At 46.9% G+C, this 72,089-nt stretch overlaps 1 long non-coding RNA gene across 1 annotated transcript; it reads right to left on the minus strand.

Annotated features, from left to right (window-relative positions):
• Window positions 1-10,745: 10,745 nt before the first annotated feature.
• On the minus strand, window positions 10,746-36,794 carry LOC109285853 (uncharacterized). The gene is made up of 4 exons (XR_002093748.2): window positions 35,591-36,794; window positions 27,785-28,043; window positions 27,337-27,492; window positions 10,746-12,848 (listed from the first exon to the last, which is right to left on the minus strand). It is a non-coding gene; the product is annotated as an uncharacterized LOC109285853 (long non-coding RNA).
• Between the last annotated feature and the right edge of the window lie 35,295 nt (window positions 36,795-72,089).

Genomic DNA, 72,089 nt, shown 5'->3' on the forward strand with positions numbered 1-72,089 from the left:
ATTGGTTAACAGAGGTCATATGATGGAAAGTGACTCTGGCACTTAGGAACATAACACTGGAAGGATTTCCTGACTCACTTGAGTCTAGTTCCTTGCCATTGCAGTCAGCTACATCACAGCATGCCTCTCATGACTTTATTATATAGAAACACCTGTAAGCTCTAACCAGGATCAGGGCCAATTTGTGTTAGGCAATGCACAAACATAAAATAAGAGATGGCCCCTGACCCAAAGCCTAAATATAGGAGACAGAGGTGCATCTACATGAGATGCTTTACTGCACAGTAGAGCTATTGCTGCATAGTGAGCATCACCGTCTATACATGCTGACCCTTACTCTGCAGTAATTTGCTCTACTCAGCAGTTAACTTGCTACCTACAAATGCAAGTAGCAGATTAACTGCCGAGTAATTACTGCACAGTACGGCATGAGTAGATGCCTGACTGGGAGCAAATTTGCTCTTTCAACTGGGCATCAGGGGGCAGGAGATTGCTCCCTGCCCCCGGGATCTGCTTCCTGCTGTCCCTTTGCCCCAACAGTGGGGAGCTCCCAGCCCTGGCTCTGTCGTTATGGAGCTGGGAAGAATTTCCCAGGCCCCACTCTGTGATTGCAATCATGGAACAGGGGGTGGGGGCTCTCTGCATGGGGAGAGTTCCTTGCCCAGCCTGGAGCTGTTTGGGACCTGCCCCTAACTGGGACATTTCTTGGCCAGCCCTGGGCTGTGGGGAAGTCTGCATGTGCAGCCTGGGGCTGGCTAGAAACTGTTCCAGCCCTGCAGACTTTTCCCAGCCTCATGCCCAGATCAGGCAATTGAGATCCTGGGATCAAAAGGACCTATGCCAGAAAAAAAATGGGGTGGTGCACATGGCAGCAGTGTGTACTGCCCAAAACGAGAATCTGGCCAGCTGGAGCCACATTTTGGCTGTCAGCCAGGCTTCCTGCTGCAGAACCACCATGGCTGCAACTCCTAGAGGCCCCCAGAACCCCAGGTTAAGCTGCTGGGGCCATTACAGTTACTGTCCCCAGCCTTCCCTACCCCACCTGGTGTAACCTGCCATGCACCAGAGCATGTGTGGTATGTGTATTCCCCAGGGACAAGTAGCAGCGGCACAAGGTGTGCTGCTGCTACTTGTCCCTTGGGAAACGTACGTTCCCACTCATCTTGACCTGCCCTCTGAGCATGTTCACACATGCAGCCACGTGTGCTTGCAGCAGCCAGTAATGCCAACTCTCACAAAACAGTCGTGAGGCTCCCGCTTTCCAAATCAAATTAACCCTAACTCACAATCGCAGGATACAACCCTCAATTCTCAGGAGTTTTCTTCCAGCGTGTGTAGAGAGTGCCCAGCTGGTAAGTCTGGAGGGGAAGGGGCGGCAGTGGGGCGGGGGAGGGAACAGATCAAGGCTCCCACAGTGAGGGAGGGAGTGGGGCGGGGGCTGGGTTGAATGGGGCTGGGGTGGGTCATGTGGTGGGCAGCTTATCCAGAGGTGCAGTGGGGGTGGGGGGTGCTCCTTGCTGCAGTACTCAGCCCCAGGTGAGGCATGAGGGACATGTGCTGTATGCAGGGAAGAGGGGGGATGCCTGCTGCAGGCTGGGGCTCTGCGCCCTGCTACCTTTGCCCTGGGAGTTCAGCTGTGCAATGCCAGTGCCCTGCCACCAGGTGGACAGGGGATGCACTGCATGGCCCAAGTGCCCCACGTCCCCTGGCTGCCCAGTGGGCGGCAATGGCAATACCTATATATAGGTATCAGTTGAGCACAGTTTTATTGATATGTTTTCAGTTTTAATGCAGTTTGGAAGCCTACCAGTGACTCAGTCGTTATAATAAAATAAATTCAAAATACCTATATATTTTGGCATTTACTTTCATTTTGTTTTTTACCATAGGAAATCAGAGCTTCCCCTGTCCCCCTCACTTACCAGGATGCATGTCCAGGTGTCCAGCTGTGGCTGTCCCTACAGCTGCTTTATAGTACTGAGCAGAACCAACATGTCAGTGTCCTGCCCCTGTCCCTCACTCCCAAACCACAGCCCCCACAACCTTGTTAGTGTCCCTCACTCCTCACCTACAGCCCCTGCCTGCCCCCCACTCACTCCCTCCAGGCAGCAGCTCCCTCCCTGAATGAGGACATGGGTCCAGCTACAGCTGTCACACCTGTAGCTTTGTGGCTCTGAGCAGTGCCAACCTTTGCTGTTCTGCTCCATGTGCCTAGGCTCCAACAATCCCCATGCTCTTCCTGGGAAACCCTTGATTGGGGCTCAGGGACTGGGCTAGGCAAGGCCCTTCCCTTCCAGGCCACCTCCCCCTGCACAGGCTGCTTTAGTGGGGCTCCAAGTTCAGGTCCGGCAGCCACTTCTACCCATAGGCCCCTCCACCCTACATATGTCTCTGTGTCTCTCTCCTGCCACCTCCCGCTCATCACATACACACACAGACCCTGCTGCCACCTCCAGCCCATGACACCCCACAAGTAGTTCCCTGAACCAGAAGCCCCACAGGCTGGGGCTGCTTGTCCTGGCACTGGTATAGGCATGGGGCAGGGCATAGTGTGGCAGCTGCCCATGCAGCTGTGGTTCCTGCCAGCAGGTTCTGTCCTGTCTGGTGGCTGGGTATGCAGGGTGTGGGATTTGTGATGGGAGTATGGGGTTGTGTGTGTGGTTTGTGGGGGGATAGCCCCCCCCCGGCCCTCCCCCCATGGTGCACAGCTCCCTGCCCCCAGCAGCAGCAGCAGGTGGAGGACTCTCAGTGAGCTCTTGACCTGCTGCGGGCAGAGCCCCACCGCTTGGTGGCACATAGCTTCAGCTGAGTCCCAGGGGCTGCATGTGGCAGCATGGAGCTGGCCCAGCCTACTGGCATGCGCCTTTGGGTCAGACCAGGCTAGATTCATGCCAGCACATGGGGCTCATGACAATGTAGGGGAGAGCCATGTGCCATCGGGGGTCAGCTCTGTGCCTTCACATGGGGCTTCCAACACTCCAGCAGGGAGCTGCACGTGGTGGCATGGAGCCCACCTGGTCTGATGGCATGCGACTTTCCACAGCTCCTGGTCCACACACCATTGGGCCAGGTTGGCTTTGTGCCTACAAGTGCGGCTCCCCCACTGGAGTGCTGGAAGACCCATGTGGAGGCATGTTGCTGGCCCAGCCTGATAGCCCATGGTTCCCGCCTTCAGTGTCTAGAGCCCCACGTGCTAGCATGGAGCCAGCCTGGCTTGGGCCAAAGGCGTGTGCCAGCAGCCTGAACCAGCTCTGTGCCACCATGTACAGCCCCCAGGGACTCGGCCAGAGCCGCGTGCCACTAGGCAGCTCTGTCTGTAGTGGCTCATGAGTGCCCTGAGAGCTCACAGCCTGCTGCTGCCACTGGAAGTAGGGGCTGTGCACCATGGGGGGGAGGGCATGTAGACATGTGGAGGAGGTCCCCCCCCTCCCACAACCCCCCTCCCCCACACACTCCCACACCTCCACCACAAACCCCACATAAGTGCAGCTTCTGAAACTCAGCTGGAGCTGTGCATTGCTGCCTGCAGTGGGCCATGAGCATCCTGGTGGGCCATGAGCATCCTGGTGGCCCACTGCTGCCTCCTGTTGCTGCTGCTGCTGCAAGCCATGCCCGGCTTGTATTTTCTCCAGTGTGCTGAGGTGTCCTTCATGTATATAAACAATGAGTATCATTATAGAATCATAGAAAATTAGGGCTGGAAGGGACTTCAGGAGATCTAGTCCAGTCCCCTGCTCAAAGCAGGATCATCCCCAACTATATCATTTCAGCCAGGGCTTAGTTTAGCCAGGCCTTAAAAACATTCAAGGATGGAGTTTCCACCACCTGTTTAGGTAACCTGTTCCAGTGCTTCACCACCCTCCCAGTGAGAAAGTCTTTCCTAATATCCAACCTAAACCTCCCTTGCTGCAACTTGAGACCATTGCTCCTTGTTCTGTCATCTGCTACCACTAAGAACAGTCTAGTTTCATCTTTTTGGAATCACTGTTCAGGTAGTTAAGGGCTGCTATCAAATACCCTTAGTCTTCTCTTCTGTAGACTAAATAAACCCAGTTCCCTCATCCTGTCCTCAGAAGTCATGTGCCCTAGCCCCCAAACCATTTTCATTGCCCTCTGCTAGCTTCTCTCCAGGCTGTCTACATCTTTTTTTATAGTGGGGGCCCCAAAAATGGACACAGTACTCCAGATGTGGTCTCACCAGCGCTGAGTAGAAGGGCATAATTACTTCACTCAATCTGCTGACAATGGTTGCACTAATGCAGCCCAGTATGCTTTTAGCCTTCTTGGCAACAAGGACACATTGCTGCCTCATATCCATCTTATTGTTCATTGTAACCCTGCTCCCCCAACCCCGTCTCTGGTCCTTTTCTGGAGAGCTGCTGCTTAGCCAGTCTGTCCCCATGCTGTAGTGGTACATGGGATTATTCCATCCTAAGTGCAGGACTTTGAACTTCTCCTTATTGAGCCTCATGAAATTTTTTTGGGTCCAATCCTCCAATCTGTCTAGGTCGCTCTGAATCCCAGCCCTACCCTCTAGCATATCTACTACACCCCACAGCTTGGTGTCATCTTCAAACTTGCTGCGGGTGCAATCCATCACATCTTCTGGATTGTTAATGAAGACATTGAATAAAATGGCCCCTGGACCAACCCCTGGGGCACTCTACTTGATAATGGCTACCAACTAGACATAGAACCATTGATTACTACCAGTTGAGTTTGATAATCTAACCAGCTTTCTATCCACCTTGCAGTTCATTCAGCTAGCCCATACTTCCTCAGCTTGCTTGCAAGAATGTTTTGGGAGACCGTATCAAAAGCTGTGCCAAAGTCAAAGTATATTACTTCCACCCTGCATCCACAGAGCCAGCTAGCTTATCATAGAAGGCAGTCAGGTTGATCAGGCATGACTTGCCCTGATGAATCCATGCTGACTGCTCCTAATCAACTTCTTCTCATCCAAGTGCTTAGAAATGGATTCCTTGAGGGCCTGCTCCATGATTTTTTCCAGGGGCTGAGATGAGGCTGACTGGTCTGAAGTTCTCTGGATCATCCTTCTTCCTTTTCTTAAAGATGAGCACCATATTTGCCCTTTTCCAATCATCCAGGACCTCTCCTGATTTCTGTCACAACCCAGTGATTTTGGTGCCTCGGCACAATGGAATTTTCCCGCCACATGAGAGCCTCTTGCACAGCAAAGGTTTTTGTTGCAACAGAAAAACCTCGGTGCAAGAGAGTTCCCGCCATTTGAATGCAAATTTGTGTCCCGCTATTGGCCAGTTCTAAATTATTTCTACGTGGCGGCTAGTAATTGGCTTGCTAGCCGTTTAAAATTTCGTGCGACTTCCGCCCAAGTCGGAGAACTTTGAGCATGCTGCAGAGTGCCTCTAAAGAGATCTGACTTGCGGCTGAGCTGATCGATAGACTGATCACCTATCGATTCTTCTCCCCGTCGCCGAGCGCAATCCTCGACATACCCTTTCCCCGTTGGCTTAATTTGTGGACGGATTAGCTGGCCTGAGCCTTGCCAGCTGGAGCAACTCGCATAGTTGTTCAAGCAACTGGACCACCTGCGTCGCGGCTACAAGCGGCGTAAGTAAAGTTTTTTGCAACCACTAAGCTTTGTCTGCCTCTCCATTCACCAGCCTGCCCAGAGACCGAGTAATTTCTAAATCACCTCGAGTCAGCTCCGGCCGTCCAAGACAATTTCCACAAGTTTTCAAAGATAATGGCCAGTAACTCTGAAATCACATAAGCCAACTCCCTCAGCACCCTCATATGCATTGCATCTGGCTCCATGGACTTGAATACATCACATTTTTCTAAATAGTCCCTAACCTGTTCTTTTACCACTGAGGGCTGTTCACCTTTTCTCCAAATTGTGCTGCCTGGTGCAGTAGTCTTGGAGCTGATTTTGCCTGTGAAGACCAAGGTAAAAAAGGCATTGAGTACTTCCGCCTCCCCCATTCAGTAAGGGACACACACTTTCCCTGACCTTCTTGTTGCTAACATACTTGTAGAAACCCTTTTTGGTACCCCACATGTCCCTTGCTAGCTGCAACACCAATTGTGCTTTGGCCTTCCTGACTTCATCCCTGCATGCCTGAATAATATTCTTATACTCCTCCCAAGTTTTGTCCAAGCTTCCACTTCTTGTATGCTTTGTTTTTGTGTTTCAGCTCACCGAAGAGTTCTCTGCTAAGCCAAGCTGGTTGCTTTCCACATTTGCTATTCTTCCTGCACATCAGGATTGTTTGTTCCTGTGCCCTCAGAAAGGTTTCTTTAAAATACAACCTGCTCTCCTGGACTCCTTTCCCCTCAGACTTGTTTCCCAGGGGATCCTGCCCATCAGTTCTCAGAGGGAGTCAAACTCTGCTTTTCTGATGCCTAGGGTCCATACTCTTCTGCTCTCCTTTCTTTCCTTTGTCAGGATCCTGAACTCAATCATCTCATGGTCACTGCTGTCCAAGTTGCCATTCACTTCTACATCCCCCACCAATTCTTCCCTGAGTGTGAGCAGTCGGTCAAGAAGAGCACAGTCCCTAGTTGGTCTCTCCAACACTGGAACCTGGAAACTGTCCTCAATACTCTCCAAAAACTTCCTGGATTACCTGTGCACTGCTGTATTGTCCTCCCAGCAGATGTCAGGGTGACTGAAGTCCTCCTTAAGAATCAGGGCCCGCGAAACTTCTGGAAACTTCTGCTAGTTGTCCGAAGGAAGCCTCATAGTTTCATCGTTTCATAGTAGCCAGGGTTAGGAGGGACCTGAACAGATCATCTAGCCTGACCCCCTGCCACAGGCAGGAATGAATGCTGGGTTCACAAGACTCCAGACAGGTGATCATCCAACCTCCTCTTGAATTTGCCCAAGGTAGAGGCGAGGACCACTTCCCTGGGAAGTTGGTTCCAGATTCTGGCCACCCTAACTGTAAAATATTGCCTTCTGATCTCTAACCTAAACCTGTTCTCCATCAGCTTATTACCATTGTTCCTTGTCACCCCAGGTGGTGCTGGGGAGAAAAGAGCTCTGCCTATTTGTTGTTGATCTCCCCTGATGAGTTTGTAGGCAGCCACCAGGTCCCCCCTCAGCCTCCTCTTGCTGAGGCTGAACAGGTTCAGGTCCTTCAGTCTCTCCTTGTAGGGCCTGTCCTGCTGCCCTCTCACCAAGCGGGTGGCCCTCCTCTGAACCCTCTCCAGGCTGGCCACATCCCTTTTGAAGTGCGGCGCCCAGTACTGGATGCAGTACTCCACCTGCGGCCTGACCAAAGTCACATAGAGGGGGAGTATCACCTCTCTGGACCGGCTTGAGATGCACCTTTGGATGCATGACAAGGTATGGCTGGCCTTGCTGGCTGAGGTCTGGCATTGGCGGCTCATGTTCATCTTGGAGTCAATAATGACTCCAAGATCCCTTTCTGCCTCTGTGCTTTCAAGAGGGGAACTCCCCAGCCTGCATGTATGCTGTGGATTCCTTTTCCCAAGGTGCAGCACCCTGCATTTGTCTATGTTGAACCCCATCCTATTCTCATCTGACCACTTTTGTAGTCTGTCTAAATCTAGTTGTACCTCTGTCTCGCTTCAAGTGTTTCCATCTCGCCCCACATCTTAGTGTCATCAGCAAACTTGGACAGAGTGCTTTCCACCCCCTCATTCAAGTCGCTGATGAAGACATTAAACAGTGCGGGCCCAAGGACCGAGCCCTGGGGTACCCCACTGCTCACATCTCGCCAGTTTGAGTACAGCCTGTCCACCACTACTCTCTGGGTGTGCCCCATCAGCCAATTTTTTACCCATCCAACTGTGCAGGCATCAATGCTGCAGTCACTTAATTTATTGATGAGGATGAGGTGAGAGACAGTGTCAAAGGCCTTCTTCAAGTCTAGAAAGACTACATCCACAGTGACACCATCATCCAAGGATGTAGTTACTTGGTCATAAAAGCCAATCAGGTTGGTCAGGCAGGACCTGCCTTTGATGAATCCATGCTGATTGCCCCTGAGCATGATCTCCCCTGCAGCTCCTCCACAGATGTGCTCCTTGACGATTCTCTCCAAGATCTTCCTGAGCACCGAGGTGAGGCTTACAGGCCTATAGTTACTTGGGTCCTCCTTCCTCCCCTTCTTGAAAATTGGGATCACATTAGCCAGTTTCCAATCCCCCGGCACCTGGCCAAATGACCACAAATGCTCATACAGCCAGGCCAAGGGCTCCACGATGACCCCTGCCAGCTCCCTCAACACCCTTCGGTGGAGGGCATCTGGACCTGCAGATTTAAAAATGTCCAGCCCTTCCAGAAGATCCCTAACTACATCTGCGCTGACTAAAGTCCTGACAGAGTTATCTCCAAGATTGTCCCTACCTCTGGTAGGATAGATGTCCCAGTCCCTGTTCAAGAAAACAGAGGCAAAGAAACTGTTAAAAATATCAGCTTTCTTTTCTGGTGTAGCCACAAGATTACCGTTTGCGTCTTGCAGGGGGCCTACATTGCTTGGTGCCCTCTTCTCGCTTCCAATGTACTTGAAAAAGGACTTTTTGTTGTCCTTAATCCCGGACACTAGCCTGAGTTCCATCTCTGCCTTGGCCTTCCCAATAGCCCTCCTACACACATGGGCCGAGGAGGAGTACTCCTCCTTGGTGATAGCTTCTCCCTTCCACTGGTTGTATGCCCCCCTTTTAGTCCTCAGGCATTGCTGAATGCCCTTGCTGAGCCAAGGGGGTTTCTGAGCACTCTTAGCCACCTTGCTTCTCTCAGGGACTGTTAACTTTTGGGCCTGGAGGATCGTCCCCTTAAGGTACGACCATCCCGTGTGGACTCCCATCTCCTCTACCTTCTGGGCCCTTAGTGCCTCCCCCACTAATCTCCTAAGTTCATTGAAGTTGGCCCTTCTGAAGTCAAGGGCTTTAGCCTTGGTGTGAGCCCTTGACGCCCTGCGTTGGATAATGAAATCCAGCAAGTGATGATCGCTATTGCCCAGGTGGTCAAGGACCTGCAGTCCTCTCACCAGGTCATCCCCCGTGGCCAGGACCAGGTCCAGCAAGGCATTACCCCTAGTGGGGCTGTGCACTTCCTGGATAAGGTGAAGGTCCTGTAATACAGCCAGGAACCTACGTGAGCGGTCAGACCTGGCTGTCTGCTACTCCCAGCAAATGTCTGGGTAGTTTAGGTCACCCATGACAACATCCCTTGACCTAACCGCCTCCATAAGCTGACTGGAGAAGTCCTGGTCCAGCTCTTTTCCCCTGTTTGGGTGGTCTGTAGTAGACACCCACCGTAAGGTCCCTTTCGCCATGCCCCCCTTGTAATTTGACCTATAGTGCCTCTGCCCGACCCTCCTTTAACCCGAAGCTAATCCTTGATGATGTGAGGTGCTCTTTGACATAGAGCGCAACCCCCCCACCTTTCCTCTCCGTCTTGTCCCTTCTATATAGGGTGTATCCCCGAATGCCCGCCGCCCAGTTGTAGGTAGGGTCCCACCAGGTTTCTGTCAGCCCTACTAAGTATGGGTTCTTACTCACAATCAGGAGGCATAGTTCCTCCTGCTTGCTCCCCATACTACGAGCATTAATGTAGAAGCACCTGAGGCCTTCTGAGGGTGTATGTGCCTCCCTCCCACTCCCAGGACAGTTGTGGCCCCCTGCTCCCCAGACGTTGTTAGTTACCTGGGCTTCCCTTCCTCTTGTCACCCTGTATGCTGGTGAATGCATCCTCTCCACTCGAAGCGGCCCCTCATCTACCGTATCCTCCTGGTCTGGTGGTCTATAGCAGACACCCACTGTGACATCCCCCTTGTTGCTTTTCCCTCTGACCTTAATCCAGAGACTATGAACAGGCCTGTCTCCAATTTCATACTGGAGCTCTGAGCAATCATACAGCTCTTTTACATACAGTGCAACTCCTCCATCTCTTCTCCCTTGCCTGTCCTTCCTGAACAGTTTGTACCCATCCATGACAGTGCTCCAGTCATGTGAGCTCCCATCAAGTCTCTGTTATTCTGATTGTGTCATAGTTCCTCGACTGTGGAAGGACTTCCAATTCTTCCTGCTTGTTTCTCAGGCTCTGTGTGTTAGTGTACAGGCACCTGAGGTAACTAGGCAATTGCCATACTTCCTCAGGAAAAATGAGGCCTCCCCTGTTGCCCCTTCCTGCTTCTGCTTCCTCAGCCCCTACTTCCCCACTTGCCTCAGGGATTTGTTCTTCATTCCCCTGTGAACCTAGTTTAAAGGCCTCCTCACTAGGTTAGCAAGCCTAATTATTCACTAATCCTTGCAAATTATCAGTTTCATTTTCAAAGTTTCAGTCAGGGATCAGAAGCAATACCATTGCTCATTGCTTACATTCAGGGGTGGATCCAGGAGTGATACATTTGCATCCTTCTTTGATTTCTGGTCCACTCAAAGTTTAAAGCCAACTGTCTGGCAGTGATAGCAATATTTCTATCCAGGCACCAGCGATGGAGTCAATTGACTTTATGGCTCATTGTAATCTACCTAATACCTTTTAAAGTCTTATGTTCAACTAAAGCTAGCCTTTCTTCTGCAATTCTGCTGTCTATTAGCTGCTTCTGGGAATGTAATTCCTTTTTCACAATCCTGAAGAATATTTTTAACTTTAACACATTAATTCAGGTGTAGAAATAATTTTCAATGAAGTATTGGATGCATAGTCAAGATGCTCAAGGAGGCTAGATTTTGTTTTATGAATCTCAAAAATATACATACATTTAATTATAATGACTGCAGGAGGAATGAAACAACATTTTTTATTATTATTGCCTAGTTTGTTGTGTATTTTTAGGCATAATATAGCAAATGAATGTACATTCCAATAAATTTATATTTGTTTTTGCTCATATCTTAAACCTTATAATATAGCCATATAACCTCTAGCTTATTAGTAAAGTTTCTAGTATTTTTTTAATTTGATAAGAACATGTATTGTGTTATATATAATAATGCATCACACAATCTGTACCCCCTTTTCAAAATCCTAGATCTGTCCATGCTCACTTGTCATAAGAAGAAAACTGAATAGTTGAAGTGTGTAAGCAAGCTGCATGGTGGAATTTTTTTTGGTTCAAACAATTTAGCAAATATTTATTGTTAACATCTACATATGAGGGAAATCGGAGATTACAAAGACATAGCTTCCTAAGAAAAGAGAACAAAAGTTGGCAAGTTAATGTGTGTCCTAAGGATTACTTTGCAAGACTCTCAGGTGTTTCCATCCCACACTGAATGTGAGAATTACAGACCACATAATCAAGAGAACTTTCTCTGGGGAAACCTCAAAAGTTTCATCATGGAAGGTACTTCAGAATCTGGATGCTTAGTTGAACATTATCTCAATATCTAGAAGAGGCTTAGATTCAAGCCAAAATTAACAGGAGAGTTTGAGAACTCTTACCTAACTGTTCCTAAACAGAAATCTCATTGTGTCCATTCTGTACCTCTTTCCAGCTTTGCATACAATTCAAGAAAGTGAAAAAATAGTGAGGCCAGTTCAGATCTTAGGAGTTAACTTGAACATAGAAACAATTTGATGGTGTTTGGGTTAGAAGTTCTAATTTTGGCCTATCTTTAACAGCCCCACAGCCCTCCTGAGGGGCGCAGGCCGCCAGATCTGCGTGCGGGATGACAGCAGGCTGCTGCTGCCAGCTGGGGCCGGGGCCAGCGCCAGCACCTGAGTCTGCCTGGCGCAGCCCGTGCCGACCACTGGGAAGAACCCAGTGCTGGTGCTGGCCTCAACTGGCAGCAGCAGCCTGTTGTCATCCTGCACATAGATTCATGGGCCTGCACCCCCCAGGAGGAGTCTGGCACAGAACTCTTGGGGCGTACGGGCCCACAAGTCTGCGTGCAGCATGACAGCAGGCTGCTGCCACCGGCAAGTGATAGGAGTTTTACTTTGAACAGTTTGAGGTGCAGTTTCCCAGAAACCCCCATGCCTGTCTCCTTGAAATTTTGCAGGCTTCATGCCTTCAGAAGGGGCTACCACCCCTGCAGTTGTCATCCAAATCAGGCAAGAAATGACAAAGTTATAGGCATTTGCATGATTCCCCACTATAGCCTATGGGCAAAACGTTGAAATGCGTTGAAACAGTGAAACAATTTAGATGAAAGAAAATGGAATAGTGCTTCAAAACAGCAAAACAAAACATTGTCCTTTTGAAATGGCGAAACAGAAGTCAAATTGAAATGGTGCTGTTTCGCACAGCCCTAACAGACAGACAGACAGAATAAGTCTTTTATTATATTAGATGCTGTACAAACACAGGATAAAAAAACAGTTCCTGTTCCAAAAAACTTACTTTGAGTGATGTTTCTTTGAGTTTCCTTTGAGAGGCAGATTTAGAAGAAAATCAAACAGGCTTTTTAAGTAGGCTGGTAGCCAACATTCTTAGCCCTATGGCCAAGTTGGCTAAAAGCTCTGATAACAGCACAGTCTAAAAAGGTATTCACAAAGGACCCCAGTGCTGACACAATGAATGCTAATCAGTGCTGAAGGACAGTGGCTTTTAATGACCTTTTCTTGGAGCATGGTCAAAATTGAAGAGCAGTGTACGTCTTCCCTGCGGCCATTCATATTGGACCATTCATTCATCTACGAATCTTATAGTCACAATAATCGACATCCTCCCCCATGTTTGTTAGACAGCTTCACAATAGTAACTAAAACTTTCCAGCATAGTTGGAAGAGGTGCCCACTTATCCCAGAAAAGTCTGTGCAGTGCTCCACCTCTCTCCAGAGGCTGCTGCTGGGCATCATTCCAGTACTTGTTTGTTTCTTGCTGAATGATGCTCTGGGTCTCTTAATTTGGCTCTTGGCTGTCACCGAAGATGTATTTCAGCTTCTGCTCAAAAGTGATAAGAAGTACTATGATGGCTCAATGTTTCATATAAACAGGGGAGTCACGAAACATTTCCACTTTGTTTCCTTAATGGCTAAGAAGACAACTGAAGTAACTAAGCTCTTTGGAAAACTGAAAACATCCAAACTTTATTTTCATAATAGAGAGAGGCCTGGCTCCAGGGCTCCAGTGCCTACTTGCAATAGGCCTGTGCGAATAGGGAAGTATTTGATTCGGATTTGGAGATTCAGGTCACTGTCCTGAATCGATTCAGCTGAATCAGCTTTGGAAGATTTGGTGCAGATTTGGAGAGATTTGGTGATTCAAATTGGCCAGGGAGAGGCAGGCACAGCTGGGTGGCTTCAGGTTCTCCTGCAGTTCCTCTGGCTGTGCCTGCCTCTCCCTGGGTAGGGGGAGCCACAGGAGAAGCCCCCATGGCTGTCGTGGCTGGCCCCATCACCTGCCCAGCCCCATCCTAGTCCCAGAACTTAAAAAAAAAGCAAAAAAAGGCCCCATACTCACTGGCTGCAGGAGTGGTGACTGGGGCCTCTGGGTGCTCATGGCAGAGCACCGCGGATAGTGGGGATCACCCCCCCTGGCTCCCCTTTTGGCACTCGCACATGCAGTGTGGCTCAGCAGGGCACTGAACACTGCCTGGGAGGTGGGGCCACTGGGGCTAAGCGCTGCCAGGCTCTAGCTGACACATGGACCCACCCTAGCTCCCAAACAGCATGGGGCACCCTGCTGAGTTGCTTTGCATGCACGTGATGTGACAGCTGCCACATGGGTGTCAGGTGGGGGTGGGGAATCCCCACTGCCCTCCACTGCCCCATGCTGTGCGGGGGGGGGGGGTCTCTGCCATGAGTGCCTAGAGGCCCCAATTGCTGCTCCTGCAGCTGGTGACTGCAGAGCTTTAAAAAAAAAAAAAGTCCCGTGCTTACCGGCTCTGGCAGTGGCAACTGGGGGGCTCTGAGGGCTTGTGGCAGAGCCTCCCTGCACTTGGCACTCATGCAGCAGCTGCCCCTTTGCATGGGTGCAGTGAGGCTCAGCAGGGTGCTGCATGCTGTCTGGGAGCTGGGGTCGCTGGGGCTGAGCGGTGCTGGGCTTTGGCTGACTCCTGGAGCTACCCTATCTCCCAGGCAGTGTGCAGCACCCTGCTGAGCTGTGCTGCACCTGCACCATGGGGCAGCTGCCACATGTGTGCCAAGCAGGGGGGACAATCAAAACTGCCCCTTGCTGTGCAGGGGGACTCTTCCATAAGCCCTCAGAAGCCCCTGATCGCCACTGCCAGAGCTGGTGAGTACAGGGCTTTTTTTTTTTAATTTTATTTATTTATTTATTTATTTATTTTTAAAGCTCTACAGTCACTAGCTGCAGGAGTGGCAATTGGGGATGCTTGCCCAGCCAGTGGGGGGGGGGGTGGGGGGGCGTGATGCAGGGACGGCTCACTCTGGGTGGCAGCAGGGCATAGCCCTGTCTCCCAGCACTGTTGTGCCTGCATTAGTGCTGGGAACAGGGGCTCTGCCCTGCTGCTGCTTGTCAGCCAGCATAGCAGTGCTGGAAGCAGGGGCTGTACCCTGCTGCCCCTTGCCCCCTTCTGCCTAGAGTAAGCTGAGCCCGCATCCTGCCCCCCCCCCGCAGCTGCGCAAGCAGCAGCAGGGCAGAGCCCCTGCTCCCAGCACTGCTGCACCCACATCCTACACCCCCCACCCCCCTCCCTGAGTAACGTGTCCCCCTTCCCTGGCTGGGCAGCTTGCCCCAGCCCCTATCCCTCCCTCCCTCCCATCCCTTCCCTCCCCCCGTCCCCAACCTCAACAGACTTACCAGCCGGAGGCAGCTGTCAGCTGACTGTTTAATCTATGGCCAAATCTCCAAATTGGCCAAATCTTTTTCTGAAGCTTTTACTTGGTCTCCCAAATCTCCTCCAAATTAAATCAGCTACCAAAGCTTTGCACAGCCCTAACTTGCAAAACCCCATGGGATTGCTGGTTTCAAATGAAATGACCATATTAAGGTGTGTGCATGTGATAGGTTTATAAAAATAGGATTTTGGCAGACAAAACAGAATGTGGACAGTATGATGACTGCAGGAAGACCAATCCATAATGCCTAAAGATGAATATATCAGAGGAGAAAAAATACAAAAGGGGGAGTTTTCAAAACAGCAGGTGGGCAGGTGGCATCAGCCCCGACCTCCAGGGTTGCTAATGTCAGACCTTCAAGTGAAGAACCTTAAGGTGGTGTTTACGTACCAGCCAGATGGGCCACTCACCTTGTGTATATTCTGGGGACTGGGGAATTTGGGTAATGTATGTTGTAATCATCTTGCTTGCTTTGCCTGCATTGCTCTTATTTCCTATCATTTTGTATCAATATAATTCACCTATTATTAACCAGAGGAGTTGTGGTAAGTTTGAAGGCTGTGCTTGCCTGGAGCAAGGTATTGGGGCTGGGTTGTGAATCCAATGCCAGCATTAGTCTACTACACATTAGCATCACTAATAAGGCAGTTACTGTGCATTTAGTTAGTACCTGTTATTACAGGTACTAAACTTAATGTGCAGTAACCATGGTGCATTAATGCATGTGTAGATTATTTACATCTCTCTGAAGTTCCACACAGTCTTCCACAGCTTGGACAAAACTCTGTGATATGTTATCATTTGTAAAGATTGCTCTCTCATGGTCACCATCTTTTCCCAATCATTGCTGAATCCACAACAGTTCTGGTCTTGCTATCTAGAGGCATCTTATTGCTAATCTTGCACTATTATAGTAATTAACCATTTATTCCCCTTCTTTTTTCTGTCTAATCCCTCTTCCTAAATCGTGACTGAACTATGCATCTTGCCCTCATTACTACATAATTTCCTTAATAGGCTCTTGTGAAGGACTTGGAAAGCTTTAGAAATTCCAAATAGATTGTCATTGAGTTCTCCTTTGAATCCTGTTGGTAAAATGTGAGTGGTATAATACTTCCCCAAGAGATGTTAAGAACAAATTATATTGTGGTCACTGTTACTAATAGTAATACCAGTTCTACTTGGGGCCTTGGTGGATCTCATGGTATGGAGATTCCAGAGAAGACTGGGGACTTGAAGAAACTGTATGTGTTTGGGTTACAAGAAGAAAGAAAAAAAATTGGGGGGGGGGGGGGTTTGAAGAAGGGAAAGGAAGAGGAAAAGAGAAATTAGCCTTTTTTTCAGTTTGCTTGCAATATTTCAGTCAACACATTGAACCACTTCTGAGAAACAAAAGCTGCAGTTGAAAAACTGATTTAAGGCATCCCTGTTACTAGTAAAATAAATAAATTTACACTTTAAGATTATGTCTGAGTGTATCAGATTATTTTCTGTCATTCACTCACTCTCTCCATTTTGGTACTAAACAGTTTTAAAAAAAATAGCTTTTCCTGTTGCCTTCATTTTATAATAGCTGTATATTTTGAAAATGAAATGATAAGGTTGGGACCCCCCCTCCCCAGCTCTAATGTAATAGCCCGTGTTTTAAAGCTTAGGACTGCAGGACATCTGCATAGGTAAATATAAATCTTGTTGGCATTTTAATTTTCTCCCTGGAAATCTTGTTTTGATGTTCAAGTGTTGAGGAATTCTGGGAGTTTTTTTCGTTATTACTGTCCTTATGAAAGCAGCTGTTCTATGAACGTTGTGTATTTTGTTACCTCATCAAGAATTGGAGAGAGATTATGGCATGATGGGGGCTGGTGTGGCTATATTCAACCCATTTCTTATTCATTGGAGTATTACTGATTGATTTAATGTCAGCTCTGGGGCAGTTACTCATCCAGGATAGTTGTCCAACTCAGAACTCTATGTTATTTATGTAAACGATGCTTTACTTTTATTCTTCCATACAAATAAATCCAGTTTGACAGAACTGTTTAGAAGACAAGTGTGTTTTCCTTGGGGGATTATGGTACTGGTAGTGGTCTGTTTCAATTCTCATATTGCTTTTGCATTGTATAAGATATTGGCAAGCAACTGTTTTCTTTTCTTCAAGCAGGACACAATGGCAACTGGGGAAAAAGACTAGGGAAAAGTGCAAAATTAAATTAGGGATAATAAATTATGTCCTAAAGAAATAGAAAGTGGCCCAAATTTGAAACAGACAGATTAAATCCTTGGCTGAAGTGTACTGGCTTGTTTCCATTGAAGTAAATTGAAGCCCTTGTTGCAGGCAGGAAGAAAGAGTAGGTTGGTGGGTAAGGCACCGGGCTGGGAGTCAGCAGACCAGCATTTTAAGCCCACCTTTGTAACTAACCTGTTGTATGATTTTGGAGGAAATCAGTTTACCTCTCTATGCTGCTTTTCTCTGTCCTGTCCTCTGAAAGTCCTATCTATTTAAACCGTAAACTCTGTGGAGCATGGGCTCTCCCTCTCCAGTGTCTAGCATAGTGGATTCTTGACCCCACTTGGACTCTTAAATAAAAATAAGGGTCAGTTTCACTGTCAGAGGATCTGGCCCCAAATCTCAAATTAAACCCTATCCAGGTTTTTAAAAAATGAAATAAGTCCTAACAAGCCTGCAGAGTACTAAGGATAATCTTGACTGTTAAGTACAGTAGAAAGCCTCTGCAGATATTATGGTTTGAATTGTTCTGTGTTCTGTGCTCCCCTGTTGTGAGAGAGGTGTACATCTTTAGTAGAAAACCGGGAGATTCTGAGATATCACTACAGATTTCAGCTATTAAGACTGGAGTGGGGGGTGAGGGGGAGGAGTGGACAGAGAGAATCAGACATAAGGAAAAAACCTTTTAATATCTCACTAAGGGTCTGGGGCCTGTGTAGGGACAGGAAAGAGAGCTGTGGATTTGCAGGACCTCTGAGAATCAGGGCCTCTACTAAAGTGCAAAATTATGGGTGTAGGGGGTCTTGTTTTAAGCAGCCAAATTTGAAAATTTAGGTGGCAAAAGTAGATGCACTTGGTGTTGTGCCCTGAAGGTGGCCAGATTCAGTGTATTTGAGACTGGAAGGGTGGAATGGGGTTAACTCCAAAGTGCATTGACTACTCCTGGACCGTAACTTTTCACAATACACATCCTTGTGAACAGTTTGCCATTTGTTGAGCTGAGATCTTCTATATTAACAGTGCATGTGTGTGATTGCTGGTAAGTAGATTTATTGTAGGTAATTCTTAGAAGAGGTGGAAGGAAGATTGTACTAACATTATCTCTTCTGGTCCTTGCATGGCGGTTAAACATTTTTTTTAAAGCAAGTGATAGATATAAAAATGGGAGACAGATGGATAGACAAAAAAACAGGATCAGATACTAGATGAGTTACAACTGCAGCCTTAGCTCATGTGCTGTCTTAATGCTACAATACTAGCACAGCATCAAAGGCCCTTTACATCTGCCCCCTCCTCCCCACAACTGTACCGATTTATATGAAAATTAAGATTACAAATTAAGACCAGGCTATCCTGGAGTTTTCCAGTTCATCAGCCATCCAATAAAAATGATGTCGAGTCTGTATGCATAATTCCCAGAAGATTACTTTGTCCTTACAGCTAAGCTCTGTCCCGGATATAAAAGATCTCTATCCAGTTTTATTGAAATAAAGAACTAACATCATAATCCCAATATTGAGGTATAATCTTCATTATCTCCTGACCCTCTTGAGGGTTTTTTTTTCCCACCACCCCCTATTCTATATTGCTTCAGATTTATTTCATTTATAATCTCGATGTGTTTACCTTTATTGAGATAGGATTATAAACTGAATGAAAAAAGGGTAAAAAACAAACAAACAAAAAAACCTCTCATGATCTCTTGATTGAGCTTCAGTTCAGCACCAATCAACTAATGTGTAAGCTTGAATTATATTGCAATACAGACTCAGTTCTCACTTATACTGTTTCCCCTTTGCACTATACTGGCTGTGTTAAATTTGTACATCCTCAAACTTGGATAGACAAAGGGTGCACTGTTCACCGTGCTGTGGTATGTTTCATATTTATATTACCCTCATTTTGAAGGGCTCTTCAAACTGCTGGAGTGCTGCATCGTCCATAGGTGAGAATCAGTTTGGGTACCTATGCTGGATAACCTGAACTAGCAGAATCTGACTGTGGCTGTCCCAATTCTGTGAGAAATATTTGACTTATTGCAGTTTACAGATTGGGGACTTTTTTCTGTAATCAACTTGAACACACAAAGAGAAAGAAACAGAATCTTCTGATATGTTGTGAATGTGTCCACGTTTCCCAGAGACTCTTCTTTCAGCAGAGTATAGTTAATGACCATTTTTTTCTACAGCTTTAACAGCTATAGGCTATGCCTCGGGCCGTTAGCTACCAAACTAGTCATTAAATGCCGGTCAAGATGATTCTCAGAGATTATTGCTTTTATTTTCATTTTTGATGGACAAAATGGTACTTCTGTACCAGGTGGAGTGGGTAGGGACCAGAAAAGGGAGAGATGCATCAAGCAATCTTGTATTTGTCAAATACCATTGAGATATTGCTGTGTGAATTTGTAAAACTCAAGTGTCTTATATTTGCTTTAGAAGGTTGATACAGTCTCACTGTGGGAGAATTTTGGAAAGCTTTCAAAATGTTTCAAGTTTTCAAGCTGGCTTGCTTGCAGTTAATCAGTAGGGCTGTTTTTAACTTCCGTTTTGCTGTTTCAAAGTGACAGTATTTCATTTTGCTCTTTCAAACCACTGTTCCGTTTTGCTTTGTTGAATCTGTTTCGCTGTTTTGATGTTTCGTACATAGGATATAATGGGGAATCATGAAAAAGCCTATAACTTTGTCATTTTTTGCCTGATTCAAATAAAAATTGCAGAGATGGTAACCCCTTCTGAGGGAATGAAGTCTGCCAAGTTTCAAGGAGACAGGTGCAGGGGTTTCTGGGAAACTGAACCTCAAACTATTAAAAGCAAAACTTGTATCACTTGCCGGCAGCAGCAGTCTGCTGTCATTCTGCATGCAGATTGGGGAGCCCGCACCCCGCGGGAGGACTGTGGGGCTGTGCCGGACTCTTCCAGGGGGTGCTGGATGACAGCAGGCTGCAGCTGCTGAGTGGAACTTGGTGAAGCCTAAGCCAAGCGCTAGAAAGACTGGTGCTGCTCCTGGCCCCAGCCTGCAGCGACAGCCTGCTGAAAACTCATGTACAGATTGGGGTTCCACGCCCCCCAGGAAGAGCTGGGGAAATGATCAGAGAGCAATCAGAATGCTGGGGAATTGAACGGGGAGCTAGATGTCAATATCAGAGCAGTCCTTCCCCTATCTTCCCCCTCCCTCTCCTTAGTTTCTGTTTAGCTGAAAGCAAGCCGGCTTCAAAACTTGAAACATTTTGAAACTTTCAAAACGTTTCAAGCACCCTTGTTTCATTTCAAAGCTGTTCAAAGCCTTTTGTTTCATTTCGATTTTGCTGTTTTGAGCTTGGAATGCATCAAAACGGCTTCGAAATGAAACACTAGTTGAAATTTTCGCACAGCCCTATTAATTATTTCAGGTCTTGGCAAGGATTTTCTCCCATTTAAAGGCAGCTACCTGGTATTTATCAGTTGAAAAAAAGAGAGGCCTCAGGAATATGTAGCAATATTTTGGATTTTAATGATCTTATTGGTGTATATTAGTAGCTTAGCAATTGCCTAAGTCCTTTGCCATCAGTTAGACAAAAATATTTGTAGGGATCTTTTATTCATGTTATAAACTGGTTCCATTTCAGATGTCTCATCAGCCCTGTTTGCTTTAGCTCATTGTCCTTTGTGATCAGTTCAGTTTTCTAGTAGAGTATACAGAGTATGGGTACCTGTACATGAGCGTGGAGGCTGCTCCGATGTGCTGCAATTACAGCATGTTGGAGCAGACTTAATTAACTGAGTCTGCTGGAATGTGATATTTACTAGGGGTGTGTGAAACGGGCCATATTCAATTCAGATTCAGATTTGGATTTTGATTTGGCTCGAACTGGGGACAGTGATTCAATTAGTTGATGTGGATCACTGTCTCCAATTTGATTCAGCCAAACCTGAATCTGAAGATTCGGTGCTGATTCAGAGAATCAGCAGTTCAGCCTTAGACACAGCTTTAAATGTTTTTTCTACATACCTCGAGGTACAAGGCACAACTCGTGAATGCTGTGATGGTGGGGCAGATGGAGTGTCCCACAGGAGCGTGCCATGCCCCCCCCCCACCCCCCCCCGCCCGGCATGCTCAGCAGTAAACCTGGACGTGGATCGGAAGTCCACTTCCACATCCGCTGCCAAGTGTGCTGGAGGCCGCCCCCCCTCCCGACACCTTCTGCTCAGCGATAGGCCGTGGGTGGGACCCTGGGTGCCCCCTCAGACCCAGGAGGCACCAGTTGCTGAGCCATGAGGGCACAGGGGAGCCCCCCGTGTGCTCCCCGGTGGACCTGGAAGTGGACCAGAATTGCTTCTGGTCCACTTCTGGATCTGCTGCCAAGCACACTGGGGAGCCCTACACGCTCCTGTGGGATGTTCCATCTGCCCCACCATTGCAGCATTCACGAGCTGCCTGGTACCTAGAGGTATGTTGAATAAACATTTAAAGCTGTCTCTATGTCTCAATCACTGAATCTTTCCAAATCTCTCTGAATTGATTTGGAGGGTTCTGATGATATGGTAGGGGACCTACAGATCGGTAGGCCATCTGGGGGACAGTGATCACCTAATAATAGAATTCTTCATAAGACATTGAGTGGGTAAGGTAACTAGTAGAGTGAAAGTGCTAGACTTTAGGAAAGCTGATTTCAATGAACTCAGGCAATTAGTCAAGGATGCACTGCAGAGTAGGAGTTTTGAAGAGATGGGAGCCCAAGAAGGGTGGCTGTGCCTTAAGGAAATGATCCTTCGGGCACAAAGGGAGACAATCCCGATGTGAGGAAAAAGAGGGAAAGGGGCCAGGAGGCTTCCTTGGCTGACCAGAGAAATCCAGGGCAGCCTATGGGCCAAAAGGGGGGCACATAAAAAGTGGAAACAGGGAGAGATTACCAAAGAGGAGTATACCTCCTCTGCTCGCGCTTGTAGGGAGGCAGTTAGATGGGCCAAAGCTACCATGGAGCTGAGGATGGTATCCCGAGTAAAGGATAACAAGAAATTGTTTTTTAGATATATAGGGAGTAAAAGGAAGGCCCAGGGAGGAATAGGACCCCTACTAAATGGGCAGAAGCAATTGGTGACGGACAGGGGGGACAAGGCTGAACTCCTCAACAAGTTCTTTGCCTCAGTGTTCCTAAGAGAGGGGCAAGACAAGTCTCTCACTGGGGTTGTAGAGAGGCAGCAGCAAGGCGCCAGACTTCCATACGTAGATCCTGAGGTGGTGCAGAGTCACTTGGAGGAACTGGATGCCTTTAAGTCGGCAGGCCCAGATGAGCTCCATCCGAGGGTACTGAAGGCACTGGCCGACGTCATTGCACAGCCACTGGCGGGAATATTTGAACACTCGTGGTGCACGGGCCAATGTGCTCCCCATTTTCAAGAAGGGGAGGAAGGAGGACCCGGGCAATTATAGGCCAGTCAGTCTCACCTCCATCCTTGGCAAAGTCTTTGAAAAAATTATCAAGGCTCACATTTGCGAGAGCCCGGCAGGACAAATTATGCTGAGGGGAAACCAGCACGGGTTTGTGGAGGGCAGATCATGCCTGACTAATCTAGTCTCTTTTTATGACCAAGTTACGAAAGGCCTGGACACAGGAGGAGGGGTGGATGTCGTATACTTAGACTTCAGGAAGGCCTTCGATACAGTATCCCACCCCATACTGGTGAACAAGTTAAGAGGCTGTGACTTGGATGACTACACAGTCCGGTGGGTGGCGAATTGGCTAGAGGGTCACAGCCAGCTAGTCGTGGTGGATGGGTTGGTTTCGACCTGTAAGGGTGTGGGCAGTGGGGTCCCGCAGGGCTCAGTCCTTGGACCATTACTCTTCAATGTCTTCATCAGCAACTTGGACGAGGGAGTGAAGTGTACTCTGTCCAAGTTTGCGGATGACACAAAACTGTGGGGAGAAGTGGACACACCGGAGGGCAGGGAACAGCTGCAAGCAGACCTGGATAGGTTGGACAAGTGGGCAGAAAACAACAGAATGCAATTCAACAAGGAGAAATGCAAGGTGCTGCACCTAGGGAAGAAAAATGTCCAGCATACCTACTGCCTAGGAAATGACCTGCTGGGTGGCACGGAAGCAGAAAGGGATCTTGGAGTCCTAGTGGACTGCAAGATGAATATGAGTTGGCAGTGTGACGAAGCCATCAGAAAAGCTAATGGCACTTTATCGTGCATCAGCAGATGCATGACGAATAGATCCACAGAGGTGATACTTCCCCTCTATCGGGCGCTGGTCAGACCGCAGTTGGAGTACTGCGTGCAATTCTGGGCACCGCACTTCAAGAGGGATGCGGATAACCTGGAGAGGGTCCAGAGAAGGGCCACTTGTGTGGTTAAAGGCTTGCAGGCCAAGCCCTACGAGGAGAGACTAGAGAACCTGGACCTTTTCAGCCTCTGCAAGAGAAGGTTGAGAGGTGACCTTGTGGCTGCCTATAAGTTCATCATGGGGGCACAGAAGGGAATTGGTGAGGTTTTTTTCACCAAGGCGCCCCCGGGGGTTACAAGAAATAATGGCCACAAGGTAGCAGAGAGCAGATTTAGATTGGACATTAGGAAGAACTCCACAGTTAGTGGCCAAGGTCTGGAACGGGCTCCCAAGGGAGGTGGTGCTCTCCCCTACCCTGGGGGTCTTCAAGAGGAGGTTAGATAAGCATCTAGCTAGGGTCATCTACACCCAGCACTCTTTCCTGCCTATGCAGGGGGTCGGACTCGATGATCTATTGAGGTCCCTTCTGACCCTAACATCTATGAATCTATGAATCTATGATTCAATTTGGAGAGATTAAAGGGTCTCCTGATTCAATTAGAATTCAGAGATTTGGCCACCAAATTGGGCCGAATCCCTGCCAAATCTAATCTGAAGCTTCGCACAGCCCTAGTGTGAAGGATGGGTCCTGGACCAGGTATTTGGGGTCAGTCTTGTTCACCTGTAGTGTAGCATGTGGGTCAACTCAAGGTCCAGTCAGCACTGGGGTCATAATGATGTGGGTCTGTGGGCTCTCATTCAGTGTCATGCCTTCTGCAAGTTTGTCACATATAGCCTCTTTGATTAATGTTTCTAGGATTTTCCCTGGAATAGAAGTTAAGCTAATTGGCCTGTAGTTTCCCAGGTCTTCACGCTTCTTCTTCTTGAAGATGGGCACAACATTGGCCTTCTTCCAGTGCTCTGGGAATTCTCCAGATGCCCATGATTTTTGAAAGACCTTTGCCGGGGCTCTGTGATTACTTTGGCCACATCTTGCAGCACTCTTGGGCAGAGTTCATCTGGTCCTGCTGATTTATATACGTCTAATTTCTTTAATTGATCATACACCAGTTATACGGCAATGGTGGGAATGGTGTCAATCCCACCCTGCTCATTCTGTGCCCTACCTGGAATGTTGTTCCCTTTGGTCTTGTAGAAGACCGAGGCAAAGTAGTCATTTAGGAGTTCCGTTTTTTCCTGAGTGGTAGTGACCAGATATCCTGAGGCATTGAACAGCAATCCCACACCCCCATTAGTTTTCCTTTTACTCCCTATGTAGCTAAAGAAGGACTTCTTGTTGTCTTTGATTCTTGTAACTAGTTTTAGTTTGGTTTCTGCCCTAGCTTGCCTAATCTGTTTTCTACAAGTGTGGGCCATTGTCAAGTAGTCTTCCTTAGAGGCTGTCCGAAGCTTCCATTGTTTGTACACCTCTTTCTTTTTCTTTAGGAGGGATGCAACTTCCTTGCTTAGCCAAGAGGGTTTTTTTTTTTACACTTCTGCTGCTTTTTCTCCATAAGGGAATGGATTTTCTCTGAGCCTTAAGGATTATACCCTTAAAGAATGATCATTCTTTTCATGCTTCATTTACCTATGGTCCTTGGTCTCTCAGGGCATTCTCTACTAGTGACCTGAGCTTATTAAAATTTGAATTTTTGAAGTCTAAGGATATCCCTCCTACCAGAGGTAGGGACAATCTTGGGGATAGCTCTATCAAGCTTTCAGTCAGCACAGATGTAGTTAGGGATCTACTGGAAAGGCTAGACATTTTTAAATCTGCAGGTCCAGATGCCCTCCACCGAAGGGTGTTGAGGGAGCTGGCAGGGGTCATTGCGGAGCCCTTGGCCCAGCTATATGAGCATTTGTGGTCATCGGGCCAGGTGCCAGGGGATTGGAAACTGGCTAATGTGGGCCCAATTTTCAAGAAGGGGAGGAAGGAGGACCCAAGTAACTATAGGCCTGTAAGCCTCACCTCGGTGCTCAGGAAGATCTTGGAGAGAATCGTCAAGGAGCACATCTGTGGGGGGCCTGCAGGGGAGATCATGCTCAGGGGCAATCAGCATGGGTTCATCAAAGGCAGGTCCTGCCAGACCAACCTGATTGCCTTTCATGACCAAGTAACTACATCCTTGGATGATGGTGTCGCTGTGCACGTAGTCTTTCTAGACTTTAAGAAGACCTTTGACACTGTCTCTAACCTCATCCTCATCAATAAATTAAGTGACTGCAGCATTGATGCCTGCACAGTTGGATGGGTAAAAAATTGGCTGCTGGGGCGCACCCAGAGTGTAGTGGTGGATGGGCTGTATTCAAACTGGCGAGATGTGAGCAGTGGGGTACCCCAGGGCTCGGTCCTTGGGCCCACACTGTTTAACGTCTTCATCAGCGACTTGGACGAGGGGGTGGAAAGCACTCTGTCCAAGTTTGCTGATGACACTAAGATGTGGGGCGAGGTGGATACACTTGAAGGGAGAGAGAGGCTGCAACTAGATTTAGACAGACTACAAAAGTGGTCAGATGAGAACAGGATGGGGTTCAACATAGACAAATGCAGGGTGCTGCACCTTGGGAGAAGGAATCCACAGAATACATACAGGCTGGGGAGTTCCCCTCTTTAAAGCACAGAGGCGGAAAGGGATCTTGGAGTCATTACTGACTCCAAAATGAACATGAGCCGCCAATCCCAGACCACAGTGAGCAAGGCCAGTCATACCTTGTCATGGATCCAAAGATGCATCTCAAGCTGGTCCAGAGAGGTGATACTCCCCCTCTATGCGACACTGGTCAGGCCGCAATTGGAGTACTGCGTCCAGTACTGGGCACCGCACTTTAAAAAGGATGTGGCCAGCCTGGAGAGGGTTCAGAGGAGGGCCACCCGCTTGGTGAGAGGGCAGCAGGACAGGCCCTATGAGGACAGACTGAAGGACCTGAACCTGTTCAGCCTCAGCAAGAGGAGGCTGAGGGGTGACCTGGTGGCTGCCTACAAGCTCATCAGGGGAGATCAACAGCAAATAGGTAGAGCCCTTTTCTCCCCAGCACCACCTGGGGTGACAAGGAACAATGGTCATAAGCTGATGGAGAATAGGTTTAGGTTAGAGATCAGAAGGCAATATTTTACAGTTAGGGTGGCCAAAATCTGGAACCAACTTCCCAGGGAAGTGGTCCTCGCCTCTACCTTGGGCAAATTCAAGAGGAAGTTGGATGATCACCTGTCTGGAGTCTTGTGAACCCAGCATTCATTCCTGCCTGTGGCAGGGGGTCAGGCTAGATGATCTGTTCAGGTCCCTCCTGACCCTAGCTACTATGAAACTATAGGCTTGGTATCTGTTTTGTCAGCCTTGTGAGGGACCATTAACATAATGATTTCATGGTCACTATCGCCTAGGCTGCCCTTTATGTTTAAGTTGGTCACCAGGTCATCCCCTTTGGCCAGGTTTAGGTCAAGAACTGCATTGCCTTTAGATGGCCTGTGCACCTCCTGAATCAAAAAATGCTCTTCGGTGCCAGTCAGGAAGGATCATGATTGATCCAAGCTGGCTGAGCTCTCCTCTTAGGAGATGTCTAAGTAGTTGAAGTCACCCATGACAACCATGTCCCATGCACATGCGTCCTCCGTTAGTTCACGGGCGAATGCTAGATCAAGTTCCTTCCCTTGGTCAGGCAGCTTGTAGTAGGGTTTCAAGCTGTTCTTCTTTGGGGATAACATTGGCTTGTAGGGAGGTGTACTACTCCTTCACATAGAGGGTAACAGCCCCATCTCTCTTCCCTACCTGATTCCTTCTGTGAAGGATGTAGCCCTTTATGTCTACACTCCAGTCATGAGAGGAGTCCCACCAGGTCTCTGTGATCCCTACCAGATTGTAGTGCCCAGTGGAAAGCAGGAGGATTAGTTCCTCCTGCTTGTTCCCCATGCTTCTGGCATTGGTGTACAGGCACCTAAGTCCTTCTACTGAGGTCATTGGCCACCTGTTGCATTGAAGGGGAGCTGTTTTCTCAGCTCCCAGAAGAGTGGCTTGCTTGGTTTCATTGTCAATGGAGCTTTCCTGTATATTGGTCCCCGGGTAGGCCCTAGTTAGCATTTCCCCATCCCCCTGTGATCTTAGTTTAAAGCCCTATCTAAGAGTTTTGCCATCCTGGCCGACAAAATGGACTTACCTTTCTGTGTGAGGTGGATGCTGTCTCTCCCCAGGGGTCCTCTGTCCTTGAAGTGGGCACTGTGGTCATAGAAGCCAAAGCCTTCTTTGTGGCACCACCATTGGAGACGCTGGTTCACCTCATCGATATATTCTTATCTCCTTGGACCATGGCCTGCTACAGGGAGCACAGAGGAAAAAACTACCTGAGCCCCTGATCCTTTAAGCCCAGTTCCCAGAGACTTGTAGTCACTCATGACTTGGTCTGGATTGTTCCTGGCTGTGTCATTTGTTCCCACATGGATAAGGAGCATGGGGTAGTAATCTGTGGGCGAAACAATCCTGGGGATCCTCTCTGTGACATCACAGATCTGTGCCCCAGGGAGACAGCAGAATTTTCATGCTGTGGGATCCAGGCAGCAGATGTCTCCCTCCGTTCCTCTCAGCAGGGAATTGCCTATTATGATTACCTGACGTCTTCTCCTCCAGTTGCTCTGTTGCCTTGTTGCTTGCCTGGTGGTAGTTGTGGGTGTGGCCTCCGTTGCTGCACTCTCTGTTGCTGCACTCACTCTCAGCAATGCCAGGGCCCAAATTGTTTCCTCAGCTGCACTGGAGGAGTTGTTCCAGCAATGCGGGATCTAATTCTGCATCATCTAGAACTAGAGGTGACTGTCTTCCATCTGTCTGTGTTAGGTCCCTCTTCTGTTGCCATCCACCATTTGAGTGATCCTGCAAAGAGTGGAAGTACCCATCAATCTCATCCTCAGTAGCTCTGATCCCATGCAGCCTGCTAACCTCTGCCTGGAGGTCCCTCACCTGCCCCTCCAGGGCCTCAATCCGGGTACATGTGGGACAGGTGAGGGGACTCCCAGCCATCCCGCTGCCCCTGGGTCCAGGACCCACCAGGCAACCCCTGCAGGCAGGGGGCCCAGGTGACGCCGACCCACCCAAAGTCTCTGTCTGGGTGGTGGCCTCAGAGGAGCCCTGGGCAGGAGGCAGTATCAGGACAAGGTTCCTGGCTGCACTCCGAGTCACCACCCCCATTAACACTCTGTCATGTGCACTCACTCTGGAGACTCTGTCCAAAGCCGCTGACTCTGACGTGTGGAGTCTCAGGCCCCTCTTGCTCTCCCCCCTGCACCCACTCCCACGCAAACTCCCATGTGCCCCTGAAGAGCGCACCTGTTTGCAGGGCCTGTTCTCATGGCTCCTACCCAACCCAGCTAAATAGGGGTGGGAGGGGAGGAAAACCCCTTTGTGATTCCCTACAGCTGGCCCGGCTGGCTCAGCTCCTTCTCACTAAGGCATCAGTGATGAAGGCATCACTAATGCCTTGGGCTCTTGGAATGGTAGGGAATTTGTCAAGTGAAAAGTTCCAGATGATCTTAAAAAGTGAACTATGCTCCACAGTACAGAGAAGGGCAAAAAACCCACAGTAGATCTTGCCCATCTGACTTATTCTTTTTCGACACCAATGTGGTGAACAGAAATCTGGCAGAGGTAACTATTAGCAGCTATTAACCTTAGCTGAAAGGTAGCGGGTCTTGAGAGAGAGAAAATTATCTGGATGCAAGATGAAAAAAATGTGCTTAGACCAAGACTTAAATGAAGATACCTCTCCACCTCTCTGGCAGTGAAAAGGGACCTTAAAATGGACATCAGTTGAAAGCAAATGGGAAAAGACTTGTAGTCTGTATCAGGAAGCAAGGAGAAAATTGAATGAGAATTCTGGCCATCTGATGAGCAGGTACTGTCTGTCTATTTGTCTTCGTTGCCTTTCATTTTTATCTGAGAATTTTCCCATCTGAACTCCTTTCTTCTCACTTTGCAGCAAGATATCCAGGGAAGTGCAGACAGCTTCCATTGGAAAATGTATTCAGAAAACCTTCTATGCAGCCATTTGTTTGTTTTCTTGATCTACCTTACTTCCTGTGGGTAGGTAGTCTTTGCATGCACTCATGTAGTATTTGCAGGCCTGTAAACACTGATGGGTTTTATGGTATCTTTGGTAGAAACGACATCATGACACACTGGGTGCATCAACACATGCATTAATGCACTTTTCCTAATGAGTATTAAGTTTTGTATCTCCAATAAATGTGCATTAGGCTGCCCTGATGCACAGTTCCAAAAGCAAATGTTTTTAAAGTGACTCTTAATGCGCAGTAGCCTATTTTACTGAGCATTAGCATAATTGTACTTTTTTTACATGATGCTTTAATGCGCAGTAAAATAGGCTACTGTGCATTAAAGTGCATGTGTAGATGTGCCCACTGATAAGTAAAGATCATAACAAGAATAGTAGGTTATGGAAAGTGTCAGAAGCTCATCTGGGCTGTAGAAGACCAGAAAATGTTTTTTATTTGTGCTTTTAAAAGGAAATTTTAAAAAGTAACATGGAGGTGCCTATTTCTGTGTCAGTTCTATTAGTGTTTCTGAAAAATCGCTCCCCTGTTACTGCACATTTTCATGTTCCTAAGGGTAGTGGTCTTAACTACCATTTGTGTTTTCAATGATCTCCCCCTTATTTCCTTTGCAGATAAGGTGTACACAACCTTAAATGCTCCATAGTTTCTTTACTTGATGTTTGTAGTCATGTACAATGTTTGACTACAAGCATTTTCTGGCAAAATAAGCAATATTTTTACTGGCAGAAGGAGCTCTCTGAACTTGGGCATTCATTCATATGACTTTAGCTGTGAAAATTTTGTACCTCTTTAAAGGAGATAAGAGCCATGAAAAAGGGGGAGAGAAATAAGTTAAAAGTATTACTGGATGCGTCTGTATGAGAAACTTTACTGGACATTAGGCAAATCTAATGTGCAAGAGTGTCACTGTTTACATGTGCTCAGCACTTAACTGCACATTAGTCTAATATGCCATTTGCTAGTATTGACAAAGACAAGTACTAGAAAATGGCACGTTCATTTAATATGCCATAGTGCACATGTAGACACTGACTGGGAGCAATTTGCTCCTGGGGGGCTCAGGCATAAGGTGACCAGAGATGCTGAGCTCCAGGGAGTGGGGGACAGCTCCCAGCCACTCAGAGCTCAAGATTACAATACAGCTCAGTGGCACTGGCTTGGGGCCTGGGAGTGGAGGGATGGGGTGAGGGGGGAGGCTACTGGCTTTGTGCTACAGAGGACCCTCTTGGAGTCCCCTGCCTTGCTCATGAGGGCAGGGGCTGGAGCCATCCAAGGGCTTGGGGCAGTAGGGATGCTTCCCACAGAGAGGAACAGAAAGATGGGGTGGCCCCACAACCTGCAACTACTCTTGCTGATCTTGTGCTAGCTGGGCTCTGTACACCTAGCTGGTGTGGGGCTGATCCAGACTTGGGTGGCAGGAAGGGGAAATTCTCACAGACCCAGCTAAGGCAGGTGGGACAGCACAGTGCAGCCCAGTGCAGGACCCCAAGATGTCCCATTCTTTTCTGTCAGCAGGGAGATGTAGATCCTTCTGGTTCCAGCACAGCTCAGCTCCTGCCTCCCCCAGCACTAGGCAGGAGCCAGGGCATGGGCTGGGGGATCCCAGCTCACCATAGCCCTTCCTCTGGCCAAGTGCCTTGGGAGGCAGAATGACTCTGAGGTCCATAGGTTGCAAGCCAGCACCACTGAGCCAGGCTGTGATCCCAAGCTCTGTGCAGCTGGGAGCTGTTCCCCACTCTAGGACAGTTCCCCCCCACAACTCCCCACACTGCAGGCCTGACCCCCATGTGCCCTGCCAGCCTGGGGCTGACTGCCAAGGGAGCCTGGAGTTCTCCCTGGCTGCTGTGGGGAAGGGCAGATCAGGACAGGGAGACAAGAGCAGCCCCGGACTGAACTATTCCCATTGGGAGCAAATTTGCTCTTGGTGATGGTACACATTCATATATGTACCTGGCGCAAGTTTACTACACCTGAATTTTCTGTGCAGAAAATGCAGGCAAGTTAATTTAATAGATTTCATAGACATTAGGGCTGGAAGGGACCTCAAAGATCATCAACTCCAGCCCCGTACCCCAGGGGCAGGAAGTTAGCTAGGGTCAAACGATCCCAGCAAGATAAGCATCCAAGCATTTCTTGAATGAGTCCAGAGTAGGTGTCTACACCACTTCTGGAGGGAGTGTATTCCAGGTCTTGGGGGGCTCGGATTGTAAAGAAATTTTTTTTTATGTCCAGCCTAAAATAGTCCTGTAGGAGTTTATGACCGTTGGTCCTTGTTTGTCCTTGGGGTTCTCCCGGATTCTGATGTATACCCCTTATGTGCCTATAAGCAGCCACCAAGTCCCCCCTGAGCCTGCGCTTTCCCAAACTGAAGAGTCCCATGGCTCTCAGCCTCTCCTCATAAGGCCTATTCTCTTGCTTTCAGATCATGCGTGTGGCTCTCCTCTGGACTGTCAAGTTTCTTGACATCCTTCTTGAATTGTGGAGCCCAGAACTGGATGCAGTACTCTAGCTGCGGCCTCACCAAAGCCGAGTACAGCAGGAGGATGACATCCTGAAATGTGTGCTCTGAAAGTGGAGTATTTTTATGGTCAAACTACACAAAGCCAGTTTGCAAACAGAAATTTGCTAGAATAAAGCATGATTCTTTTGGGCACATCTACACATGCATTTGATATGGGATCAGTTTACTCACGATTAAATGACTTGTAAGTAAATGCTCCCAGGGAGGCATCTACACATGCAGGGAAGTGGGAGCAGATTTACTGCTAATGGCAGCAAATTACTCCCGCTTCCTGAGGCCCTGCAGTGGGCCCCTGCTACCACCAGGGGGAGCGCTAGGCTCCCCCTGTGTGCTAACCCAGGGGCTGGCAGGGGGTACCAGGCCAGGAGACAGCTATCTCCTGGGTGGGGCTGGGACATTGCACTCTGCCCCCGGGGGCTTCCTGCTTCTGGCACAAGAAAATTGTCCCCCGGCTCCAGCAGCCAGGAGCTCCTGACCCCAGCTCCCTGATCAGAGGCTGGGGGCTTGGAAAGAGCTGCAGTGGAGGGGCAGGTCCCAGCCCTCTGCCTGAATCTGCTGGTGGGGCAGATAGCAGCTAGCTCACTGCTAGCTGTCCCACTGGCAGATTGGAGCAGGGGGCTGGGACCTATCTGACCCCTGAAGTGCTTTCCAAGCCCTTTACCTCAATCACCCAATGGGGGCATGGGGCTGGAATCTGCCCCTGACCAGGATAGTTCCCAGGATCTGCTCTGTGATTGTGGAGTGGAGGCTGGGGAGCGTGTTCCCAGCTCAGCTCTGTGAGTACAGGGGTGGGTAGGGAACAGACTGGGCTGCCTGGTTTCTACTCAGTAGGGCTGTGAAAAATTTCAGCAGCTGTTTCATTTTGGAGGTGTTTTGGCTGTTTCGGTGCCTGAAACACTGAATCTGAATGGAAATGGAAGGGTCTGAAACATCTCCGAAATGAAACAAGGTATCCAAAACATTTTGGAAATGTTTTGGAAAATTTTGGAGTTTCAGAGCTGGGCTTGCAGGGAAACAGCTGCACGTTGCTGCCCTGCCATGTAACTCAGCTCGGCAGGGAGCAGAGATCTGCACTGGGGTTCTCCTTGCTGCCACGGCCTGCCCTTTGCAGCCTCAGATCTCTGCTGTCTCCAGAGCCAGGTCACATGGCAGGGACTAGCACTGCCCTGCTGTGCAACCTGTCTCCACAGGAATTAGAGATCTGTGCCAGGGGTCTCCTCACTGCTGCTGCCCTCTCCATGCAGCCCCAGATCTTTTTTCCCTGCGGAGTCAGGTCATGTGGCAGAGACCAGCACTGCCCTGTCATGTGACTTGGCTCCCCAGGGAGTAGAGATCCATGCCAGGGTCTCCTTCCCACTGCTGCCCACCCTGCACAGCCCCATGTTGCTGGGGCAGCATGGGGCAGGCAGCAGTGGTGAGGAGACCGCTGGCACGGATCTTTGCCCCCTACAGAACTGAGTCACATGGCAGGGACCAGCAGGCTTGTTCACTGCTCTGTGCTGCTTCCTTGTCCCACAACCCAGAGTGACAGGGATCAGAGATCTGCTCAGGGGTCTCCTTGCCTGCATGGAGGGCAGCAGCCTTCCCCCAGACAAGTCACCCATGGCCCCGTCCTGCTCCCCACTGGGGCCCTGCAGTTCCCAGCCCCAAACCCCACCTGGCTGGATGGCAGGGCTATGTGAAGCTTGCAGCCCGTTCAAAACAGATTCGGAGGAGATTCGGCAAAGCCAAATCTCTGAAACAGATTCAGCTGAAATGAAACAGGACAGTGATTCAAAACACTGAAATGAATCACTGTCCTCCAAAACATCTGAATCTGAATCAAAACACAGCCGTTTCGCACAGCACTCAGCTCCACGATCAGGAAGCTGGGCGGGGACAGGCTCCTCAGCCCCTGCCAGCAAGGAGCTCCCAGTGCCAGCTCCATGACTGTGGGGCCAGAGCTAGGAGATCTTTATTTCACAGCCTGAGCTCTGTGGTCGTGGGATTCAGGATGGGAGACCTGTATCTCCCTATGCCAGCTTTGCAATAGTGGGGCCTGAGCTGGGAAATCCTTATTTCAGAGCGGAGGGCTTGGAGCTCCCTGCTGTGGGGTAGGGGGACATAGTCCCCACTCAGGCTCTGGTGGCTGAGTCCACCCTGGCAGCAGGCAGCTCCCAGGGGCAGGGAGCTCTCTCTCCTGGTCAGTCATCTACACGAGAACTACTGCAGCATTACTAATTGAAAGTAAATTTGCTACTTGTATTTGCAGGTAGCAAATTTACTCATGATTAGCGAGGTTTGCTGCTCAGTAAGCATGTGCATGTATATATGCACATGCTTACTGCGCAGTAAACTATGCTGCTGCGCTGTAATGCATCTCATGTAGATGAGCTCTTTGAGTATTTTTTATAAAAATGTCTGTATCATGACATGTTTGACTTTAGTATACACTGTACACATTCCTACATTGTGCCTGTCTTTTTTCCTATGAATAAGGCCCATCTGGAGCCACAGAAATAACCTTTTCGAAATAAAGTTAGAAAAATAATTTGAATACACGGTACTTGATTCTCTATTCTCTTGTATCACGTGTCATCCTTTATACTGTAGATCACTTTGATCTTTATATTTACAGGAACTGCGAATTTGGTACAAAGTGCCCTAAATTGATGGGCACCTGAAGAAGTTACTGTGATCACAGAGAAGTAATTAGCTATGCTAGTCTGAAGTCAGGCAGAAGGCAGGGTAGTGTTCTATTTTATAGACTACTGAATCAGTCTATATGTTACTATGAGGTAAGGTAAGATGTGGACTTTACAGCGCAGTGATTATTCTGTGGTTACACAGGATCCAGATAGAAGTTAAGACACCTGGGGTAGATACAGACATTATGCTTTAACTGATATAAGAAATCAGAAACTGGTCTATACTTGTAACAAAACAGAAGTTCGGCACATAAAACTGGTCTATACCCATAACAGAACAGAAATTTGGCACACACAGACTGCTTTAAAAATGATAGAACATGGGGTCTAAGATTTGCTCCCCCCACTGCCACAAAAAGGTGTGTGTGTGTTCTTTTTACTACCAATCTAAACCATGCTGCTTGCAGAAAAATGCATAATTTAGATTGATTCCACTGCAGGCTTTTTGAATGTCTGTACCTAGCTGTGGATACTATTTCTGACTCTGTAATTGATTCAGTATGTAACCAGGGCTAAATTACAGAAATTCATTGACCCTTGGTTTCTCCATTTGCAAACTGGCATAACAATGCTTATCTGTTTGAGCTCTACAGCTGAAAATACTCTTATGTAGATGGAGAGTATGTATATGTATATGTGTGTATCTTGAGTATCTTTCTGCAGTGCCTGCCTGGTTGCATGTGAAGACTTGTGCCTAGAAGCAATAAACTCTGGAGTGATAAGCTCTGGAGTTTATTCACATGCATTAACATGCATGTGTAGACACTCCCACTGGATTGTTTGGAATTATATAAAGAATTATATGCTGACAACTCTAGATCTGGGAAACAGCTGAAACTTAACTAGGCATGTGCACACGCTGTCTCTAGATAGATGGATAAATGAATTAGGCTATAGGCCTAGGAATTCAGGAGGCCTGGGTTCATTTCCAATTCTGCCACCGGCTTTCTGGGTAATTTCCTAGGGCCTGAATTTCCCTGTCTGTAAAACTGGGATAAAGATACTGACCTTCTGTGTGAAGTGCTTCATGATCTGATATATGAATGCTGGGTGCCATTATTGTCATTAAAGAGGAGAGAATGCAGTACATGGTTAAAATTACTATGATTCTTGTCCTGAAGTATATAAATATGTACTTACAAAGAAATCACCCAGGTAAGCTGAGGTTATTCCTTCTGTGTCTCCATCTGTTAAGCTGATAACAGGGAAACATATTGACAGGGGCTCAAGGAAAACATGAAATATTTCATCAGTAAGATTATACCCCACAGAGACAGATGTTGGGAAGCCATAATATTTAAAAATAAAGAGATAAACACATGCTCACAGGAAGGACAGAAGGATTTTTCAACTGTGTGCCAGTGCAGGGTGAGGGGGGAAAGAGGGAGGGAGAGGGAGGTTTAGTGTAGGAGCAGAGAATGGGAAATTGCTATTACCTAAAAGCAGATTCAGAGGTAAATCCTGCTCCCCTTAAACAAGGTGCTTCAACAGAGTAAAGGAGTAAAATGAACACAGTTGGGGCTTTTAATCTCTTTGTGCCAGTGTGCTTTAGGGAGAGGTGACTGCATTGGCAGTGGTGGGATTTGGTTTCTAACGGAAAAGTTCTAACCCAAAGCCATAGAGAGGCAGGGCAAAGCAGAGCAAGTTAGCCTTTGACAGCACCTAGTAATGGCAGGAAAAGTGATGTCTGCTTCTAGTTCGGGATTTTTTTTGCTTCCTCACATTCGCAGGGAACTAGTGTGCCAATCATGCTTGTTTGCTAACAGATCTCTCTGCAGAAAGTTGGGTGCTTCTATTGCCTTCCCACTTGCTGCACAGGTACTATGCATTGCCTGATTAAATTCAGGATGGCTTTAATCACCAGCAAGTTTTTACCAGAGCCATGGAGAGACTCCCCCTAAAAACAGGTATCTGTGTTGGAATATTATGGAATTTAGTTTTAAAAAGCAACTGTTTGCAGTGTCCCATTCCTTGGTCTAAATATTAGGTGCAAAGTGGGTACAGAACTGAAACTCATTCTGATGTAAACTGGTATAGTTCCACAGGCTTCAATGGTAGTTTATTCCTGCTGAGAATCAGCGCTGGTACAATATAAGTGCATTAACCACACAATTACTGTGGCATTTAAAGCAGCTGTCCATGGCTTTCTCTGACCTTTGCAATCGATGCCAACCCTAAAGAGGTAATACATTCTGAAAAGTCATCTTGCAAGCAAGCTGTATTTTATCTGCATAGGCTTTTTAACAGCAGACATCATAACCTAATGTGATGTGCCTGGCTTTCAAGCCATGAGTGAATTTTAAAGTATTTTGGATTCTGTAGCAGGTTGCAGCAGGATAATAAATTTAAAACTCTCTCTAGAAACATCTTAAGACAGTTTGACACCTATGAACTTGGAGTGCTTGCTGCTTTGAAAGCAGGAGCATTGCCTCTTCTTCCCCTGACTACATGAAGGCCTATCACCAATTCCCATGGTCCAGGGTCTAGGGGGAAGAACTGGAATTTCCAATAGAATTATTCTGTTGGGAGTACCCTCTTTCACCCTTGGGGGAGAGGCTGTAAGTATATTCCCAAAATTCTGTGGGTCCTTTGTTACAGAATCATGCTGCTCCCCAACACGATTGCTCTCATTTTTCACAAGTACAGGTCTGCCGAAATGAGGCTGCTGGGGAATTGCCAATAGGCAGCGGGAATCTCCCAGAGTTGCAGTAAAAGGTCATAGAGCCTTTTGCTGAACTTGGTGGTTGACGAAAATGTTCATTTCTCTCTGTCACCCCTGCTCTTTTGCCATCTTCTCCATCCATTCCACTTACAGCTTGCTCATGGCTTGCTTCTCCCCTTGCTTAGCTTGCTAGACTTGTGATAGACCTGTATGGGTTTCAGGGAAGGAAGGGTAGTTGACCACTTCTTTCTACATGGCACGTGTTATATCCACGTTGGGAAGCCCTCCTTGGGAATCCATCAGTGAGCATTAATGCCACAACACACCTGCTGCAAAGCCTGTTTGTTTCACTTGGGATCTTTTCACTGTTTTCATGAGCTTTGGATCAGGGTCTCACAGTAAATTTTATCCAATAACCTCAAGGCACCCAGTGCTCTTAGGAGCTATTTTTCAAATATGAATCAGGTATAGCAATGTTATATGGCAGTGCAAAATTACCTTACAGGAGGAATAATCATTGCTGATTTTCTGCTAATATAAATCTAGCATGGTAATTAGTAGGATCAACAAAATGGCATGAGAAGGCAGGAGGTTGGAAAAGGTACATGGAAATAAGGAAGAATTAAGGCAAGTGAATGAAAGCATTTAAAAATAAGCCAAGAAAAATGAGGGAAACAAACCTGTGCAGACAGGACTGTTCACCTCTGCCATTCTCCTTTCTTCTTTCCATTTAAGGGTAAATTTTAAAGGTTCTTTTTCTTGTCAGGAGTACAGGCAGCTGGGAGAAGGATCTTTTGGGGAAGGGAATAGCTTTGAGCTTCTAATGTAGACATCTGTCATTCCATTGTGGTTCCTTCCTTTGGGGTGTTTTAGCAGTGATTTTTTTGCAGTACCTTGACTAGAGTGTGAAATAGTCTGTGCTGTGCTTTTGCAAAATACTGTAAGCTTTACTGAAACACTACCAAAGAGGCTGGTTTATAACTTTCTCACTCTGCTGATGAGGTGACAGATGACAACATCAGGGACATGCTGAACATTGCACAACCTCTCAGTATCTCTAACTGTGATATACATACTGTATAAACATTGCCATCTGCAGAATGCTCCTTTATTAAGAATTTCCAGCTCAGTCTTAAATGGGAGACTGGTGTGACAAAGTGACTGTGTCACTTTGCAACTGGCCCTTGAAAGATGGTCCATTCACTCTAGTAACCATCTGTATACTCCTGTGCATTTGATGGAGTATTTATTGTGTTAGGCTGTAATGGAGAAGGAAGCACAGGTAATTTGTGTTTGTACATGTTTCTTCTGCTAGGATTTCAAATGGGTTCCTAATATTCCTGGAGGTTTTATGAATGCCAAAGCATTACAGAAGAGATTTAACAAGGATTTTCTTTCTTTTTTTTTCTTGCTTTTTTGCTTTTGTGGTGGGAGAAACCTCCCTAAGGTCCGTTGTTTAGCTGTAATTTGATTGACAGACAACGCGGGTAAAGAAAGACAGCTGTTTATTTGCTCTAGCAAAGACCATAAAGCCAGCAAAAGGCAAAATGTTCCCCCCTCAAGGGTGAGGCGATCTTTTATACTTCTTACAACAAAGCAAGACTATATGGTTAACAAAAAGCAATACTTGGGGCGGTGCTCTACAAATCTTTGTAACAGCATATTTCTATTAAGCTGAACTAGCACTTTTAAAAGCTAAAAGTTAAGTAACAGTAACATTATGTTAGCAAAACCTCACACAGTAGAAGATACTTCTCAAGGACACAACCAGTAAGCTCAAACAATGGTTTCTCTGTCTTATCTTACTTCTTGCTGTAGCTGATTTTTTTAGCACACAGACACAGATTCACTTTTTAACTCAGAAAATGCTTGGTGCAGTTAAAATGATTACTTGACACAAGCAAAGGCCTAGCTATCATTCTGCCTTGTGGTCAGCTGCATTGCTAGGCCACAGGTCATGCCTTGTATTCAGCTGTAAAGCTAATATTTCTTAATAATCCAAATTATTGTAAACCTAACAGTATGCTTTCAGAAAACTATTCTATTTCAGGGTAATGACAAACCTGCGCACTACACTTTCATTCTTGCTTTCTTGATGTGGCAGCTTACCTGGAAGACTACCTCCAAGCACGGAGAGTCTTGCCTGCTGGGGATGTCCCGAGCGAGCCCTTTCTGTCACTGCCTCTTGTCCCAGTTGTGAAGAGTGACCTGCATGGTGGGCCTGGCATCTTACTGGTTCTTCCTGTGCCTCCTGACAGTGGTACTGGGATCTGCTTCAACACACTTCTTGGAAGGACCTGTATATTTGAGTCTGCCATGCCTGTGTCCTTGCCACTTGTCTTGACATGATGAGGTGGAGGCACATAGCGGTACTGGTACTCATGCTGTCCCACCCTGCATGGTGCATGCTTTATAAGCCTCCCATTAAAAAAAAAAAAAAATGGTGACCTCCAGTGGAGGTTGTTATGCGGGATACTGGCCACCAGCATTCTTGTCCACCACATGGACCCAGCTGCATTGGTGACCTGCCCCTTTTGTTTGTGGGGAGTGGAGGAGGATCTTTACCAAGTCTTCCGCGGATGCTCCTGGCTGTTGCTGCTGTTTGCTGCCCTCAGTGCTTTGCTTGAGGTGCTAGACTTGGACTTCTTGGAGGCCACCTACTTGTTTTCCCTCCCATACTGAGTGGCCAATGTGAGTGTCATCTGCCTGGCCAATTTCTTACTTGGCCAAAAGCCAAGGCTGAAACCAAACTCAGACTGGCTATGGGAATCAAGGACAACAAAAAGTCCTTCTTCAGATATGTAGGAAGTCAGAAAAACAACAAGGGCAACATTGGACCCTTGCTGAACCAAATGGGGCAGCTGACAACCGACACTGAGGAAAAAGCTAATCTCCTCAATGGTTACTTTGCATTGGTTTTCCAACAGCCCAAGGGGATCACCCTGTCTGACAGGATGCAGGACTACCAGGGTAAGGGCAAACATACGCCTATAATTGGCAAAGATTTTGTGAAGGAACAGCTTGAGAGGATGGACATCCGTAAGTCACCTGGCCCGGATGGAGTGTACCCAAGAATGCTAAAAGAGTTGGCTAACATCATAGCACAACCAATGGCAAGCACGTATGAGAACTTGTGGTGCTCAGAAGAGGCTCCAGAAGATTGAAAGAGGGCCAATGTGGTGCCTATCTTTAAGAAAGGAAGATATAGGTGAACTACAGGGTAATCAGTTTGACCTCAATCACTGGAAAGATCTTGGAAAAAATCATCAAAGACACCATCAACAACAGGCAATGGAAGGCAGTATTCTGAAAGATAGCCAACATGGCTTTGTTGTGGGTAGGTCTTGCCTAACCAACCTCATTTTCTTCTATGACCAGCTGATGCACCACTTGGACAAAAGAGAAGAGGTTGATGTCATATATTTGGAATTCGAAAAAGCCTTTGACTTGGTCTCCCATGATGTCCTCATGGTAACATTGAGGAACTGTGGCCTCAACAACCTTAAGGTCCAATGGCTGGGGAACTGGCTCTGTGGTTGGACCTAGGGAGTGCTAGTCGATGGAATCAAGTCAACATGGCTCATGGTGACCAGTGGCATTCCCCAGGGTTCGGTACTCAGATCAGTACTTTTTTAATATATTCATCAATGATCTGGATTTGGGTGTCAGAAGTGGACTGACTAACTTTGCAGATGACACCAAATTATGGGGAAGTGTGGTCACGTTAGAGGATAGGCTGGTGATTCAGGCTGACTTGGGCAGGCTCACAAGGTGGGCAGATCAAAATCTAATGACATTCAACACTGAGAAATACAAGGCATTCCACCTGGGGAGAAAGAACCCATATCATACTTACAGGCTCAGCAGTACTACACTCACTAGCACCATGACCAAAAGAGACTTGGGCCTCATGACTGATCACAAGATAAACATGAGCCACCAATGTGATCCCACAGTCGGCAAAGCAAATTCAGCTCTGGCTTGCATCTACCGATACATCTCAAGCAAGACCCCAGAAGTCATCCTCCCACTTTACTCAGCTTTGGAGAGGCTGTAGCTGGAGTACTGCATCCAGTTCTGGGTTCCATACTTTAGAGAGGATGTAGAGAATCCTGAGAGAGTCCAGAGGAGAGTCACGCACTTGATTAGAGGTCAAGAGAGCAAGCCTTATGAGGAGAGGCTGAGAGGCATGGGACTCTTCAGCCTGGGGTAGTGAAGGCTCAGGGGTGACTTAGTGGCAGCCTGGCTTTGTGCCCCTCCCTCCATTGAAGTGGAGGACAGTGCTGCTGCTGTGGGAGTGCTCATAGGCTACAAACATGTCCTCTATGCTTCCAAGGGTGAGTTCAGTCCCCATCATCTTCCTCAGCAATCCTGCCTTAGTGCATGAGGTTGTGGTAGCAGGTGTGTCTGTCGGGGATGTTTTTTGCCTTGCAATGCCCCTAGACACACCAGCCATTTTTGTGGTAGCCTCAAACATGCCTCCATTTCTTTTGGATGATGATCTCACTAACTGCCTGTGCCCTTATGCAATGGTTACAGGGCCAGTCCATAGATGCTGCTTGGCATCAAGGTCCCTAAACTCCAGCATGTCCTATCCTTTAAAAGGCAGCTGTTTATGCTTCTCAACAGGGAGGGTCAGGGTTTGCCTCACTCCATGTTCTTCCTGTTTGATGGGCAGCATTATGAGGTCTACTTCACCATTGGGGACACCTCATGTTTTTACTGTGGTAGCAGGTCCCACCTGGCTACCCAGTGCCTGAAGAAGAAGCCTGCTGTGGCAGAGCCATTTGTGGCTGCACCCGATGGTAGTTCATCCAGCTTTGGTGTGACAGCCCCCTTGGGTGGTGGGGAAGGGTCTTCCTCCCAGTAACTTCCTGGTTCATCCGAGTCAACTAGCTCTGTAGTGGTGGACCCAGGTCCCCCTTTTTCTCCCCCCTCAGGGAGGACTTGGCCCCTCCTGCTGGGAAGGGCAAATCCCAGAACAGAAAGAGGTCTTCTAAAAAGGCCTTGATATCCCCTCAAGTCCCCCCCCCACCACTTCAAGGGAAGCTGAGGTTAGTGAGCAGGGAAGTGGTGGTGGAGTCTGACAGCCCTCCCCACACCTCTCAGCTCCTTGAGGATGACAAGGTTGATACGGAAGTTGGACCCTCTGGGAGCCGCAAGTGGCTCCAGGAGCAAGAGTGCCTGGCCCACGAGAGCACCCCACCCTAGAGATCAGGGACTGATGCCCCACCCCCAGACCCTCTTGGAGGATACTGCTCCCACAGGGCCTAATGCTGAGGATCCTGGTGAGGGGACAAGTGCTCCTCCCGGGGTTTGGTGTCTCATGGCCTGCCTGACGTATACAGCTCCTCCTCCTTGGGGTCAAATTTTGATTCTGCCTCTGAGGACGAGTTAACCCAAGTCCTGCCTCAGGAGGTGGTGTTCTCTGATTCAGCTAAGGTGCCCCTCCTCAATAGGGAGTGTCCCCACCCTGGAAGCGGAACCTGTTGCTGCTTCTGAGGAACCTCCCTATGTCGGTTACTCAGTTGAAAGCCTTATTGAGTTTCTTGACCAGACAAAGCACCACTAGAGGGTTACACAACATATACATAAATGGTTCCCAGAACCTGAGACATTTGTGATGTCTGTTAAGGCCGCAGCAGTTGTGCTGCACTCCACTGCGGGGATGCAGCGATATAGTTTTTGCCTAAGCAAGCTTGCAGGTGATGTTGGGCACTTGTTGTGAGCAGCACCAGCTGGCAAGCTGTAGGCCTGTTTTTTTCTTGGTCCTGCATGCTTGCTTCTCTCTGCTGTTTCTATCTATTCCCTTGGCTTTGCCTGCCCCCCTTTTCTACACCCTTCACTCATGGCTGCCACAACCTTTGGTTCACTCAATGCCAACAGCTGCAGAGACCTTGTGAAGTGGATGGCACTCTTTGATTTCCTGCGCCAGAAAAAGCTGGAGTTCACCTTTTTGCAAGAAACTCATCCTGATGCAGCTATTCTAGCCAACTGGCATTCCACCTGGAAGGGCTATATGTTCCTGAGCCATGGCACTTCTCACAGCACAGGAATCGCAATCTTCTTATCACCGCAGCTGACGCCTGATTCTGCAGTAACCCAAGAGGTCATCCCTGGCCTCCTGATAACTGCTCATATCACATTAGCACAACATCGCCACCTCCTAATTAACATCTATGTGCCCAGTGCCGAGTGAGAATGGACAGTCTTCTTTGAGACCCTGGCTGACTTTTTGAGGAGTGCAGCTGACAGTGATGACCTTCGCCTCCTGGGTGGGGACTTTAATTGCATGGTTGATGAGCAATGTGACCAGAATGGGCCAGAACCCCATCCATCTTCAGCCCAGTGGCTGCAGACAATCCTTGACCATCTCAAGACTCTGGACATCCAGATACTCACAGATCCTGTTGAGATGCATCATCATGCTGTAGCCTTCTATCAAGATCTGTTTATAGCGGAACCTCTCTGCCCGGAGTCAACTCAGTGCTTACATGATGGCCTTCCCAAGCTATGCCCAATGGTGGCAGATGAACTTGAGCAAGATGAACCTGCCACTGAGGGGTGCCAGAGCCTGGTCAACCCAGTGAGCAAGGTGGCCATCTTCCACCTGCAAGCCCTTCAGCGACTCCTCTATGGTGAGGAGTGCCTGCCCTGGCAATAATTGACATGCTGGTTCCTGAAGAGGGTGGGGGCCCTTGGCTTCAGCCAGGAGCTGTTCCTGCTGGACCTCATGCTCCTGAACTGGGGGGTGTTTCTGGCCTTCTACTGAGGTGTGGTATGAGCCCAGCATCTAGGGTTTCTGTAGTTGCTGAGGAAGCCGCTGGTGTACAACCCAGCCCTGTGGTGTCCCATGCTAAGGCTGGCCTCTGCCAGTCTCACAGTCTCCCCCATCCAGGCATGTGTCCTCCACCTGGGCCATTTCTTTGACCTTGCTTGGTTGGCCTGGCTCTCGCCCAAGGCCCTGACTGCCCAGCTGGGCATGTGCTCTGTCCGCAGTGTGGGCCATCTCCTGCGTGACAGTTAGGCTTCCCTCCCACCGGAGGCAGTGGCCGCCCTGGATGACCATTTCTGGGTGCACCAGGTGTCCCTCACTGTAGATACCCTGAGCAAGGTCTTCCCCCTGCTGCTGGTTGCCCTGGGCATGGCCAGTGAGGTGGCCAGCGGGCCTCATACCCTGCTGATGCTCCCTGCATCTCCTGACAGTGACATGGGTTGCCCCTTTGCTTCTCTGCCCTGTAGAAGCCTGTATGCCTGGGTGATTCACATCCACCATGCCCAGGTACTGGTGGGCTGCCCTGATATACTGTGGTGACAGTGCCTGGGGCTGCCAGATTCCCCACTGGCCCACCCAGCTTGGTGCACACTGTATAAGCTGACAACATTCAAAAAGATTGGCAACCTGCAGTGGTGGTTGCTGGATGGCATCCTAGCCACTGGCATGTTTGCATCGCATGTTGACCCAGCTGCCTCAACAGCCTGCCTCTTCTGCCCTGGGGGCATTGAGTCGAGCCTCTTTCATGTCTTCCTCAACTCTCCCTGCCTGTGGCCACTCTTTGTCACCCTCAAGCTGTGGGTGCTGGGTAGGAGCCTCTTGGAGAACACCTATGTGCGCTCCTACCTGTACCAGGTGGCAGAGCAGGGCACTATCTGCCTGGCCAACTTTCTGTTGGGTCAGGCCAAGATGACTGTCTTCAAGAGCCACTGCAACCGACTTGCTGGCACTGGCTCACATGATGCCCTGTGGCTTTTCAGCCTCCTGGTGCGAGCGTGCCTCTTGCTGCAGTTTGAGCATGCTGTGCTCCAGCGGGTGGTGCCCACCTTTGAGGCATGCTGGGCCCTTGAGGGGGTGCTTTGCTACATGGAGGATGGCTGTCTTCAATACGTGCTCTGATATCATGATCGGTCTAGGCGATCGGGCAGGCTCGGTGGTGGACTGCAACTCCAAGCTTTCGCTGTGCCCTGGGCTCTCACCAGGCTGCTTTTTGCCTTTTTTCTTTGTGTGGGTAGTTGAAGGAATCATTTGTTTATGGAGGGTTTTGGTCTGTATGACCACGTGGCTGGGTGTCCCGACCGCATAACAGCATGTTAGGCATGACATGTAATACTGCAAAGGTGTTTGTCATGGTGTAAAGTTATGAATGTAATAGCCTGGTGCTTTTGGCTTGATGGTGATTTATTTGTCTTTGCTTTGCATATTGGATCTGGACCTTCCTTTTATACTCCAAACCCCTGAATAAAGTAGCTAAAAAGTCAAAAGTCCTTCCTTCCTTCCTGTAGGGAAAGTAAGCCTAATGTGTGCTAGTGATATTATCAGTTGACTTGGTGGATGGGAACTCTATTCTCGGTTACTAACAGGAGTAATTTAAAGGGACTGAAAATCAAGAATGTTTTTTGAAGAACATTTTACCAGTGATATCAAGGTTACCCTGAATGCAAGGTTTATATGGATATGATGTGCATATGGATTATATGGGACCAGGTTCTGATCTTTGTTTTGCTTGTACAAATATAGTGTAACTCCATCTCTAGCATCATTGCTTGCCTTGGTATTTCCCCAGACTTTATGAGTTGTCAAGGCAGGGACCAGTTGTATATCAGTGGTGCTACTCTGAATTCATACTGATATAAGTTAGATTTGAATCTAGTCTGCTGATCAGATCTGATTTAGACTGAAATGAGCTCTACTGAGCTGGGTGTGTTTATATAATGACATCATGGGCAATGACTAAAAGTTAAAGGAAATTGTAGGTTAGCCACTGGGGGCTATGTAAAGGATGAGATGGAATGAAAATATCTGCAGGGCAGGAGTCAGTGAGAAAGACTTGTATAGACTAATAGCTTTGGTAGGAGAAATCATTGCACATGACAGTAGTTCATACAATTTTAATCCTATTCACAGCCTGGTAGAGTGTGACCTGAAAGGGATTAAGAGGAGCTGTTCTTCTAAACACATTTTTCAGATTCAAGATCCTTTATTTTAGGACGGTTAGTAACCAAGAATACCCTTCCCATCTCTTTAGTGTGTTTGCCTGTGTCTATGTGCTGTTCTACTGAAAGGTGCTAATGCCTATCATAAGGTGTGGCTGAGATTCAAAGCAAATCACAGACCTTGTGTGAACCATTAGTGTGCCCAGCATTCTCTATCAGTCTTGAATGAAGGAGCAATCAAGCCCCTTGACCTGCTAACAGTTATATACAGGCAGTAGATGCTACCCTCCCTTCTTCCTCCCCTTCCACCCTGCCATACCCCCAAAACACTCCAAGTTAGAGCTAAGGTAGGTGGATTAATAGGGATTTACCTGGCTGCAAATGCAGAAACTAGGATAGTAGTTGCATGTCTTCAGTCCACCAGATGAGATTCAGCAAGGACAAGTGCAAGGTCCCACACTCCAGATGGATTAATTGCATGCACAAATATAGACTAGGATAGGCTGTAATACTGCAGAAAAGGACCTGGGACTTACAGTAGAACATAAACTGACAGTAGAACATAAACTGAACATGAGCCAACACTATGCTGTTGTTGCAGAAAAAGCCAACAGTATTCTGGGTTGTATTAACAGGAGTACCACTTGCAAATCGAGGGAAGTGATTCCTCTGTTCTATTCAGCACCGGTGAGACCTCATCTGGAGTACTGTGTCCAGTTTTAGGCCCCACACTTCAAAAAGGATGTGGACAGAATGGATAGAGTTCAGTAAAGAGTGACACTTCTAAGGGGCTTGGGGAGCAAGGCTTACTAGGAGGTGCTGAAAGAACTAGGGTTATTTAGTCTGGGGAAGAGAAGACTGAGGGACGATTGGTAAGTCTTCAAATACATGAAGGGTGATTATAGAGAGGATGCAAATGGGCGTTTAACTGTGGTTGTAGGGGACAGGACTAGGAGCAATGGCGCAAGCTGCAGCAAGAGGAAATTTAGACTGGAGATTAGGAGAAACTTTCTAATTATGAGTGGTGTGAAGCATTAGAAAAGGCTACCTAGAGCAGTTGTGGAATCTCCATCCCTGGAGATTTTCAAGAGCTAGTTGGACAGACACTTGGCTGGATTGGTTTAGTCAGGGATGATCCTGCCTTGACCGGGGGGCTGGACTAGATGACCTTGTGAAGTCCCTTATAGACTTACTTCCCTCTGATCCCATGTATGATCCTCAGAAGGGAGCAGCTGATACGTTCTAATCTTTGTGTGAACAAGCTGAGAATGATTCAAACGCAGCAAACCCACTCCAACTTTAACATTCTTTCATCCAATGTTAAATCTGGACCGGGTTTTGCTACATTTGAATTGCTCTCACTTTGTTCACATATAACAATTAGAGGTACCAGCTGCTACCCTTTCAACATATTCCCCCTTTGAAAGGGCTCCAAGGCTAAAAACAGACAACTGGCTTGATTCGAATTTGAGTGTTTTATCTCACAGCAAACCCCAGACCTTACATATGGACAAGCCATGGTCCCACATTAAGTACCTGTGAATTATCTGAATTAATACTATGTTGGAACAATTACAGCTAATTCAAGTTAATTGCCACTTAAGTCTAGTGTGTAAACGGACTGTGCCCTGTCTATTTTAATGTGAGTCATATCCCAGACTAATCAGAGCCACCTTAAACCGGTTGTCTGTTTTTAGCCCAAGTCTTCCTTTGTCCATGCTCTGAGGGGCTGAGCTTCTTTGGCACTGAGCTTGCTGGAGTGGCAGAGTTGGGGATTTGTGATCAAGGAAACTGTTTGCTGGCATTGCTTTCACTGTATTTAGGGAAGCAGGATTCTGTGAACACTTTCTGTGAGCACAATGACAAGACAGCAGACATATGCCAATGTATTGTTAGCCCACTGGAAACTGCAGTCTAGGCACTGACCTATGGCTGCTTGGGCCTACTAAACAACAGTTTATGTTAGAACTTACTGATGATTCACTAGAATGGATTGATACAAAAAAATTTTTTTAGTTTTTATTTTTTTCCTGAGGATTTCCACTGTATCCCCATATTTTTCCAACCAACTATAGAATTATTGGATTCTTTTTTTCAATTTTTTACATTAAAAAGAGAAGTAAAACATTTTCGAAGCTACTTCTGTGAAAACATCTCCCTCTTCTGCAGACAGCTCTGAAATGTAATAAATAGAATGTATTTTATTTTCCATGTATGAACAGGTGGTGAGTTTTCTCATTTATCTCGATTTTCTTTTCTGTTGCACAACATTTTCCATCAGGTTTGTTTGTTCTGTGGCTTCAAAATGCTCATTTAGCATAGTGTTGCTGCATTTAGCATAGTGATTGGTCACATGGTATTGTTGATGAACAAGAGCAACACTTATAATCAGGTTTCTGTTGTAAATATTTGTAATAAATTAATTTAAAATTCACTTACCAGGAGGATAAAAGCACAAGGCTCATGTTTGCCAAGTATTTGTACTATTAAAACTCTGCTACATTATTGTCAACCGAGAACAGTTATGAACACAGCAGGAGTGAATTTATATATAAAAAAAAAAGTGTATGAGTATGCATAGAACATTTTGCTTCAGTTTTTAAATCTATTTCTAGAAGTAATATACCTCTCACTGCAATATTCCTTTGTTGTCATTATTTTTAGCACCTGTGTTTATTTCCTAGTTTGTAGAACTAGAAAAACAGGGCTGGAAGGGACCTTGGAGGACATCCAGCATTCATTCCTGCCTCTGGCAGGGGGTCAGGCTAGATGATCTGTTCAGGTCTCTCCTGACCCTAGCTACTATGAAACTTCTGCTCAAAGTAGGATCATCCCTGCCTAAACTATCCCCAGCATCTAAATTTCTTTTCTGTTCCCTAAGGCTAAAAACAGAGGACCAGTTTATTCTGGGGTTACATTCCCTCACTTGACCTGAGCACTCTGATGCCTTGCTCTCTGTACTTCTTGGGGGATCTGCTTTTATTGGATCAATGTCTAGACTGCTGGGGAAGGAGGCTGTTGAGGCAGGGAGAAATCCAGGAGGGGCCCTGGCCTTGGGTCCTGGGTGGCCCAGTCCCAATTCCTTTATCTTCCCCTGCCCACTGGAGCTGGCATATCCACTTCCTGCCCTCTGTTGCCCGGGCCACTGGGTCCTCCACTCCACTCCTACTATCCCTGATCCACCTCCCACTAGCAAGAAGGAGAAGGGTCCCTCCTAAGAAACTGAGGTGGGCCCTGGCTCTTCTGTGGCTCTGGGGACATGGGGTCCTGTTGGAATTCTGGCATTCCTAGACTAGCCAGGGACTGCCTGTTTATGTGACACTGGCAAAGCTCTCCAAAGCTCCTTTTTCCCCCCCGCCATCATTGTAGGGGCACTGCTTTCTTCCCAACATTTCTGTGATGAAAGTCAGTCAGTGCCAGAAGGGCAAGATTTAGCATTATGCCAGGGGAACCTGATCTTGGTCTGCCCTGCTCATATTGGAGGAGGTAATTCCCCAGGAGGTGTTTGAATTCTGGAAAAGGCTTACTTTCTTTGATGGCATGGTGGAGAAGCCAAGGTTGCCCAGTCAATGTGAGAATCAAGCTTGAGTGCTTTACCTGGCTCTCATATGATGTCCTGATGTCTTAGGGTGCCTTCTCAATCTCACTGGCTATTGACACAGCCCTTGGCCCATGATGGCTCGGCCAAGCAATGTTCCCCTCCATTGGACACTGTCCCTGTACAGCCCTTCGACAGGTTTCCCACTGATTCCATGCTGCATTTCTATGCTTACAGTTTTGAGGGGAGAGGCAGGGAGACAATCTGTCCAGGAAAGGAGAACCTGTCTGGTCCCTGATGTAATGCAATTCTGGTGATTCTCAGTGTAGTGTGTTTTCATGTGTCTCTGACCTGAACATCCTATCTGCCACCTGTCCCCATGGTGCTCCAGGGTATGGAACATGGACACCTATAACTGATTCTTACCCTTTTCCTGCAGAATTAAATAAAATCTTTTGTTTATTGTAATGGTGGGGTGAGGAGGGGGAGAAGAGGCAACGGAGGATAGCCTTGAGAAATAATGAGGGCAGTGCGACTAAGGTTTATTTTCTTGTATGATCACTGATGAGATGCAAAATGCCCACAATTGTGGCTTGGATGCCTCTGGTCTGTGCTGGAGGAAAGGAGGGGAGACAGGCATGATTTACCCAGTGTTGGCTGGAAAATGGAACCACTAGCACCTTGAGCCTTGTGCAGACAGAGTGGAGGCATAACACCACACCCCCACCCACCCATATACCAGGACCCTTCTTTTGTTTTTTGTTTTTTTGCAACAATGACCTACTTTGGGGTTCCACCCATGGCGATGCTCTATAGAGGCCACTTGCCCTACCTGTGGGGAGAAGGAGCCAAGAAGTGCCTTCTGGAGATAGTTTCCCCCAAAGGGCTTGGGCTTGGTGAAGCAACATTGGCTCAGTACCATCCTGTCCTGCTATCCCTGGGTGCACCCCACCTTCAGTCACTGGCCCTAAGGGTTTTGTGTTTCCTTCAGTGCCTGGGTTCCCATTACTTGTGTGCAATACAGTGATAAGATGATGAGCTGTACCTTCCCAGAGAATGGGCTCTGGTCGGTTGGTCTCAATTGGTGCTGGGATTGGGAGGAGGTGCATGGGAGTGGATGCTCTGTGAATCGCCACATTGGGACCAGGAGGATTGATGGGTGGTCTCAGCACCTGCAACAGGGCTTCTGAAGAGATGTCAGAGGAGTGGAACATCCTTTGCCCTGACACAGGAAATGGTGCATTTGGGCATGAGTATTCATCCTAAATCAGAGGATCAAGGGCTGGGGGAAATGGATGCTTGTCCTGGGCTGGCTGTGAGGAAGACAGCACAGCATTGGGGTCTGTCTTCTGTTTTGATGACTGTGCTGTTATATCTGTCTCCTGGGTCCTCTGTGGAAGGGCCTGTGGACATACCCCTGGAAGAGGTTGTGGGAGCTGAAGTCCAGCTCCAGCTGCACCTTCACCCCTGCTTCCCCTGTGTCACTGGGGACTAGTACCTGCCCCCCCAGGCTCCCTGTTACTGAGGAGCAATGCCTGGTTCTCCTTTCTCCCTGGGGCCCTCCTGCATCACCTGCCACTGGGTGCTTTCTGCTGCTGGCTGCACCTCTTCCCTGGTAGTATCATAGATATGTGGGGTGGCAATAGTCCTATTGGTCATGAGGAAGTGGGAACCACTTCCATGCTCAAGGTTGGGTACTGGAAGGTGGGGCAAGATGTTATGGTGTTTGGTGGTACCTGTGGGTGGGTGGGGATATGGCTGTGAGGGTGTAGGTGGATGCACAGGGGTGCAGGTTCTGTTGCATGTCTCTCTTGCTCACTCCAACTGGGTCTGAGTTGGGTCAGATGTGTCCCCTGCTCCAGAGTGACCACAGCTACACTGGACACCCTGCTGCCCCCCAGCCCAAATTTTCCAGGGGCTTCTACCTGCAGACTCTAAGATGGCCAGCCACAACTTCTCCCAAAACACAAACTTTTCAAGGGCTTCCACTTGTTGGGTCCAGCTTTGATGGGCATGCCCCCAGCAGGCTATGACTGCTCCAGAGACATCTACCTGCTGGCAGAAACACTGCCACCCCCATGCCAGGTTTACATGGCTCAGGAACTTTTCAGCAGCATCCAAGCTCCCAATGTGATAGGGTCACCTCTGTGTCAGCCCAGTCCTGAGGTTCCACCCCCATCATCTTGTACAAGAAATGTGAGCAGCAGGTTTTGCATGCTGGGGGTGAGCTCATGCTGGGGTCTGGTTTGATGGGAAGGCGGGGGGGCTTGGGTCTGAATTTTTAAATGTTGGGTTTTGGGTCTGTGTCTGAGTCCTGGGGTTTGGGATTCAGTGTCTGGGTTTTGGGGTCTGGATCTGTGGTTCTATGCCTGAGTCCTGGTGTTCTTGTCATCTTGATGTCTGGGTTTGTGTGTAAGTTGTGGGGTGCTTCAGTATGAGATCCTGGGGGTGTGGAGGCATGCCCCAGGGTCTCAGATGTCTGGTGGTCTGGATCACATTCATAGGGTACAGTTGTTTCAGTGCCTCCCTCCCCCCAGGTCTGTCTGCAGCCTATAGTACAATGCAGAACTGGGAAAATTGGGTTTTCTTGGCTCTGAGCCAGGGAACAGGATTTTTTTGGTGCTTAGCTGAAGCAGATGTGTGTGGTTTGAGTACCATAGCATCTCCCTGCATTGGAGGGCACTAGGGGGAGGGCAGCAATGCACACTGGTAAGCCAGAGGACAGTGGACTACCTTGAATTAATAGGAGAACTGTACAAGCATTTGTTAGACCAGTCTAGCCCACATTGATCTAGACCAAGGGTGGGCAATTATTTTGGGCATAGGGCCGCTTACTGAGTGTCGGCAAGCCATTGAGGGTTGCATGACAGGCAGCTCAGGGCAGATTAATATTAAATTTTCTAAATTTTTTAGGGGCCCTGTGGGCCGGATAGAATGGCCTGGCAGGCTGCATCTGGCCCCCAGGCCGCATTTTGCCCACCCCTGATCTAGACTGAACTCTCACTGCACTTGACCTACTGTGTGCACCATTTTTAGCCTGATCTAAATGATGTGAACACTTGCATGGCTGGCAGTTTAGATGAAACTAAATTCAATTAGATTGATCTAAATGTAATGCTTTTATGCACCCATAGATTCTACAGTGGATCTCTTTTTTCCAAAATGCTGGGAGTCATTGTTTCATTTTCAGAAGTGACGCAGGCATTTCAATGCCTAAGTGCCACTGACTGTTCCATTGATAGATCCACTGAAAGGCAGTATGACTGTATCACTTCTGAAAAGGAGACTTACGTAACTAAATACCTTAAGCCATTTATGCATTTAGAAAAATTTCACCTAGGAGCAAATTGTAAAGATTTTTAGGCATTTAAAGATGCCAATTGACAACCCAGAGGATTGTTAAAAAGTGTGCATGTAGCTTAGACACTTCACTGCCACGGAATTGAAAGGACTCTAAGAACCTAACCTCGTTAGGTGTTTTTGAAAAGCCTATGAGGGCATGTGTAGATGAAACAAGGGGCATGTATGCATGACACTTTAAAGCGGGTTAAATGCTTTTGCACTGCTTTAATGGTGTTGGTGTTCGCAAGCATCAGTGGCATATTGTGCATTAATTCCAGCCACTGTAGCACATTCAGCAGCGTAACGTGCTTTAAATGACTTTGGGGTGCAGCAAACTAAAACACCTCCAAGGAATTTTATTTTGCTGCCCTATAGCTGTGGAGTAAAGCACTGGGCTCTGTGTGGCTCAGGGGCTCTGCAGACAGCCTGGCAGGAGCCCGGGAATGCAGGCTTCACCGAAGGAAAAAAAAAAAAAGAAAAGCGGCAAGCCTGATCTTTCTTTTTTCCCCCTGGAGCCTGCCTGCCTGCATGAGCTGTACGGAGATCCGATCCTTCTCTCCATGGCTGCAGTGTCTCCTGGGATTGCCCAAGCCAGTGCCTGTGGGCAGGTGCCACCTGGGGGGTGGTGCACCGCTGCGGTGGAGGGAAGCATCAGCATCCTCCCCCACCGCAGCCCAGGGACCACTCTGCCTGCCGGCAGCTCGCCCTCCCTTCTCTGCCACTGGAGAGGTAGGTAAGACATGGGTGTACAAGACACGGGGGTTTACTTTGCCCTATATTGAAGCTGTGTTTTTAAAAACCCATCACTTCAATTTAGGGCCCCTGTTTTGTCTACACACACCCTTAGGCGTGGACAAGTATCTCTAGGGGTCTAAATCCTTTAGAAAAGGGGTCTAAATCCTTTAAAATATGTGGACCGTGGTATCTAACACTAGACCCTGAACTCACTTGGGTCTTCTAGGCACCATAATATCATAATACAAATAAGGATAATTCAAAGTACGAATAATACAAATAAGCATAATACAAATACTGAACAGCCATACCAGAGGGCAAGAAGTCCTGAGAGCAATATGAAGGCTACTCAGCACACAAAACAAAACAACCAACCAAGTAACCAATAACTCCCTCTCCCCCAAACAAACTCTTTATAATAAACAGCCCATACACATCTCTGTGTTTTGTAGCTCATCTCTCTTGCTTTGCAGTATTTCTTTGGAAACACTGCATTGTTATGAGAAACACTAAGCAGCTTCACCTTTTGGTCTTATTTTGGTTTAACCAATCTGTCATAATTTCAGTTTCTCCTTACAGAGTTCTCTTGTTGCAGCAGCATTGCCTATTTTCATAAAAGGACAGCTGAAAAGGTCAGAAAGGCCATTGCCTACATTGGGCCAGACTCATGTTGAATTGTCCCTTATTACTCAAGTGGTCATAATATTTCCTGTAGAGGCAAGAAAGCCTAACACCTCACCAGAGAAGGTACTGAAGCTTTCTCTGGAATCCTGTGTATAGTTCTGGTCACCCTATTTGTAAAGGTGAATTCAAACTGGGATGAGGCAAAGAAGGGCAGTGAAGATGATCTGGGGAATGTCTTAGGAGAGGAATCCAACAGTTTTTTTCAGCTGAAAGGAGATACAGACTACTCTCTATACATCCAAATCAGGGAAGAAACACTGAGGAAGAGTTAAGCTAAAGGAGTGTTGATACAAGAACACATGAATGTAAAGTGCTCAGCAATAGATTTAGTATGGAGATTAGCAGAAGGGGTTTATGACCATCAGAACAGTGAAGATCTGAAACAGCCTTCAGCAGAAATTGAGATAAATGATATTACAGGTTTCCTTCACTTTATACGGGGTCTGTATGTGTGAATTCACTCTTATGTTATGACCCTTTTTACACCAAAATTTTGTTATATGCAAGGTAAATTCACTCTTATGCATCAGTGTGGTGGAAGCCTGCAGTCAGCTGCTTTGTGTGATGCATTATGGGTGTGATGCACACCAAAATATAATCTTCCTGTGTGGATCTGTGCTCCTCGCTTGTTGTCTGCGACACGTGTTTCTGTAGTTGTCATCCCCATTATGATAGTGCCCTGTGCTTGTGTGTACTGTTGGCTGTTGGTGAGTACCAAAATTGTCTTGTAAAAGTGGTAGAAATGGGTCTGGGGGTCAGTACAGTCCAGGTCTTGGAACGTATCCCTATTTGTTACATTGTAAAGTGGGTTCCCTTTATGCGAATTCAAGTTACACACCTTTTTCCGGGAACACATGTACAGCATAAAGCAAGGGAAATCTGTACTCATTTTAAGGTTACATTTGAGCATTTGAAGGGGTTGATATGATGTGGTTCCCTTTAACATTAGGGGATTGGACGCAGTGACAGAAAAGGTCCCTTCTGGTCCTCTGTTTGTGTCAGTGGGGCTACTTTTGTATGTTATTGTAAAAGAAAATGTACGGTTATTCTGTGAATTGTGTGAACTCAAACTATGTCCGGGAGGAAAGAGAGAATCCAAAACAATTCTTCCTGATTACAAATGTTTCTATAAATAAAATTTAGCTAATCAGTATTTGAGAAACATATGCCCTTATCCTCTTTTCAACTTTAAAAAGATCTTCAGATGTCCTTGAAATCTATAGTTTCTTGCATGTCTGGGATAAGGTTATACTTGGAACTTACCAGACTTGTCACTTTCTAACTTTGTTCCATATTTCATTATATCATCTTGGTTATAATTAGTTGTCTGGTAAAATTAAGAGCACTCTATTTCAGTGCATGCTCAGATGACCGTTTAACAACTTACTGTTAGAATGACAACTCCAAGAGCAGAAGAGAGTGAGTGAGCAGTGGTATCATGCAGAGTTAACTATGCTGGCTTCATCTAGGTTTTGCAATGTTTGCATACGCCTTAGACACACTGGCACCATATTCCTTGCCTTTTAAAACTGGTAGCTGGATGGCATTTTTGAGTCCAGTGAGGGCCAACCTTTTTGGCAGGTGTGCCACAAATTAGCCTCACATCCTCCCTGAGTGCCATGCTGATCCCCCTTCTCCTGCTCAATCCTACTGCTCTTTTTTTCTCCTTCCTGCCTTCTGCCCCATGCCCCATTAGCTGCTCTGCTTTCTGCCACTGTGCTGCCTGTTCTTATCTGTTGTGTGCTGCATTTGGAGGCTGCTTGTGCCATTTGTGGGGCACTTGTGCCACAGGTTGGCCATCCCTGGTTGTCTTTGACCTGACCTAACTGCACTGACATTGTTACCTTGGAATTGCACTGCTGAGGAGAGTTGATTCAGCTGAATATTTTAACACATCCCTCATCAGTGAAAGCTATTTTAATCATAAAGATTAATTTTTCATCTGAGAGCACAAAGCATCCAATCTTGTATTTAATAGAGCAGAATGTTCGTATATGCTGCTTACTGTAAGATGCCCTTCATCTTCCTGACTCCTCCTCTTTATGTATGCTCAAACTGTATGTCAGAAGTGCATCACTGAGTGGAAGGAATTATTATGTATCTGCCTCAGAGGTATGGTCAGGCACAGTCTCACAGAAAATCTTGTTTTTATTAATGCTTATTCTTGACAATCTGTCACCAACATATATTAGAGCTCAGAAGATTTGGGTAAAACCTGAGTCTCTATTAAGTCAATGGGAGTTTTGCTGTTTGATTTCAATGACTCTGGATTTCATTTCCTGGCCTCCTAATTTGGCTCTCTATTGATTGGTTTTCCTGTCTATAGAATAGGGACTTCTTATCCTGACCTGCTTTTGCCTTTCTTAGAGAGCTAGCAATGAACTATAATATGAGAACCAGCTGGTGGTAATAATAATTTCTACTGTTTTTAGGTAGATATATTTTCAAAATAACCTGATTAAAATCTGTCCAAGCAATTTTTAATTAGTACAAGACAGTCAAGGGAGGCTTTTACTTTCACAACATTAAGCTACTACCATTAAGTATAGAATTAATGAAAATTATTTTCAAGGATTTTTAAAATATATAAACAGAACTTTAGCTTTTATAAACTAAGGCTCTTTATTATTACGCATGATTGACTGATGATTGACTTTTAGCAGAGAAGGCATTGAAATATATATTTTACTTAATCACATGTTGATGTTTTACTAATAAAGTCTCAACAGTTATCAATAGTCTATTCTTTAGCTTTGCTTCAAAGTTTTTCTCAGGTATAAGAAGTGCCATGGTATAGTAGGTTGCTACCTCAGGACCTTTAAATCAGGCTTTTTCCCCTTCTCTGAGTATCTTTCAGCAAGCCTTAGTAATATGCAGTCTTTCACCCTGCTGGCCTTTCCTGTCTGGAGCATTTCTCAGCATGCCCCATTCATATAACGTCTTTCACTGACCAAAGCGAGTAAGTGAATGAAAAACCTTATTATCCTGGACCCTGGGATGCGTCTGCTGTGGCTTCAGACTTCCTTTCCCAGGCTTCTCCTTATAGCCCAGAGGTCTCCTGACTCTACTGCTTCTTCTCCACTCCTACCCCTGGTTCTGCCTGCTGGGGTTTTTAGTGTGCCAGATCCCTATTAGCCTTCCCACTGCTGCGTACATGCTAGCTGCCTTTTTTTATGGGGGCAGGCCACCCTGTTACGTGTGAGAATCATAGTTCTTAAGCCCTTGATATGAAAGTTATCACTTTCAGACAGAGAATAAAATGTAAAGAGTGGATTATAAGTTTATTAAGAATTTCATCCTTTTAGAATATAGAGAAAAAGCCACCTATCTCCTGAACCAAATTTTCATACCACCAAAGCAAGCAAATTATGTTATCCCCCCAAATGTGTCATTCATATCAGTGTTTAGAACAGGACAGAGACATTTCTACACTAAATGTCAGGTTAGTGGTCCTGCCTTGAGCAAGGGTTTAAGCTAGATGATGTCCTGAGGTCCCTTTGAGTTCTGCTTTTCTATGATTCAATGCCCACCATGATAGGTCCTTCAAACTTTTGTCAGGAGACAAGGTAAACACTAGACAAGAAATGAATGATAAAGAATAACTTTTCAAAATGTAGGTTAGCCAGAGTTATTACAACTCATTGTTGAGTTTTCCTATAGCAAACATTCTTTCTACATAGGGTGGACTTAAAGGAAGCAGCACACTAAGGACATCTAATCACATTTATTTTTGTACTAGCATTTGTATAATGGGGTAACAAAGTTTCAGCTGGAATACTGCATCTGGTTCTAGGCAGTGTACTGCACAAAGGTATAAAGTGTAGTGATCATTGGGTTTAGTAAATACAGGCAGATGATGAATGAGCAGAACTAAATAAATTTTAACTGTGGAGCAGCAGGCAACCTTGGCAGCCTTTTGACTCTCTCTGACAGACTAGCTAGCTACTCTCTAACTGAAGGACCATCTTCTTCACTACTTATAGAAGGCATTGAAAAAGTATAGTTCCTGGCCATTGAATATAGTTTTCTTTTATTTTCAATTGCCAGTTATTTTAATTAAATTAAAGAGAGAAACACTGAATCAAGGGATGCGGCACATGGACATTAAAACAAATTTTCCTCTATCACTGCATGCACTGCTAGACTGGTGTGGTGCTCTTTGTTTTTGGACAAGGATGTCTTTTAAGAACTTCTCCAAATTGAAAAGTTTGTTAGTGCCACTACTATGCTAACCCAATGAAAGAAAATATTACCATTTTTTGGGTCTGCCTCCATCTCTTTTTAATGCCATATTGATTGGGAAGGAAGAAACCAAGAGCAGTTGTGGCATAATAGCAGAGGTAGTGATATTAGAATATTTGGTAGATAACTAAATGAAAAAAACTGAATGATTTCAGGATGAGAGTCATACATGTAATGCAGCAGAGAACTAGATAATGGAGATGGTTCAGTGGCAGATGACATGCTTTGTAGGCCTGTGTGAAGCTGCAAGTATTCACTTTGGATTCAGATTTGGCTGATTTGGAGGGACAGTGATTTGATTTGGTGATTTGAATCACTGTCCTGATTCTATTTGGCTGATTCGGATTTGGAGATTCAGCTCTGATTTGGAGACTTGGCCATAGACTATAATGGAGAATCACTAAAATACCTATAACTTTGTCATTGTTTTGCAGATTCAGATGAAAACAGTAGGGATGGTAGCCCCTTCTGAGGGCATGAAGCCTACCAAGTTTCAAGGAGATGGGTGCAGGGGTTTCTGTGAAGTGCACCTCAAGGTTCTGAAAGCAAATAAAAAAAGCAAAAAGGTAGGCTTTTCCGGAGTGAGGAGGGTAGCACTCGCTCTGGCTGCACCTGGAGCTTGGGGAACCCTTCAGGAACACCAGCTGCTCCACCAAACTAGGATCCAAGGAGGTGCAGTGGGGTGTCAATACATCACCAGTAATACTGAACACCCTCTCGCTTGGAACACTGGATAGGACAGGTGTTCCTGGGCAACTGTGGCCAGATCCTGTCACACTTGGCTGTGGGTTGCCTAATAGGCCAAGGGGTCACAGTGCAGTGGTTCCACGTTCTCGGCAAGATAGGTAGCCACTAAGGCCTCCATGCTACCTGCCTGATGGTAGGGTCTGGTGCCTCTGGACCCCAACATTGAAACCATGCCCTTAGCCAACATTGGCAGCAGCTATGGTGGTGGAGATTGTCTGCTGGTTAGAGTGCTGGCATGGGAAAGTGGATTCCCCTCTTCTGCGTCCCCCCACCTCTGCCCTTCTGCCTCCCTGATTCTGTTCATCAGCATCTCTGTCCAGTGATCGAGGGTTTTGCTGCTGCAGATGATCCCCTCCACCCTCAAGTTGCACAAACCTGCCAACACATGGACCATACTGAACCACAATGGATCCAACCATTTTTTGATGCCCTCCTTCAGCTGCTTCACCAGTGCCTGCACCTCTGGTGAAAGCGGCTTGCCCCAGCCAGGAACACTGATGCCCTGGAACTTCTCCATTTCATTCTCAAGCTCCTTCACTATGGGGATCACCTGGCTAAGGAGGGCATTGCCAGCACTGAGGCTCTTGGTGGTCTTGAGGAATGGCTTGAGGACCACCAAGATCTGGGAGATGGTATCCCACTCAGCTCTGTTAAGTGGGGCACTGATCCCAGTCTCCCTGAGCAACAACACCTCATGGATGGCTTTCTGTTGATCCACCAGCCTTTCGAGCTTCAGGTATGTGGAGTTCCACCAAGTCTCCACATCCTGTATGATTTTGTGCTGTGGGATGCTCAGCTCTGCCTGTTTGTCCCGCAACATCTTGCCCTACTTGATGCTCCGGTGGACATAGCCTGCCACCTTCTTGCATTTTGAAATGAGTTGGCTGGTAGTGATGGTGCCATCACTGGGAGCTCTGTCTCCCTCCAAGGCATCCCTGACTACAAGGTGGAACTTGTGTGCTACACAGCATGCCCACAAAGTTGGCACCACATGCTGCCTTCACCATATTGGCCCCATTGTCGGTGACCATGAACCTGAAGGTGAGCTTGCCCTGCCCAACGAGCCACCCCTACACCATGCGGTTCATGGCCCTCATGATCTATGTTGCTGTGTGGGACTCATCCATCACCTCGGCTTGAAGAAGAGCCCACCGACACCCCGACTGATCATACCAATGCCCTGTGAGGGAGTGGTAGGCATGATCTCCACCCTGGCTACTCCAGATGTCCAAGGTGAAGTGCAAGGCTACGTGCGGACCTGCCTTCTGTAGCTCCTCCCTCAAGTACTCCATGCATGCCTCATACGAGGGGGGTACCACCATCCTGCTAAAGGTGGTGCATGCAGGCACTTGGTATGATGGGGCCACAAGCACTATAAGCCACCTGGACTCTGGATACTCAACAAAGGAGAAGGGCTGACCATCCAGACCAAGCATCTCCCCAATGCTCTGGGTGACCTTGTTCACCTTTGGAACATGCCTCCCTTTGTCTCTGCTTTCCCACACTGGTCCAGGGTGACCTGCTTCTGCTTCTTGGGGCTGGGGGCTTTGGAGCGAGAGAGGGACTTCTTTTTGGGCATGCTCTCACTGGTGCCAGGCTGAGGAGAAACAAGGGCAAGGGGGTGCTGCTTCCTGAGATGCAGGAGCATCCCTGTGGTGGCAGAGTGTTTCACCTTCTTGTCCCAGCTGATCTACCTTCAGCAGTGCTGGCAGGTAGTATACTTGGGATCATCTGCCACTTCAAAATGATCCCACACTAAACTACTCACCTGCTTCTGTGTTGAGGGTGGGGATCCTGCCTTAACCCTCTCCTCACCAGGCAGCAGCACAACAACAGGAGGAGCTGAGCCACCAGCCCCCACAACCTTTGCTGAGCTGCCTTCCAGAGAAGGAGACCTGGTTCTAGGGGAACTTTGAAGAGTGTGGAGTACAAATTCAGATTCCTCCTCCTTCCCCAGAATTTCATTCACTGTGGCCCTCAGCTCCTCTGCTTCCAGATCCAGCTCCTCCTCTGGCACTGGAAGGTTCACTATGAGAACTGAAATTGGGTTGGAGAATGTCATGCTACTGCTGGTTAGTGGTGTTAGTGGTGGTGGTGCAGGCACTGTTACCACCTCCTTGCTCCCACTAGCAGCAGAAGACTCATCACTGCCATGAAAGAGGGTGCATCTATGTTTTTCCAGCCCTATCCTACACACATCAATGCCATAGCAAACATCACTAAGGTTCCTGGCTACATCTTATTTCTGTCAAAGTGGTTGTGTTCTGCACAGTTGCCAGACCCACAGCACATAACCTTCCCTCCTTCAGCTCCAGCTCAATTCATGATGGCTGTAATGCCCATGTTTAATTAGATCTAGAGGATACTATAACAGCTGAGCCATTTGCTGTCTCTGTAAGTCAAGTGTCTGTGCTGTTAGGGTGCATCTAAAAACACTTCAGAAATGTGCAACTTTATGTAGCAGCTTATGCAAGGTTTAGGCAAATTGCTTCTCCCAAAACATGATTTATCTACCTCCCTAATTTTTGAAAGCTTAGTACAAACATCAATGAAGTCATCTGCAAAGGTTGCACCAGCTGCTTCATGTGCTTTCCAGCTTCCCTTGTACTTATTCAGTTGAGTTTTCATTCTATCAGTAAACAGTATCAATGTAATATATGTACATACTATTATAAATAAGATGAGCATATATCACCTTTGGCTCACAGCTTCAGCCTGTTTATCATTTTCACCTCTAAAAAAATGTTTGAGGTCATAATATCAAGGCTGAAGCAACCCTGAATAAGCTACAGGCAAGAAGGAAAAGAAATTCAAACATCAGCTGTAGTATAAGGTTGTTGCAACTGTACTGTGACTAGTCTGCATCTCATAAAACCCCCCAGAATTGATCCATATAGAAGTTCGAAACTATTTCCCCAAGCAATTCCATACTGCATACAGTCTACATGGAAAATATAGAAGGTGTCCTGTTAACTTCAACATGTATTTAATTCTTAATGTGTCACAAGTGGGCCAGAGGTAACCAGAACTACAAATGCTGTGTAAGTGGTTAGGCACAACATACATGAGGCCAGAGTACCAGCTGTTTCAAATTGCCATAGTGGTCTCATCTTTGACTTTTGATCTGATATTATTTAGCCAGTGAATAAATTACTTTTCATAAGTGGATCATGTCCTTGACACCATGGGTGTTTGTGGTCAATGAATCTGCTAGTCATTCCCTCCCTTTTGTAGCCACTGAGAGCAAATGTCAAATTAGTTCCTGGTATTCAGGAGTCACTTTTGGGTAATGATTAATTGGCTAAATGACAATGGGTCAAAGGTCAGAACTGAGTAGAAAAAAACAGGTAGAAGGTAGGGTAGAAGGTAGATTTGCACCTTATAGGCTAACTGGGATAGATATATAGCACAAACTTCTGTGGTCTGTAGTCTCTAAGGTGCAAACCGTACCTTCTACTTGACTTCAGACTAACACGGTTAACTATGACTCTAATCATGAAAAACACTGAGCCAGATCTTTAGCTGGTATAGTTTGGCATAACTTCAACATCTTTTGGACATTTTAGACCTGCTGAGAATCTGGGTCGCATTTTAACATCTTATTTTATTAATTTAATTTCCTTACGACACCGTATATTTCTCAAATTCTTTAAGGACCTTTTTTCTTTTTGAAGGTTCAATAGCTAACACAAGCTCTGTTGAATTGACATAAAGGGAATATGATTACCCCACCTGTGAGACACATGACCAGGTGTGGTATTTATTAGGATTTTTATCTTCTGTAGGCTTTACCTATGAGATGCTTCCATGACACTGGATACATTAGAGGTGGTACTAATGCTTCTACAGTACTATTAAGGATTATTATTGTACTAGTCAATTGCCTGTCAAGAATGATGGAGGGGGGGGGAAGGGAGTGGCTGGGGACAGAGTCCCGGGCCACCCCCATCTGGGCCGCTCCCCCTTGCCTCCTGCTGCTTGCGGTCTGCCCCTCCCTGCCGCGGCGGCAGAGGGAGAGGGAGGAGCAGGCCTGGGGCTGATGCAGGGGAGGACCAGACCTGAGGGTGGGGAGAAGTCAGGTCACTGTGGCGGCGTGGTGCGGGGATCAGTGGGCCCAGGTCAACCTGGCAGCAAGGGGATGGGAGGAGTAGGCTTGGGGCCGACACGGGGGAGGGGGGTGGGGGAGGAGCTGGCTCAAGCTGAAGGAGGGGAGAAGACCTGCTCTTTCCCTCCCCCAGCTGCTGCTGTGACCACGTTGGGCCGGGCCCACATTTCCGCACCCCCTTGCCATGGTGCACCGGCTTTTCCCCTGCTCGGGCCCACTCCCCCCTGCCCTGTGTTGGGCCCGGACCCTCTTCCCTCCCTGCCGCATTGGGCCCAGGCCTGCTCCCCTCCACCCAGGGAGTTGGGGGGGGTGGGGGGGGCAAAGCCAGCTGTGCACAGCTGGCCTCACCCCCCCGCCCCACTTTCTCCCCTGTGTCCCCACCGTCATGGTGGCAGGCTGCCTTCTGTCAGAATGCTTCTTCATGCTCTGATTGGCTGTTTGTCAGCCGGTCAGAGTGAGAATAAAGTGTTATGGATAGACAGAGATGGATAGGCTTAGGCTTTTATAGTATTAAAATTGGTGGATAGCAACCTCTGTGCCTGAATAGGTCTGCTCTTCAAAGATATATGCCACATAGGTCAGATAGACATGTACACAAATGTAACCAATAATGATACAGTTGAGTTTCTAAAGATACCTCAGAGAACCTTCCTTCACAGCAATGAAAGACTCCAACTTCTACCTTCCCCTGTCCCAGTAGGTAGGCTCATTACCTGAGAATGAATCTGGCATGTCTAAAAGTGTTTCATTTCACTTCACAAGCAGGTGCCACTGACTTAAACCAGAACCTAGTAATCAGACTGAGAGGGGTACTAGTAGCACTGTGGTTTGGTGTACCACAGTTGAAAAAGCCAACCATCAAAATTGTTTTTTAACAAAACAGGATAACAAGTCAAGATTTCATTAGGCTGCCACTGCATTGTATGATGAAAGATGTGCTGGGACACTGTGTTGGCTGGTAATTCACAGAATTACATCCTAAATGCACAGAGGTAGTCTAGCTCAGAAAAAGAGGAAAGAAGCTGTAGCCAATTAAGTGATGATTAAGAATGAAAGTAAATAGAAGTAATTAACATTGGTAATTCTTTCATTAGAATGTTTTTCTTCTGCTGACTTTTCAATTTTTTCCTGTTTTTCAATGAAAACCGCCCTAAATTTTCAAAAATCAAAACATGCAGAGTTGTACTTTTTTAGTTAAAAGACACCTGGGAAATTTATGTAGAGAATGTCTAAAACACCAGTACTTTTTCATTTGTGGAAAAAATTGGTTGAAAATGCAAAGTATTTTCCAAACACATTTAAAAAAGGCTGAATCTAGAACTGCTGCAAATTGGCGTATCCCTGCTGAAGTTGATAGAACCACCAGCAAATATTCATAGATTCATAGATTCATAGAAGTTAGGATCAGAATGGACCTCAATAGATCATCGAGTCCAACCCCCTGCTTAAGCAGGAAAGAATGCTGGGTCTAGATGAGCCCAGCTAGATGCTCATCTAACCTCCTCTTGAAGACCCCCAGGGTAGGGGAGAGCACCACCTCCCTTGGGAGCCCGTTCCAGACCCTGGCCACTCGAACGGTGAAGAAGTTCTTCCTAATGTCCAATCTAAATCTGCTCCCTGCTAGCTTGTGGCCATTATTTCTTGTAACCCCCGGGGGCGCCTTGGTGAATAAATACTCACCAATTCCCTTCTGTGCCCCTGTGATGAACTTATAGGTGGCCACAAGGTCGCCTCTCAACCTTCTCTTGCGGAGGCTGAAAAGGTCCAGTTTCTCTAGTCTCTCCTCGTAGGGCTTGGTCTGCAAGCCCTTAACCATACAAGTGGCCCTTCTCTGGACCCTCTCCAGGTTATCCGCATCCCTCTTGAAGTGCGGCGCCCAGAATTTCATGCAGTACTCCAACTGCGGTCTGACCAGCGCCCGATAGAGGGGAAGTATCACCTCCTTAGACCTATTTGTCATGCACCTGCTGATGCACGATAAAGTTCCATTGGCTTTTTTGATGGCTTCGTCACACTGCTGACTCATGTTCATCTTGGAGTCCACTAGGACTCCAAGATCCCTTTCCACTTCTGTGCCACCCAGCAGGTCATTCCCTAGGCTGTAGGTGTGCTGGACATTTTTCCTCCCTAGGTGCAGCACTTTGCATTTCTCCTTGTTGAACTGCATTCTGTTGTTTTCTGCCCACTTGTCCAACCTGTCCAGATCTGCTTGCAGCTGTTCCCTGCCCTCCGGCGTGTCTGCATCTCCCCATAGCTTTGTGTCATCTGCAAACTTGGACAGAGTATATTTGACTCCCTCATCCAAGTCACTGATGAAGACATTAAAGAGTATCGGTCCAAGGACCGAACCCTGCGGGACCCCACTGCCCACACCCTTCCAGGTCGAAACCGACCCATCCACCACGACTCTCTGGGTGTGACCCTCCAGCCAATTCGCCACCCACCGGACTGTGTAGTCATCCAAGTCACAGCCTCTTAACTTGTTCACCAGTTATGGGGTGGGATACTGTATCGAAGGACTTCCTGAAGTCTAAGTAATTCTGACCCAAAATGAAAACTTGGCTGCCTTCAGAGTTCTATATAAGCAGTCTAAAGCACAAAGCTAGACTTGATGGTCTGATAGATTTTTTTCTCTCTATCAGCAATCCATGGGTCTATGGTTTATGTAGGGGAAGCAGGAGAAGGAGGTTGGGAGTGGGTGGGAGGGGGAGATTTGAACAATATTATCCTTGCTTCTGAACCTCCACCTTCTCTATACAAATAAATGAATATTTTTATTTCTTACAAAATCACATCTCCTGAGTTATAGCTGTGACCCATTTAAGAATGGATACCATTGTACCTAAATAGGTTGGTCAGTCCCTAGAGAAATAACTATCCAGTAATCTCAAAGCTTTGACTATGACTGAGATATGAAGGGTGAAAGGAATTCATGGGTACATGGCCTGATCTGAGGCAAAGTTCTTTGAAGGTCTGTAAATGGAAACACGAGGGAAGAGGACTGGCTTGGAACACTTCATTATTATGAATGCCTGAATAATGTTCATATTTTGCCATTGCTCACTTTTATGGGGGGGTTGGCCTGGAATGCAGTATATTATGCAATGGTTTTGTCATGTATCAGTGATGATATTAACAGTCTAATGCTAAACAGGTTCTGAGGAAATGAGGAGGAAAAAAAAATGACTTACTATATTTACCCTGAAACAAGATTCAATCTGCCACTGTATTTAATGCTATATTTTTCATTATCTCACAAGCATATGTTGGAACTGCTACAGATGATGAAGTTAGCTGCTGGGCAGAGCTATCATCAATGCTTTCCATCTTTATTTTAATAAGAGGAATGAGAAAATTGTTTGTGACCTTTGTCAAGGGCTTCCTGGAAGACAAGAAACCTAGCTGCAACAGAATCACTAGCCTGGAGCCCTGCTGAATATTCAAAGCCTTTGCCCTGAATAAAACGTGTTTTAACAAAGCCTCTGCATCTGATAAAGCCACATCTACTACAAAAGAAACAGGATTTAAAGGCAAAAGTTGTTGCATTCCTTTCCCCCCTGACCAACACACACACACACTCTCTCTCTCTCTCTCTCTCTCTCTCTCTCTCTCTCTCTCTCTCTCTCTCCCCCCCCCCCCCCCCCCCCCCCCCCCCCCATATAGCTGGAGAAATATCAGCAATATGCTGTTTTTTAAACCCCAGTGAAAAGATATGTTCGGAGCAGATACTTAAAAATCTCTTCTCCTTGACAGTTGGGCGATGTTAGATGCTATGAAAAAGCTCATTTTGGGAAAAAAAATATTTTTTTTTTAAAGAAGAAAAGTTGGCATGTGTTCTTGGTATGTGTCACACAAAGGGCACACCCCCCATGGTTGGCAGTATTCAGGAACTGGGATGTTCCATTCTTAGTTACAGCTAACAAAGAAACCCTTCTGTACAGTAAGCATATCATATGGTATAAAATAAGGAAGATGGCTGAGGGTGCTTTTTCTGGTATTAATAAGAAGTATGTGTGTGTGCGTATTGAAGGATGGGGGAGGAATGCTTAATCATTTCCTGTAATGGGATTTTTGGATGGGATTTTTCTTTTTTTTGCCTGCATGTCCAACATGCTAGCTAAAGGCATCATGTTTCTAAACAGCCTGCAAAATATAGAATAGGGGTAGTCAGTGTCCTGGTGACTATCAAACCTACATTTATTTTTCAACTTGAGGATGGAATATTTCTCTTTTGGTTTCACAAGCAGCACCTGGTGCAATCACCTTTGTGACCACTCTGTTTCCAATCTGAGGACAGGTTGGAGATTTGAATAATAATTTGGAGGATCCATATATGATCCATGTTTTCTCTTTAAGGGGTGTAGAACAGATGTCAATCTGAAGCCAAGTCACAAGCATTCACTTTTAGTGTTTCTGGGGTTGATGGGCTACTCTGCAGCAGTTCCATTTTCATCAGGAGAGCATCTCTGTAAGTATCGCCTTTAAGATGAAATGGAGTAACAAGAAAAGTGGCGTGAATACAGAGCAGACACACCCAAATCACAGCCTGTCAGTTGATCTGGATTAGTTACATAACAGTTTTCTAAAAGCAATTTTAACATAATAATTTTCACTTCTGTAGTTCATTTCTCATTAGTTTTTGCTAATTTTAGAGCAGGCTGAACATCCTGTTTAGAATCAGATAGCTGACATAGTTTCTCAACCTGTGGTACGCGAGACATAGGGGTATGTGAGAGACAGGCAGTGGGTACATGGGTGCCCCAACACTCTCTCTCATCCTCTTTCTCTCTCTCTCGCCCTCTTTGTCTCTCTCTCTTGCCCCTTCCTCCTCTCAAAACTATGGCAAAAATTTGGTTTAAATTCCCCAGGAATAATTTGGCATACCGTGCTTTGCATGGCACTGGCTTCAGCCGTCCCAGCTTTGGCCATCATCACCTCTAGCTCAGGTACATACTTGAATTGTGCACCCCTAGTGTAAAAGGTGGCAACCCTACCCACACCAGATCAGACATCTGTCATATCATGACCGTATATACACAGCCCTTCTTCCAACACATAGCACACATTAGTCTGTAAATATTAAATCCCCTGGAAAATTGAGTGTTGGGGTATATATTAAAATTTTCAGAAATTAGGGGCACTTGCTACTTAAAAAGTTGAGAAACACTGAGAAAGCATGTTTGAATTTTTATTTGCTGCCATAAATTGGTCCTGAATGTATAAGTGTGTCAATTTGGGGTTCTCAATTACAGAAAAATAATTTCCATTGTGTATGTCATTCCCTATGGTGCCATCTGGTTTAGCTCTGATTTCAATGGGAGTTAATCTTTGATGTTCTGAGCCTAAGTGACTTGCCTGAGGTCTCCAAAGAAGCTTGCGGCAGATTCAGTGTCCTAATCAAGCATCATCCTGATTCAAATCTATAAACCAGGGAACTCCATCTCATACCCTCTAGGTACATCGGCATGTGCAATTAATGCAACTGAATACACTTCGGCTCTATTTGAGCTGGAGTAAACTAGTCCCAACATCACCATCTACATGTGCGTTTAAGCATAATAATTTACTGTGCTGCTGGATACCACTTGTATCTGACAAGACTATCCAACAGTGCAGTACATTAGTCTACGGCATCTTAATTGTTGCCCACATGTAGATGGTGATGCTTCACTGCTCAGAAAAGTAGTCTTCTGCGCAGTAAAGTGTCTCATGTAGACGCACTCACTGGGCACGTCTACATGACACACTTACTGTGCGGTAGCCTAATAACACTGTACAGTAGGTTATTACCATGGTTTTTGACTGGCACACTACTGCACAATGTCATTAGGCTATTGCACAGAAAGCATCACAAAAAAAGTGTGCTAGTGCTACTGTGCAGTAAATGTAGTTACTGTGCATTCAGTTAGTACTTTATTAAGCAAATACTAAACTAACTGTACAGTGACTATGGCACATTAATGAATGTGTAGACATGCCCACTGAGATCAATAGAGAGTTCTCTATGGACTTCAATATCCATTAGATCAGGCTCATGGCTATGTTTCTTTAAGAGCAAAATTTTTTACTGTATTTACTCATATCTATGTTGACCCTGAATATAAGATGACCCCCAATAATTAGATTCTATATATGGAAAATGTATAAATGTGTTATAATTTTCCAGGTATACAATTTAATTAGTGGAGGGTTGTCTTGAATTCATTCCACTCCCACGGCTACAGCAGGGAAAGTAGTGGCTGGTGGGGTGGGGGTGGGGGAGGTTCAGATGGCCTCCTTGCCCTCTGCTCCCCCACTTCTTCCCCCTGTAGCCTTCCTGACCCCCTCCCTACATCACTGGCACCCTCCACACCCCCAAGCTCCCCACAGCTTCTGCCCCTCCCCCCTTTCACCATAGCCTCTGCCTCTTCCCCTCCCCGCCCCCCCTTCCCAGATATCCTCTTACTATCAGATGCTGCTGGGCTCTGTTGCCTCCTGGAGCACATGTGGAAACTCATCCCTTGTTGGGTCATTTAGCAGTGTTGGTGCTGCTGATTGGCCAGGCAAGGGAAGCAGTTTCCATGTTCTCCATGCCCGGAAGAGATCCCCAGCCTGACATGGAGTTGAGCTGCACCTGACAAAGGGGATGGGAAGTGGATGTCTGGGGTAGGGGGAGCAGAAGCTTCAAGAGAGGCAAGAGTGGGGTGGGCAGGAGGCTGCTGTGGGTCTGACTCTGACCCCAGTCTGGGTTTAGGACCAGAGTCCTCTGGTTGCCTGCCCAACTTTCTGCTTTTTATGCAAATCTAGGATGGGGGCTTTCCTCCCCATGCCCACTGGGGGGAAAAAACCTCGTCTTAGATTTGAGTAAATATGGTACATTAATAATCCAAGCAATGAAGCATATAGAATAGCATTGCACCCTCATTGAGTAGAGTTTACATTTTTTAAATGCTCAGCATCATTTTAACACTGCTGCTTTCAAAGACAACTACAATTTTACTATTGATTTCCATGGGAATATTGTTTTCCGTTGTAGTGAGTGCTTTGGAAAATCCCATCCAATGCCAGATCATTTATAATAATTGTGAATGCCCTCAGTGTTCCATACATATTTTAACTAGGTCCTAGAAACATACTGAGATCAGTCTGATACTGTTGATAGTGAGCTGAATCATGTTGATCACTAAGCGGTAAATTTATGCTCATGTGAAGACTGCCATCTTGTCTTATACTATGCATTTTCTCTGAGACATCCAGAGCTATCACTAAAGAGGCAGAGATTCCTGTCAAAAGCTGTAGCATCTTTTGTGGATCAGATGCAGGGGGTCCCATAACACCCTGTTACCAGTTGGTCTTGTGGCCTTTGTAATTGGCTGAGCTTTGGGTTTCCTTGCTGAAGGTGAAATAAAGGAAGCTTTCATAATCTATGTTGCATACTCCTGCTGTTCAAGGATGTTGTTCTGGGTAGTCCCCAGGTCCCTGGCAGTGCCTTCAGGGTTCTGACAGTGCCCTCATCCTGTCCCTGCTCTATCTCATGCATAGCAGTGTTCTGGGAGTGCCTACAGAGCTGTGGTCTACAAAATACAGGAAGTTCTCATCTCATATCTGCCTTTCTACAAAAGACCTTTACAGAGCAACATGACCCCTTGAACTGTGAAATAGAAGCTACTGCAACATTTGCAGAACAGGTGTGATATGTCTCCTGGTGAGAGGACTGCATTACAGTAATCCTTGTGACAAAAGCCTGGATGATTGTGGTTGAGGTCACAGCCAAAAGAAGAGGTTGCACCCTTTTTGCCAAATGCAGATGGACAAAAGCACTCTTGGCTACTCCTGCCATCTGGGCATCTTGAAGAATCCAAGAATCCAATAAGACTCCTAGGATGAATAACAAAGGCAAACAGATACCTTCCACTGAGGAGCCAGGTATGAGGTACCTCTGTTATATGACTTCCCTCAGTCTGGTATCCTGAGATGGAGGAAGATTTTAAAACTCAGAAGCCTACATCTTGTCCAGCCCACTTAACTGCTGAATTAAATAGATTTTGCTAAAATGGAAAAAATGCACACACTTTTGTTGCACCAATTATGAACATCATTTACATTTTTACTATGAGTGGGGCATAACACAAAATGATCATGACACTGTACAATATACCCACATACATACTCCCCCTAACACCCAGTACACCCCTTAATTAACTGGCACAGATTTTTGTCTGTATTTGTAAATATTCAAGCACATTTTGGGTATCATAATAGCATAGAAAAGTGATCTAAGCACCATTTTGAATCTTGGGTGGTTTAGTTACAGTTTATATTTGGTTCCTCAAATCTGCATTTAGAAGTACAACTACACCTTTTGAAATCAGATTCCTTAACACTGGGTGTATTTATACCTGGAATTAGTGCTATATGGGTTTATTGTGCAGTAAACCTGCCCTGGGCGAGCATCTACACATGCAGCCATTTGGGAGCAGATTTGCTCCTTACGGCACTAGCCTGCTCTCGGGCACATTCAGCTCTGTTCTGCTCCCCTGCAGCAGCTAGTGGGAGTTGGAGGCTCTGGCTACAGCTGCCTGGGACCAGGGGTCCTTTTTAAAAGCCAATGCCATGTCGTGCTCCCTAGCCACCTGCGTGTCTGGCCTGGAGCAGCCTGCAGCATGCTGGCACA

The sequence above is a fragment of the Alligator mississippiensis genome, chromosome 2 (genome assembly GCF_030867095.1).
Source record: "Alligator mississippiensis isolate rAllMis1 chromosome 2, rAllMis1, whole genome shotgun sequence".
Lineage (NCBI taxonomy): Eukaryota > Metazoa > Chordata > Crocodylia > Alligatoridae > Alligator > Alligator mississippiensis.